This window comes from Melospiza georgiana, chromosome 2 (genome assembly GCF_028018845.1).
Source record: "Melospiza georgiana isolate bMelGeo1 chromosome 2, bMelGeo1.pri, whole genome shotgun sequence".
Lineage (NCBI taxonomy): Eukaryota > Metazoa > Chordata > Aves > Passeriformes > Passerellidae > Melospiza > Melospiza georgiana.
Window position 1 is genome coordinate 10,419,595 of NC_080431.1, and position 72,089 is coordinate 10,491,683.

The 72,089-nt window shown below is 39.5% G+C and overlaps 1 protein-coding gene across 1 annotated transcript; it reads right to left on the minus strand.

Annotated features, from left to right (window-relative positions):
- Positions 1–2,944: 2,944 nt before the first annotated feature.
- On the minus strand, positions 2,945–52,704 carry SAMSN1 (SAM domain, SH3 domain and nuclear localization signals 1). Its single transcript, XM_058018481.1, has 8 exons — positions 52,636–52,704; positions 19,857–19,928; positions 19,125–19,280; positions 17,097–17,217; positions 15,642–15,793; positions 13,359–13,565; positions 11,721–11,871; positions 2,945–3,150 (listed from the first exon to the last, which is right to left on the minus strand). The coding sequence occupies exons 1-8, from the start codon at positions 52,654–52,656 to the stop codon at positions 2,945–2,947; spliced, it is 1,086 nt and encodes a 361-aa protein (XP_057874464.1). The 5' UTR covers positions 52,657–52,704.
- Between the last annotated feature and the right edge of the window lie 19,385 nt (positions 52,705–72,089).

A 72,089-nucleotide genomic window follows, 5' to 3' on the forward strand; every position in this document is an offset into this window, starting at 1 on the left:
CAGCCCTGCACAGCCAGGAAATCCCCATGACTAAAGGCTGCAAGGGCTGCCCCTCACCAGCTTTGCCTCTGCTAGTGCTGACTGGTTTTGCATTTCTTTGCAACTGCAGGGAGCAGTTTCCAAATAAGTGACTTGCAAATGTCATAGTCCTCCTTAAATGTAGAGGCAGGTGAATAAAAATGGAAAGGGACGTGACACTCTTGAGCAAGTGACAGAGAGGAACAAAACCTCTGTTGCTTTCTTCTCTTCCCTATCTCAGGGACATTTTAAGAATTGCTTGAAAGTCACTTAGATCTCCACCAGACTTTTTCCAGGAACTCCTAGAGCAACCTTTTATTCAGATTACCCAGCACTTAAACCAATTGGAGAAATGCTTCTGCTATTCCAAACATTTTAATCCATGATCAGTGTGATTAATGAGACCACTGAGAGAGGAAAGCAAGTCGGGTCTGCTGCTTATAGAAAACACAATTTTTTTGCTTTGTGGTTCAAAATTTCCTCATTCTTTTTCTCGGAACAGTGTGAGAGAGCGGAAGTGTCTCAGTTTGAGATCTAATCTGCTCTGCCTTCTCAGGAAGCTACAAAAGTCTCAAACAAGCTTTCAGTTGGTATCTTTTTCTAAATAAGAGGCCCTTTGGACAAAGCCTTGCTGATTGGAGATCAGAGCAGTTACAACTCATGCCCTTAGTTCCCAATACTTTACCTTACACCTGTATCCCCTTGCCATCAGCCCAATAGGCAGAGTTTAATTCCTCTAAAATACAGCAGCTGTTGTGTGTTTTGCTCTGCTGAAAGCTTTGCCTGTCTCATTGCAACTGTTTAGGGAGGCCTATTTTCATTTGCAAACCTGTGCAAATTAACATTTGTCAGAGTGTTTATATCAGGGCACAGCTCTGGTCTCTGTGGCTGTCAGTTCTTGACCCAGCTAACTTAACTGCTTCTTGGCAGTCACAACCATATTTAAGCTCACCTCAACATCCTTTTATAGGTTCAGCAATTTTGCAGATGTCTTCAGAACCTGAGGACTAAGTGCAATCTGCCACAAAAGCCACAAGCTAAACCCTTCTGAGAGAAATTCAAGCTGAATTTAGTCCTTCTCTAGAATGAGGAGATGATAGAAGCCAATTCAAAGCCATTATTTCAGAAGTTAAGTCATATTAAGTAAAGTCAGTACTGCATGTCATGATGCACTACTGGCTGGAAAAGCATTAAGAAACAAATACAGCTGCTTGATACAAGCTCTCACATTCTTCATCCCACCAAGGGTTCTGCATCCCCACCACACCTGGCAGTATGGGGTTATTGCTGCTAAATTATGACATTTGTTGCTGGTATCAAAAGTAAGTTAAAACCAGAAACAAATCATAGTAGCTCTCTTTATTTAATTTTTTTGGTTTGGTTTTTTTTTTTTTTTTTTTTTCCCTAAACAATGTTTATTTACTCCAAACCTTTGAAATCTTGCTAATGCAATTTTCTAAAATGGCATTTTTATACTACAGAGCAAAGCAGCCTTGTGTGTTAGGAGTCTGACAGCAGCAGTCTTTTGAGAAGTCATGAAAAGTACAGAAAACACTTGCATTGGGGAAAAGAAAAGGAAAGGGAGAAAAAGCCTTCCATTTGTTTATAGCTTCTTCAGAAATACTCTTTTAGGGGTGGAACTTTTTGTGTTTCATCTCTTCTGAAGGTGATTTTCTTTCAAGCTGTCAGCAATATGTGGAAGCTCTTTAACATAAATGCAAAATTCCTTAAATTATGAAAATTTTGTGACTAATGATTGAGCAAAAAGTCCCCCTATTGACTTGATACACAGATTCTTATGCATGCTAAAAATGCTCAGTGGAATTACTATTTACTGTGTTAGTCCTAGAAGAGAGCAGTCTTTGAAATGTAATGACCACATTAAAAATCAAGTATTTTGAAAGGGCTTAAACACATGGTTCTGTTTATTATTGAAGGAAGTACTCTAAAAGAAGACAGGCAGTTAAAAATGTGTATTCCAGTGTGAAATATACTGGGAAAAGACAATAAAATCTCATATGAAAGACAGTCAGGTACAATAACCATGTTAGCTTCCAAGTTCTGTATACAAACACATACTCTATTAACAAACTTCACATCACACAAAAAAGGCAACACCTTCACAAAACATTATCATAAAAGCAGAGCACTGATCCCGATGGCTTTTTTGCTCTGAGTTTGAATTCTCTGTATAATGCTTGGGACAAATGAGAACAGGTGTGAAAAGAACCATAAAAAAATTGCCACTGCCATTTGGATGGCTCTGTTCTTCCACAACATAGAGACCACAGAGAACTAAATTCAGATTCACCCTGCAGTTCTCTTATGGTTCCAGGAAAAAGTACAGGAAAAATGACAGTCTACTTTAGAGCTCACTTTGGAGAAAATTTTTGTGAAACAGCTTTAATATTAGTGAGAATTGGCTTGGTACTTTTCAAAGTAGAGTGTGACTGTATCCACATTTTTATTATGATGATATATCAGTAAAAAACATTCTGTACACAAATCAGCAAAACACAGCTGAAAATAGAGACAGTGTGATGAATCCATATATTTTTAAAATAAATATGTACAATATTTACATTTTGGACAGTTCCAGAAATTAACATCTCCAGATTATGAACCACTACCTAAAAAAAATCCCTACTAATATAGAAAATGCATTTGCTGTACAAATATTTATAAATACTTTTGTATAAACTTTTCAGGGTAAAACCTGTGGATTCACTGAAAAGAAAAACATGAGAAATTCTTATCAACTAACATTTAGCTATCAAATGTCCACATATGAAACAGTTTGAGCATCATGAATCAGAAAAAAGTAGATTCTCAATGTTGAGAATATTTTGTATTCTGCTTCTGTGCCACCATACTGACAAATGTGATTGTCTTTTCTGAAAATCTGCAGAAAAGCAGCAGGACCGAATCAGTTTGACTCACTGATTGTTATTGACTGCACCATGTCACACAGGGCTTCTGGGTCTGCTTCTTCTTTACCATTATCTGAATTTTCTGATGAGATGTAACAGCCAGAATCTCTTGGACAGTCATTTAACTGTGATTTGTCAAAACTCTGGTGAGGGCTCAAGTTCTGCGTCTCCTGGCCGTCCTCACTTTTCTGCTGTTCTTCAACTAGAAAGAACAGAAAAAAGAAAGAAAAAATTGTCAATACAAGTACCTTGGGAAAGAGCTGAGATAGCAGCATGACTGATCTTGAAGAACTTTGGAAACAGAGCTGGTAACCTACACATGACTACATCAATATATTTTGTCCATCAGAAGCAGAGAGAATTAAAAGTGCGATTACACGAGTGTAACAACACCTGAGCTGACAATGGGGTTGGTCTTTTTCCTTCTGGATGTTTCTCAGAGATGAATTTTGGGGGCTTTGGCCCCATCCTTTATGCTGAGGTCCTTCTTTGGCCTGATCCTTTATCCTGAGGCTGTGCAAAGTGAAACAGTGACTGTGTGTGGTCACTGTGCGCACACCAGAGATGGAACCTTCCCCCTCCCAAGCTTGTGTATCACAGACTGGGATACTGAATTAACCACTGAGCCTTGTTTAAAACACATTTCTCTATAGATCTGTGTCTTTGGAGCGCAGCCCCACCACCTGATGTGCTCTCTGCCTCACAGAGACTGCGCTGCCCTTCAGAAGTGCTTGGCACAAAGACGTGCCAACCAGCTTTTCTAAAGCACCCAGCTTTTCAGCAGGAGTGGGTGGCTGATGGAAACTTCCACCAAGCTCAGCTTGATATCCAGAAGGTTTTTTTCCAAAACACAGAAACCTCAGAGGAAGCTAAGCTGCCTAATTTCTGCTGTATGGTTTTTGAGCGCTGTTCCAAAACTAAGTAGAAGCAAATTATCTTGCAAATAATTTGCGCTTGTTTAGCTGCCGGATGACTAATCTGTTCAAATTCAAAAATCTGGAACTCAGTGGCAGTATCAACAGACCCCTCAAGAAAAGTTCAACAAGAGAGGACATACAAGTATCTAATGACTCTTATGTGTACTGGTTTTAAATTTCCTCTTCCTCTTCTCTAGCTGTGAAGTACATGTTTACTCACAGTAAACTTCTTAAGAAAATAAGCTATAAAATATAAATCTTTCCATTTCCTACTTTTTTTCTTGTGCTGTTACCAACCACCTGTAGCTGTAGTTTTACTTCAAATTGTATTTGGCTTTCTGAACAAAGTATAGGGAAACATCTCAGAGGAAACAGATGGTTTTGCTCCAGATTTTTATCCCTTCAGAAAAATGGTACCTTTTTGCTTTTGCAAAGAAAGTTCCCTTCTTCTACTTGTTTTGTTCCTCTTTGGTTAAGCAGTCAGTTCTGGATCTTTAGTCACATTTAAACTGTCTCAATTCAAATCGAAATGGAATGGAAGTCCAAAGATATGAAGGATTTAATGCTGTGTCAAAATCTATATCTATCTATTTTAGTTTCTAGAATTTAAAAATTTTCACAAAGAGCATTCATATAGACTTTTATTTCAATTGTTGGAAATTTGGTAAAATGTGAAAGATTTTACATTTGATTTTTTAAATCTACCTTCTATTGAATAACACAGAATAAATTAGAAATAAAAGGCTGAAATTTTTCACTCCTTTACAGTGAAATGGAACAGTGGGAGAGTTTCTTTGGAGACATTTTTCATTGTGGGAGATTTCAACAAACTTCACAAAGCATTTTTATTTACTGAGAAGAATTTTGAGGTCTTGATGGAAGTGTTGTAGATTTGTTTGGCCTGATTAAATGTGCTTAATATCTTCTAACTTCCAATTGCCTAATAAATTGTAAAAATTAACTGATTTTTTTAAATAATCCAAAGTCTCAACTTAGTTATTTTTTCAATAAAGTCTGAGGGTATAGACATAACCAGATGTATTTGAAAGAAAAATAAAAAAAATTACTTTAAATATTTTCCAAGGAATAATAATGATCTCGGCTAAATTAATTGTTAATTGCACTTGCGTGCAAGAGCACGCGTTGCAGCAGATTTAATTGATATCTGTAACTGTTTGATCTCCTCACTTTACAGAACACAGTTTGTCATGTCAAATGTTATCTCTCTCTTTGCAGGGAAAATATTTGATCATGGAGGGTCCGATTGATTTCTGATTGAAGTCAGGGAGGAATCACAAAGGCGTCGCACCGGCGAAGGTATTCCCACTGCTGCTGGCAGCGATAGCACAAAATTCAGCACAAAATTCAGCACAAAATTCAGCACAAAAAGCAGCGATGCCCCAGCAAATCCTGGTCCTGAGTGTGTCCCCAGCTCCCTGCAGCCCCATCCCACCTTGGGGCGAAGGGAGCCGGGGTTTGTGCAGCACTGGGAGCCCTCCTGCCCTTGGCCTCCCCCAAATCCCCGCGGCCGCTGACGCTGCTCGCTGCCCTCTCATCTGCTGCCCTGGCAAGCACTGACCTACAAAGGGTTAATCCTGTTTACAATGCCAAGGGCAGAGAGGAGCCCCCATCCACTTTGTTTGTTCTACAGTGGGAAGAAGACCGAGTAGCCAGTGGATTAAAAGGAAAATGTGGTCTCAGTCACTGTATTAGTGCCTTGTAACTGGTTGTCTATATAATCTAAGCAGTTCCTATGTGAACAACAGATCCGAATTTTTTTATCAATGTCTCCCCAGGGAATAATGCCCAGACAAGCCTAGAACTGAGATTTCTTTTCTTTTCTTTTTTTTTTTTTTTTCATTCTGAATTTAGGTAAATAATTAGGAAAATGAGAAATCTCTGTTTAGAAGACATACATATATGTAAAACTTCTTATAAAACTAGTTGAATTTTCTTACATGAAAAACTGAAAACCAAAAATATTCAGGTGTTTGAGACAGTAAAAATGCTATATTTTCTATTTTTCATTCTAAGCAGAAAAAGTTGGAAGAACACCCCTCCCCCTCCATATTTATGAAGAAAAGACTGTAAGCAAACTTTGGTGCCTTTTTTTTCTCTTTAAAGCAGTCTTAAATATTATGCAGTAACTACTAAACCATTTGAACAGGATCCTGAGTATTATAAAAATACATATTGTGCAATTTTAGAAGTTGCTTCATGAGAAGAGCAAAGGAACTTTTACTCTTTTTCTTTTCTTTTTTTTTTTTTTTAAGCTTTTGGCTCTTCTATTCCTTTCTGTTTAAGTCCTTTCTCTAACATGTACACACTCAAGTTCTACATTAGGAGAGGTGGGTTTGCTGCTTTAATCTTTTGGACATCAGAAGAAAGCCACGCTGCACAGAAAACAGGAATTGATAAAATTAAACTGCCGTGAGATGTTGCGGAATCATCAGAAATAACTATCTTATCAACAAATGGAAGTCCTATCATTTTTCTACAGTAAAGCAGTTTCACAGAAGATAAATGGCTCTCAGTCACTGTTGTCTATGATATGGCCAGAAGAGCCCAAGATATGCATCATTTTGACACATATATTCCAGTACTCTTTTAGACAGTAGGATTATATTCAGACTTCTGAAAAAAAATGTGAGGCCTTTAGCCTTGGTGAGAGATGTGTGATGCATCCCTTATCTTCCTCACTGCTTAGACCTTTAAAATGAGTTTTTGTTATTCAATGACTTAGATGTGCACGACACGTGCAAGGATAGATTTCTTTTTTCCTTCACCAGCGCTTTTCCCCTTTCTAATGAGGTTAAAGTCCTGATTAGGGAAGCACTTTAAGCTTGGCTTTAAGGGAATTCAGCTCAAGAATGCACAGAGGTCACTCTGACTCCTGTGCAGTTATGTCAGATGAGTGGCAGGAGGCTTGGATTTTGTCTTGGACAAGAAGAAGGTTACCCAAGAGCAAACCAAACTTCATGAGTGGGCTCTCTGAGAGTTTGCCTTTGTGGGTTTTGTCAGCCGGGCTAGGAGCACTGGGCTCCTGAGTGCTTTAGGCTGAGTCACTCACCTTGCAGCGGTGCTGCACTGGGCAGCACCTTTCAGTAACTAAAGGCTTAAAATCACAGAATCACATGATGCTTGGAACAGACTTCTGGAGATCATCTGGTCCAACCCCCTGCCAAAGCAGGGTCACCTGTGCAGGTGGCACAGGAATGTGTCCAAGTGGGTTTGGAATGTCTCCAGAGAGGGAGACTGTGCCTTCTTGGGCAGCAGCTCCAGTGCTCTGCCTCCCTCAGTGTAAACTTCTTCATGTTCATGAAATGAAACTTCTTGTGTTTTAATTTATGGCCATTGCTCCTTGCCCTGTGACTGGATCCCACTGAACAAAGTCAGTTTTAGAAGATGAAGCCAGATCTCCAGTGTATGTACACAGGCCATGTATCACCTGTGCCAGTTAGACCATCTAAGTGTGAAAATGAAATGAGATCTCACAATGCATCAAACTCAGAAATGATCCTCAGAAAGGATCATCTGGGAGCAGTAAAGGGCAGTAATTCTTGGAAAAAATGCAGAGAAACCTGAAGTGGTTTATGCAGTACTTTGGGCATTCTAAAGACTAAATATTTTGTGGATATTTACAGATATGCAACCTAAAATACTGCATCCACTGAAATCCGTGGCACAGCTTTTGTGGGAGGAAAAAAAGTTATTGAACTAATGTGAGAACTTGTGGTGGAAACAGAAATGAGAAGCTTCTTTTTTTATCTAAAATCTTGAAGCAAACAAAAAAAAAAGGTGAAAAATACTAATACTCATGCAAGGATGAGCTTCCTCGGGAAATCTGGAAATATTATGTTCAGGCCAATGCCTTGCACCACAGTACAGAAGGGGAGATTGTCTATGAGCTTGACAAGGTACTGTATGATCCCATTAGTTGAAAGGCACTGCCCAGTGTAAAATGGAACTCTTGGTCCCTGATTCTCACGTAAGGGATGTGACTGAGAACTGAAAGTCGTGTCCTTATTTATCTCCCATCTTGCTGTACAAGAGCAATAAATAAAGAGTAAACCTTATTTGTTATTAGTGGAATTAAAAGCATGATCTGCACTTAAATATGAAAAGCAAGCTAAGGAAATGGATTTGGGGAGATAAGTGTAAAATATTATCCCCCAAATTGCACATATTCACCTTTTGGGGGTTTTCCATAAAATTACCTGCATGCACATATCCAATGGAGGCTCATTTTTTTTTTAGCTCAGAATAGCTTTGGACTAGTGTAACCCAGTGGATTTCAGGGATGAACTTCTTGATTTAAATAATGTATTTGAGAAGAGAATCAAGCCTATTTTGCACACACAGAAATGTGTGTCCGGGGAAGCGGTCAAGAAAAGAAGTTCCAAACTTCTTTTATTACTTTATTCATTAACCATCCAGCAACTGCTTCACTTTAAAAATAGCATCCTACAAAAGCACAGACATCCATCTCCTGTCTAGAAGCCATCTGGGAGAAGAATGGAAAGCTATTAAGAAATACTTTATGAAAAAGCCTTTTTTTTTTTTTCCTCTCACAGCCATGAATTCATGGAAACCAAGACTTTTGCCCCAAATATAAAGGTTTGACCAACTTATAGAAAATCTAAAAAAATGTCTGAGAGGGGGGGAAGGTCATGAGGAGTTTACAAATCCTTGCAATTCTAGGATAGCCTTGCTACATTAAATACTTGAAGATGATGAATTTGGGCCTGGACTCTCAGGAAGGAGAGAAAGAAGACAGTACAGTAATAGAAAAAAAAATCTGCTTTAAAAACACTTTGTGGTAGCAATTGCTAAATAAAACTTACTTTTTAAAATTCTATATACTTATACCATAAGTAAGAAAATTCTATATTCTCATACTATGCCCATAGTATAAGATGGGTAAAATTTGTTCTTTCAAATTCACTCAGGTCTAAATCAAATGTAAGTTTAAAAAAAAAGTCACTGCCAAAAATCCTGTATTTTGCATGGCTTTAAGTAGCATATAATGTGGAAACTACTGCTGCAGGTCTTTTGGTTAGAAAACTCAATAAATGTTTATTCTGCGAGATGAATTATACACAAGTATGTGTCATGAAGAAATTACTTAGTATAACATACAATTAATGTCAAGAAAAAGCCAAGGAATGACAAAGAAATTAAAAGCCTTGTAAAAACCTCTGGACATGTCACAAGATCAGATTTCACATTAAACAAATACGAAATCTTGTTTTACTGCATTTATAGGAGGGTCTAGTAAAATGAGGCTATGTTCCAGCACACTTGGTTGTTCTGAGTAATGGCAGTGTCACAAAAACTCAGAAACCCTTGTATTTCAACTCTGGGCCATACCTGCCTGTCCACCCATTAATCAAACATGGAAGCACAAATGGAATGCAGAGACAGGGAATTCTTCCAAGCTCTGTGAGGAAGATGGGCCTAGAACAGTAAATAGAGTCCATGGCCTCAGCTTATTTTTAAAAAGTGAACTTTTTACCTGGAAAGTGCTGAAATTCTATCTAGAATTCTCTTGGCCAATAAACAGATTACGTTGTAGCTGTGGGTAATTATGCAGCTCACTTCTAAGCAATGCACAAAATCAATTTTAATTAAAAAATCATTTATGCTGGAATGAGCCATGCCCATTTAGGAAAAAAAAAATATTGACCCAGGAAAGTTCAGTCCAGATGCAGAATTCACTTTCAGAGTAGCACCCAGCTCTTTCAACCCAATTTTCCAATCTGATTGACAGAAGGACAAAGAGGTCAAACGATTCGTACAACATCAGACTCATGCGGAGCTTATCCCCAAGATCATCTTGACGCCCTGTCTTTTGTTATAACAACTTAACAGATAGCTACTCTCCATTCTGGTCTTTAGTATCCTCCTTTCTGGAACAGGTATTTCAGTTCTGTCCCCACCAGTCATGTGACAAATGCTCTGATCCCTCTGAACCAGACACGGTGAGGATTCAAGAATCAAACTAGGACAGTATTTACTCGTGGCTTGCCCTAAAATATACACAAATCTTACAAAATTTAACTAGACTTAACTGAATGTTTATAGCTGGTATGACACAAAAAGATGATGTGGTTCTGGTCCCTGTGAGTATTCATAAATTATGGGAAAATTACTTGATTGAATTTGAATACTGGAAAGATTTGCTGTACCTACCTAAGCTGCATGTGAAACAAATATTCATTTAATCTCTTGAAATGAGACTACAGTGGCGTCACTGATTCTGAAGCATGGACCCCTTTATAAGATTTAATGTTATTATTCCCAGAGCTGTTACAAGAATTTGAACTATTAAACCATGCAGATAACGTCAGGGACACTGTTTTTCCTGAAGAAGTGACTAAATCCTATGCTGCCAACGTAGGAAGAACCCAGTTTGGATAATAAGGGTGAATATATTCATTTTCAGAATATGGAATGTACAAGGACCTTGTTAGGTTTGGTTCTTGCACAGGTGCATGTAGAACATTAGGGGTTAATACACATTCAGTATTGAAAGCTGCTTGCTCTGCTTTTTGTTATCCAGCCAATACAAATAGCAAACCATACTCTCACCACTACAGAGCAGTTCAGCACTTGTGTGGTCTGTTAGAAACCATTATGTTTCAATTTGGCTTTCACAACTATGCAAAACTGCAAACTTACAATCTAGCATTTTTCTTTACTATTTTTCTCGTGTTAAATGTGGAAAAACATTCTCAGTAATAGGTGCAGAAAGCACAGCAAGGCTGGTTCCCACAGAAAATACACCATACTCAGTATGTACATTTTCAGGTGCCTTCCTGGCAGATCTCTGCAGTAAAACTTGTGCAAAATATAACCCTTTTCTTTTCTGGATTCACTCTTTCAATCTTTGGTTCTACATAGACAGCCCTTCAAGAGTTCTTTTCAAACCTGTCATCTCACAGAGCTATAGACCAGAAAGAACTTCTGAACCTGGAGGGCAAAGAAAACGTTTCTAATGGCACTCCAACAAATTTGCAAGAGCCTTTCACTGGAAGCTGAATAAGAACAGGAACAACTTAATGTACAAATGGGGTCCCAAAAAAAGCCCAAACATTCAGGAAAAAAAAAATTGAAAGTTGTCTACATACTGAGGAGATAATAAGTGGATCCCTGAAAAAAATTGCTATTAAACTATCTCAGGAAGACATTGTTTATCCTTCTCTCTCTTTTTTCTGTGCTTCTCAATTGGAAGTGCACATTTGACGACATGACTGCTCATCATAGGGGGAGTATGCACAAATATTAATGAAGATGAAAACCCCTCCCTTCTCATTTGGCTGAGTATCTAATTAAGTAGATGCTTAGCTGTGGTTTCTACCAAACTGACATAAATTATTTCCAATTCAAAGTCAGACTGGAAATATCATTAAAATATCATAAAAAAGTTTTTCCTTTTCTGTATCCTAGCTTTTCCAGTCCTCACAAAAGAAACAAGTGAAGAAAACCAAATGGTGACCACATGCACATACACACTCCATATATTCAATTCTTGGAAACTCACCAGAAACAGAAGTTAGATTAATTTTGAGAGAAGAACGGAAACCAGCTATTATATATATATATATATATATATATGCGCTTGTTTGGTTGGGTTTTGTTTCGTTTTTTTTTTTTACAACACTTTCCTACCAAAAAAGCTAATTTGGATAAGGATTTAAGTGTGTGATGAAGTGAGGGAAGAAAAAATTTGTAATTATCTGCGCAATGTTTTTTAAAAAAATTAACAAAAATTCTTTACTGGAGCTGTTTGACCTAAGCTCTCTTTTGCTTAAGATACTAGTGCATCTACTCTTGATAAATCTCAAACACTTACTGTCACAGTCCTGGAGATTTTCAATTGCTGATAACAACCTTGCCCTGTCTTCTGGGTCAGAAATATTTAATTCAATAAGGTGGCTTTCATGCAGATCCTTTAAGTCCTCTAGAGTTTCATAGCCATTCAGCAGGAGGGTCGAGGCGTATTCCTACAAAAGGACACAAGCAAATCTTGTTATGGAAACAAGCACTAAGTTTAGTAGAGGAATAGGCACAATTTCACTTTTTCTCTTTGGCCAGGTTGAAATGGGCTCTGTTCTCCAGTCCAGTTGGAGAGGTGGAGGGCAAGAGGGAACAGAGGCAGAGATGCCTGGGAGCCCTCCTGGCCATGCCACCACCTGTGCCTGAGCTCCCTAGCACAGCCCAGCAGCAAGCAGGACCAGGGCAGAGCTCTGTCAGAAATTATTGAATTTGCTGAGGTTCTGGACTGTTGTGGGTCACTCCATGAGTGTCTCTCCCACACTGAGCCCAGGAGGGGCTCTGAGGTGAGGGGTGCTCTGCCTTTTCACAGGAGAACCCCTTGATCCAAGCAAGGGGAGAAGCAGAGGGAGCCCGGGGCCCTGCTGTGTCACACAAGGTCCCCCTTGAGCTGTGTGTCAAGTCAGTACAAACCTCTGTGCATGCTCCAGGGAAAGGAGTGTTTGCATCAGCAGCAAAGCAATTACCCTTATTAAAAATGTGACTTGTAAATCACGACCTCATTACACTTTGACACTCAGTCAAGATCTAGGGTTGCAGAGAGGGAGAGAGGCTCAACATGAGCCTGGTGCAAAAATACTATTGCTCCCTAAAGACCACAAGAAATGAGAAACACAAATTCTCAGTTTTGGCTCTGGAGTCAGACTGCAGCCCTGCCCCTGAAACATCCACAGCCACACATCTCCTGTATTCAAACACACAACTGCAGTCAGGTGAGCTGACAAGTCACCGGTGTCCCTCTCTGAGTGGCACAGCCACATGATGAGGTAAAATGCAGTTCTATAAGCCACTCATGATGCCTTTCTGGTCTTAAAAACTCAGAACCAGACACAGTTAAGGGATAAGGGGGTTTTACCTCAGTATTTAATAAGGATCCTTATTGGTGCACACTTCACCAGGGTGGAATGTGTCACAGCGCACCCACACCACTGATTATGTATACAATTTTTAGACCTTATAAATTAGCATATCTAACAAGGATGCCCCCGTGGATGAATGAAGTGACATTCCCCCATCTATGGAATTCCTCCCTGGATGGGCCAAATCTGGTTCACAGGATATTTTCTAGAGAGGACCTTGGTTTCCCAAGACAGTGTAGGGTTTTCTGTCCTCCCACTACCAGGTCTTTAGGATGTTTGGTCTCTGGGCATAACAAAATACTGGGACTATGCTAAATTATCAGACTTAAGGAATTACATCTATGCATGCTAAGAATACCGAGGTTACATAGAAGTTATATAAAACGTATATAAAGAAAAGGCAAAAAATCATCTTGGCATCACTCACATCAGATAAAAGACAGACACAAGGTTGCTTTGCTTTGCTGCCACCAAAGCTGCTGAAACCTGCCTTTCCCCTCCTGCCTGTAAATGACATTCAAACCTGAGCACACAGAAAGGGAACGTTTCAAACAGAGCTGGGAAATGCCTTGGCTGACCTGCAGGTGGACACATTCCAGGAGCTCTTGAAGTGTTTTAGGCTTGGTCCTTTTGCTTCCTCTGTGTGGGTTTATCCTTCTGGGTGCAGCTTCTTCCTCCAAGATAATATCCACATAAATGAACTTGAAATTTCCTACTTTGTTGTTCAGCATGCCTGTCCATATGCCCATGGGAGTTTTGCAGATGATATCTATGATGTCTCCTTTCTAGAACAATAAAAAAAGCACAACACAGCTTACACTTCTGGTTTGTTATATGTAGCTTTTCCTCTGTGGACCAAAACCAGCACTAGTCAGTGTGAAGTAACTTTGTAATTATCTAGATTTAGTGCCTTTGCTTTTATAAAATCCCAGGAAAATAATTACAGAAAGTGGAGCTAGTCCTTATCTCCAAACCTTTGAGAAGGAGAGGTGAGCACAAGCAGCCCCTCTCACTATTTCTGTGCTCCACTTGGTCCCTGAAAAGGGATAGGGTTGCATCAGCAATTAACTTTTGTCATGGGCAGTGGGCATAGTTTTGGCAAAAAGCAAGGGATGACTGTAAGGTTATTTTCAAAATATGTGCCATAGCATTTACAGAATAATCTTATTATCCAGCCTCTCAAGGATCTCCAAAAAAGATAGCTGATCTATGTGAAAGGTGGACTCCTACCCATTTTACAGGAAAAATCACTGTCTACATTTCTCAAAGACAATAAAGAACATTTAACTCCCCTAACAAATATGAGTGCTGAAAAAGGTGACAACACAGCTATTTCAAGGAGGTTTTTTGGTGAAGGTGTTCACAGCCACATTGTGGGAACCAAGGTCTCAGCTCAGGAAAACAGTCATTCTGAGTAATTCTCACAGTAAAAAGGCTCTTACAAAGTCATGCACCCTACACAATTTGCTTCCAAGGACCTCAAAAATGAGCCCTCTCTTCTTGGCATGTATCACAGAAAAATGCTGAAAGCCTTTGAAGAGTTATCCAACAAATGCCTGCTTCATTTGGGATTCTGTTACAAAGTTAGAAATCAAACTCAGTTTGTTTAGATGTGTCCCCAGCTCCAAAGTTTACATATTTTCTGGTCTGGTCAAGGAACAGCAAGTCAAGTGGTCATCCTACTTTTTGTACAAACCCAAGTACAAAACTGATTATGAGCTGGTGACCTGGTTTAGTTAGAACATGGGGCTCAGATCTGTGAGCACATTTGAAGTGGAAACTAAACAAACATTTATTTAAAGGTCTACAAGCACATGTTATTCTACAAACTCATGCAGGCTCAGGAGCTTCAGATGTGGATGCAGGTCAGAATTAGGCAGTGGCTCCAAGCCAAGCTGCAAATGCACTTTGAATTCAGATTCGGGGTACTGAAATTTTGTGTGATAAATCCAGGGGATTTCAACCCTAAGTATCAGCTTACAATTCCAAAATACACCACCCTAATTAATAAAAAAAGAAACCTATATGAGCCAGCAGATATTTGCCATTTAAATAATTAAAAAATTTAAAGTGTATTAAAAGAAATGCCCTAGATGTGGGTGGAAATGGAGGGTAAGTGCTGAAGACTGCAAGTACCAGCAGAGCAACAGCTCTCATGTAGGCCAGAGAGAAGGAGAGGGAGTCTGTGTGAGAGACAGGATTTGGCAAAATGAAGCAGCTGTGAAGAAGGAAAAAGTCTGAAGGGCTGGGGGTTTTTAAGTAATGTTCAACTGGGCCTCTGTTTGTTGCACTTCTTCTTCACTCACACAGCCACAGGTTCACAGAGACAGGTGAACCCCAGAAGGTTCACAGCTCAAATATAGGCTTAAAGAAAAGTTTAATGGAAAGGCAAACTGTTTTTATTAAAGGCAATGGGTGCCACTGAGCTTTGGATAATCCTAGTTATGTCTGGGAAAGCTTGGGGAGACAACTTTGTATCCCATGAGATTTTACTCTTTCTTACTCCAGACCCTGCATCTGTGTTGTATGCTTCCCACATACAACATCCCAATTCTCCCGTGTTGTATGTGGAAAGCAACACATATTTTACTCTGAGGAAGGCTGGGGTAGGTAGGGAGACACCATGAAGGGGTTTTTACCTGGAATCTGTGCCTTAAAAAGCCTTTAGCAGCACTTGGCTTTGCAGTCTGGTCTGAACTAAGTCCTTATAGAAGCATTGCGAAACCAGACCAGCCTTGCTTTTAGAGTGTTCCACGTGCTTGAGCAGGTAAAAATTCATTATTAGATGTATTATTTAGATGTAAAATATGGTGTCCCTGGCATTGCTAGTGGGAGAGAAGGGGTCCTGGTGGCTGTCCTACCTTGATTTTGAGCGAGTCGGTGTCGTAAGGGCTGGGTGTGAAGTCGGTGTGCACCTTGGCGCGGCCGCAGAAGGGGCCGTTGTAGGGCACCTCGTCGTCCAGGCGCAGGCTGTCCCTGTTGCTGGTGCCATCCGAGCAGCTGGTCACCCCACCTGGGAGAGAGGCAGCTTGAGACACCCCTGCACCAAACCCCCACACAGGCAGCTCTGCACAGCAGCCCAAAGGAAGGGTTCAGTACCACAGAATCAGAGACACAGCATACCCTGTGCGGGTTTGACACCTTCCAGGATAACTGCATTCAATAAAAATCATGCTACAAGAGACAGCACAAAATGGGTAGGAGATCTTTCATTAATATCTTCCCTAAAGTAATCTTTTTCTGGTGATGATACTAATAGACTACCTATTTTATTTACAGACTTTTTGAAATATTACCTCTGCAGATTAATAAAATGTACCCTAAAAGTGCAATTTAAGGAATTAATTCTGCTGAACTTCCCCTGTTTATTCTGAGAAATGAAAACAAGTACTGTAGAAGTTACTTTATTTCATTCCAGAGCTAGCTGAAACATCAAAGGAACCTGCATTGCAGAGGGAAATTTTAATCTTATCAACATTTCTGCCTGTCATTTTATCCAAGTTGAGCAATAAAATATCAGCAGAGTAATTCAAGCAAATTTGAGCAAGCTCTGCAATATCCCATCCAAATATGTTTTTAGATAAGAGCAGCAGTGTATTGGAAGTAAACTCCCATATACGATTTTCACAAATCACGTCACAGAAAATGATCATAAAAATGGTTTTGTTTGAGGTGATTGCTTAAGTGCACAGCTCCATCTCAGGGCCAGATTAACTCTAAGTGCAAATGGTCTGGACTGCAGCTCCAGGCTGCACTCAGAGCTCAGGCAGTGCCTGCAGGGTGGCACAGCAGTGTAACCAGGGATAGCTGTGACCTGCCACCCAGCAAATATCCACAGCAGGGCAACACAGAGAGAGCTGGAGGCACATTTCTCACCTGAGACTCCTCTGAACAAGGCTGCCCTGGTGGGGGAGGGTTTTCAGTGGGTTTCAGGTGGGCTGTGTCTCTCTGCATCATGTCCCAAAGTTGCCAGGTGAGACCCACATCCTCCACCATCTTGTGTGGCTGCACCCAGGGATTGAAAACCCAGCACTGAGGCAGTGATAACTCCACAAAAATGTGGAGTTATGCCCTATAATTCATGTTATTTTTTTTCTTCACTTAGTATTTACACTCTTAAAAAACACTCAGCTTATTTCTAAATAGATGTATACCTACCCTAGCCGCTACCCATTTAACCAAATTACACTTTTGTCTGCCAGAATGAAGAGCTCTCTACCATCACATTTTTGATCACCAGCTCTGATTCCACAGACATAAGCAATAACTATATTGATCCAGTGACTGAATGAGAAGTATAGGTGTCTTGTACTTACTAGATGAGCTCTGGCCACTGTTCAGACTGTAGAGACTTTCCAAAGAGTCACTGGTTTTCAGGGAGACCTTCTCAGTGTGTGCTCCACCACCAGGATCACTGTCTTCTTTTCCCTCTTCATTCTTTAACACAAAAAAATCCCATGTTAACCACAAAGAAATGTGTTTCAGAGAATTTCTTTTTTTGTTTTAAAGCATCATTAGAGATTAGCTCATCATTGCACTTTACTAAGAACTCCTTTGTGAGAGAAGACATTTTTTGAAGTTGATGCCTGGTACTACCAATGCCCAACAATCACCCCTAGTATTTTGTGATCCTGGAGAAATTCCCTCTTGTTTCTGCCCCACTCTCCCTGCTCAAAGGAAGACTGCAACAAACCATGGCAGAGCTGAAAGCTTGAAATGGATAATTTGCGGGCAGCCTGATAAGATTTTGTCTGCTTGTCTCAGAGAAGGAAATACAAAGCTCAGCTCTGAAGGCAGGTGGTGAAGAGCTGGCTGGCACAGCTGTGTTCTGCACTGAACTTGTGAGGATGGTGGTTGCTTGTGGCAGGCTGGGGACAGCTTGCACACACGTGGGGCACTGGTGTGTTCCAGCACCACACTGCCCAGCATTCACCCTGTCCTCGAAATCCAGGGCATTTCAGAATTAACAGGTACATGTTTCTCTCACAAAGTCTAATGGTGTATGAAATTGGCCCCTTGAGTTTATCCCAATAAATCACACCTCAGGAGTCACAGCCTGTTCAGAACAATAAGATCCATATTTCAGTCACAGTTAAGTTAGAGACGATGTAACTGATAAATTAAATAGGGATGATCTTTTAAAAGGAAGGATTTTTCAGTAGAATTTATCATGTTGCATGTGATACCTGATGCAACTGAAACTTCCTTCAGCACATTGTATTTGGGGAAAAATTAGTTATTCACCAGTTAGATGATGAAGCAAAAAATGACAGTGCATGTGTGAATTAGAGACCCATACAGGTACATATCAGGCAGAGCACTGAAATGAAGAACTATATTGGTTTCCAACAAGAACTGTGCTTGTTACAGCAGCCAGCAGCATAACAGATTAATCAGGAGGCTGGTATTGATTGCCATCATCTCCTGCAGGAAGGAAGATCATGCTACATGTGTGTCCAACCAGATAATCCATTGAATTTCTGTCATGGGAATTGTTGCTTTAAATGTGCAGAAAGGAAATATAAAAATATAATATAAAGATCATCGATTGCACTTTAGAAAAAAAAAAACTAAACTAATGAAATACAAATCCTTGTCTTGGTCCTCCAAAAGGCATTTAAAGTATCCTGTGAAAAATTGTTTTCTACTTGTGACATTCCTCATTGATTTTCCTTACTTACCTTATATTGACATGTGAGATAGGATGCAGACTAGATAGATTTTTTGGGGGATTGTTACGTGTGACAAGTTTTTTTTCTTATAGTTTTAAATTTTGGAACTTACTGACACAAAGTACTGAGAAAACAGGGTTTTCAGTATGTGCAAGATTATGTTTTTTATGTTTAATAAAGATAGTTCCACTAAGATTAGATAAGGTAAAAGGAGATAAGTCATATGAGCTGGAATTCTCTAGGATGCTGGCTGACCTTTACAAAGTGGACTTAAGAAATAATTCTTGTATTGGGAGATAAATTCTTTTAATGAAGCTTTTTGTACACACTGAGCATCACACTGATGATGGGGTTCAACCAATAGTCCCTTGTGTCCACATGAGAAGGGGTTTTGTGCTCATATAAATGTTCCTCAATGAAAAAGCAAAATTAAATGAAGTAAAATTCTTATGACTCTTGAGCCCTTGCTGTGTGATTTGTGTGTACACTAAAAAGCACATGAAAGAGCAGGTACATACCAAAAGCTGGCTTAGTTCAGTATGTGTTGTTACCCTGGGTTTGTGGTTTGTCACAGCTGAGGACAGTTGAAACATGAACAGAAAAAATGCACATAATATTTTTACTGCTTCACGTGTATTTCCAACAAACACAAGGCTCTTAGGCTGTATTTACCATCTCCTCAGAGAGTGCCTTGATGTATTTTTTGCCCATCTTTTTCCTCATGGTAAGTGAAATGGCTCTCATCTTCTTACTCAGGCTTCCTCCATTGCTTGCTGCTTTGATTTGTACTGCTTCCCCAATGTCACTTATAGTCTCCAGCTCAGATATCTGTTTTGAAATCAAAAAGTAAGCAATAACTCACCACAAAAATAAAACACAGCAAGCTGAAGCAGAAATTACAGGGAAATATTAAGGACACTAACACAGTTAGCATGACAATATTCAGTCATTGCCATTTTCCTTGGAAACTGTGTACCTAAACAGGTTTGCAGCACAATACTCTATGTATGAATCACAGAAAGAAAATCTATTTTTTTGTAGGTAATGTTGTTTCCCATTATTTATTGTCCCTAATATCAATAAGAATTCAGGGAATTTTTGCAGAGGTCTTAAAAACAAAAGTGAGACATCTGTGGGTTACTTGTAAAGTGCTGGTTACGTTGGGCAGGCATCAATGTGAAGCGCACTTTTTTTTTTTTTTTGTTTCTATTTTCACACCAAAGTGCCAAATTTTAGGTGTGATTCTCTTGGGTTTTTTTGTCAGGGCCTCAATCACCAAACAAATGCAGGTATACAAGTAAAGTTCTCAGCACTGCAAAATTTACACAAGAGCTTCCCAATGTTTTTTGCATAACTGTCATGGGAAAGTGAACTGCAGAAATTCAAAGTTTGGGTTCTACAGACCTCAGCTGAATCATCTGTCTTTGATATCGAGTGGTGCCTGAAACGGTCAAAGCTCCCAAAGCTGCTCGTGCGCTGCAAAAGAAGAGAAGACAAACCTTGACTCACTGCTGCTGCTTTGCTTTGTTCTCTTATTAAGACTTAAAAACTGTCAAGCCACCTGTTGGCATTAAAAATCCCTCCCATATCAGTGGGCCATGAACTGCTGCATCCAGCTAGAAACAAAATATGAGGTGGCTGTAGGGGAAAAAATAATTATGACTGTACAGGCAGACGTAGAAAAATAAGTCAGAGAAACAATACTGCTTCAAATACTAATTAAGTAATGGATATGATTATGAGTCCTTCTACATCTGTTTCACATTACTTATGTATGTAAATAACCATGCATTATTTGCAGGTAAGAAAGACTTGTTTATGAGTTTCAAAAAAAAAGTGTCATCATAAATATGATACAAGCAATAGACTTGGTTGTGGTGGTGTAAATTGCGGCAATTTATACAATGTATTTTTGCAGCTGGGAAGACAATTTATGATTCTTTACCATCAGGAATGAGCAAGGACTGCTGAGGATTATGAATACATCTTGTCCAAAATGCACACATTGAAAAGGGAGTAAGTAACAGAATTATCAGGCAAGCCTTCTACTTTTCTTATCAATTTTACAATTAGAAATTCTGATTTTTAAACATAGATGGGTACAATTTTCTGCCATGCTACAGCATTACTTGGCTTAACAAAGCTGCATCACCTGAGTTGTGCATTAGGAGTGAATGGATTGCTCTGCCTTCCTTCTAGTTTTCACTCTTTCTCCATGTGGATAAATGGCATGGAAAGGACGGAGGTGGCACAGCAGATTTTGAGGAGTGGGGTCATACAGAAATACCTGCCAGACATGCTCAGGCAGAGCTGCCTGGCACTGCACTGCCCATGGGGGCAAAATGCATAAAATTACATTGATGCCAAGCTGGGAGTCCCTTTAAGTGTGTCCCTAGAAACAGCCAAAATTTGGACATATATCCTCTCTACAGTGCCTTTAAGAGCTTGTTTTTATGTCTTCACCAATACTCACAGCTGGGTCTAGAATGGGTTGGGTTTTTTAAGTACTTCCCTCTTCCATACTAAATGAAAATCTTTAATGCAGTATGAGAGTTCTTGAGCAGGGCTCTCTATTATACATGAGGCAATATAAGCTCAGTCTATTTCTGAGTATTCAAAATCCCCTCTGGAGGAAAAAGACACTGAACAAAATAGTAAACCACAAAATAAATGCACTCTGTCTGATTTAATAAGTGATTTCAGAGTATCTGGGCTACAGCTTTTCCTGTAGTTATTAATCCTTTTGCCTTGCCCATGTGATTTCAGCCAAAGTAGTTCCTTGTTCCATTGCTTCCTTCCCCCACCCCCAGCCACATGAGTCATATTTTCATCTCCCCCAGATTTCTAAAGCACCCACTGTGCACTCTTCACCTGGCATCTCCAGCTCCCTCCTTTTGCTGTCAATACTCACAAAAGCCTTGGGAGCTCCCAGCTTTCGTATTACAGAGTTCCAATCTTCTCCACCAGGCAAGAATGGCCATGAGGCAGCCTCAGGAGCAACAGAGGTAGAACATCCTTTGGGCAACCAAAGAGGAGGAGCAAAGAACTGGTTTGGGAGCACACTTAGTGCTGGCATGGACCTGCTTCCTGAGAAGTTAAGGAGGAATCCCTCCTTGATATATTTCCCTGTTTTCCCAAACTTATTCAGTAACCAGTTCTGCCCCCTCCCCCAAAAAATGAATGTGGACAAAGCAGTGGGAGCCTGAGCAGAGTCAGTTGGAAGGGCCTACCCATATTTTGGCTCCATATTCTAAGCAGTGCAGCTTAAAAGAATAATAACATCTTTTTTCCCCCCCTGCCCTATATTTCTGGGCACATCTAACCTGAAAAATATTTCCAGCCAAAGGTTATTTGAAGAAACTGACCCAGATTTGTGAATATTTTTGGACAACTATAATGACATTTACTATTCACTGAGGAGAAAATTAAAAAAGAAAATAAAAAAATCATCTGTTATTGATTGTAAAATCTCTGTTGTCTAAACACTGGTTTGTTTTTTCTTCCATTGTGGAACTGAAAATTACTATTTGAATTGTACATTTAATTTTATCTAAAATTCCCATAAAAAGCTTTGCTATTAAGTAGATGAAGAACATCCTGTGACAAGGGGTTAGCTCAATAGTATGATATAAAAACACAGCCCTGAGGATTATGGTTCTATTAGACAGGATTAACACCTTTGACTAGCTTGTCAGCCCAGCCAAATGTGCCCTGCAGCACAGAGCAGGAGGGAGAAGGGAGCCTGGGATTCACAGCAACACTGGGAAGGGAAAGTATAAAATTGTCTCAGCAATCTCTAAACATACACTGACCTTTCTGTTGCATTCCAACACTTCAATATGTCTAGTAGGAATAAGTGTATATTAAAGTGCAGATGTGCTGGAAATAGTTTAAAGAGAACAAGAGGGAAAACATTGTTTAGTGTTGGTCTTACCTATAAACACTTGAGCACAGTTATTCTTTTTTGACCCTCGAAACAACCTTATATCCTACACGTGCAGGAGCCTGGGGCTATTGGTAGTGTACTTCAATGCTGCTTCATCCTTATTAAATATTAATAAGGGTTACAGGATGATTTCCACTGTTCTAGATAATGGTGTTGCTGCACTGGAGAGCACTGAATAGGGCTGCTTCAGCAGTTCTCTACACTAACTTTTTCCATTAAGTAATCAATAGGCACCACCTTTTAAAAATGTATCCAACCCCATTACACTGATAACAAAAAGCAGATTTAGGGGCTCCTGGCTGCAAAGGGAATGGGACTATTACTTTCAGTAGTGTCAGTCACTGCATTAGTGTCAGGGAACACCTACTTTGTGAAGATATGGACGGGCCTTATTTCCAGGTGAAGGGAAGCTTTTAAAGTAAATGCAAAGCTACTAAGAGAAAATACACTATTGACTTTTGATACCAGGATTCAGCATCCTATAAAGTTAAGTGGTTTTTCTGGCTCAATTCATGCAAGAGCTACCCAGGGATATGTTAAGCAAATATGAATTCGCTCAGTAAAATCTAATGGAGGCATGGGCAGAGGGAGAAACAACTGTGTTTTCCTGCACAAGGGCCGATCAAATAATTTCTATAAATCAACGCATTAACTTTCATCTCTTCCCGCTCGGTATTCCAAACTAACATAATAGAAAATATCAAAGACACTTTTCAGTATTTGAAAACCTTCTTCCTTCTCCTATATCATTTATTCCCTGAAATCCAGGAATTTTAAACAACCCTTTTAAAGGGATAAGTGCTATGTAATTGTTGTTTATTTTAATTTGGACAGTCTGCAGTTGATTGTCTGGCTTGACTGTAAATAGCCTATCATTTTCCCTAGAAAATAATATGGTATGGTATGCAAATAGTAGGACAACAACAGGTTCTGCAATCCATGTCTTTATGTTATGAATGATCCTTCCCTTGTAGGACATACAGGAGAACTAAGTTCTTGTCTGTGACAAACTAGTCAGAGCTTCCCTGTGTCTAAAAACAACCTTTGAGCCAAAACTGACTGCAGTTATCCTGATAAATAATCATTATGGGAGATATTCATCCCATATTTTTCTGTGGACAATTCACACTGCTCAGCAATGTGGTTGCCTGCTGTCATAAATTCTGGCCCATTATATTTTGCTTCAAGTCCTATTCAAAATATGTTTTAAATCCTGCATGTGTCAAAGGCTTTGTACTGACCCTCTCACACAAGTAAATCTCTTCAAATTCCCCCATGCATTTTAATTTTTAGCTTCCATTCATCCTTAGACTCCCCAAACCATGTAAGCTGTACAGGGGCAAACGTGGACACTGGAAGTAATAAAAAGGGAGCTCAGCATGTTGCTCAATTTCCTTGCCTGCCACAGACACTTGTCTTCTTCCCTCTTTTTTGAGAGCAGATCCAGCAGCCCTCAGGAGAACAGCCTGTTCTTGCTGCTCTGATTGATGAAGATAAGTGGAGATCAGGATTTGATTCATTTGTTCTATTCTCTGTTGGTTCTGGTCCCTTCAGAAGGAGGAGACCACTCTGAGAATGAAAGAGTTACCAAGTAGGGATGAATATTTCCACTCTGCTAGCTTATCTTCTTGCATAGATAATCAAAAGAATTGTCTCCTACTTTCCCAGATGGCAAGACAGCAATTTATAGCTTTTTGGATGTTCTGTGGGAAAAAACCCACAAACCGAACACCACCAAAAAAATCCTCACTTCTGTATAAAGAATGAGAATTTACATAAAAGATTAAGTGACTCTCCAAAGGGTAAGGGAAGCAACAGAAGAGAAAACATCATGACCTCTGTACCACAGGGAATTTTTCCTATTTACACATTAGTTACACATACAAAACTTCTGACCACTAACCAACACATTAATATAACTTTATAGCCCACATGAAACACGGCCTAAACCTTGCACTTCACCAGTCAAAAGCAATAAAAAAGATACAGCTTGTTCCTGCTAACTCAAATAGAGCAATCTACTGAAATGGCATTTTTAACTGGCTTAAAAATGACTCTATAAAAGGCTGGTTGTTATCATGGCCTGGTGTTCAGTAGCTGCATGGAGGTGGGGGAGAGAGGGGAGCAAAGTGGACCTTGAACAGAACTGCCACCACCAAGCCTCAGATCAAACACCCCAATTTTAACAGTGGAAAAGCACTGGAAAAGCAGAGCTGAATTTAAAAAATGAGTTAATCATAACTAACACTCCTCCAGGTGAACAAACTGCACTCTCCAAAGTAAACACTGAGCAGCTGTTTTATCAGTGCCTCTAAGTGGTACCAGCCTCTGTCCCTCAGCCCTGACTCCCTGCTGACACCAGGCACGGAGTTCCCAGTAACCCAGTCAGGGTCACCACTAAAAACCAGCCTCCAGTCCTTCCAGGGGCACTTTGCCCTGGGCAGGCACTGGGGCAGATGAGAGAAGGGCAGAGCTGCTATGGGATTTTTTGCAAGGTCTGTAAGTCTTCCCCTGGAAGGGGCAGCCATGTAGGACATCTGAGTAAAAGAGGCATTTTGGTCAGGCAAAAAATAAAAAGTGCTGTGTTGATTAAACATCTTTGAGAGGGACTGAATAAGGAAGCAATTTAGGAAATGCCAGTCTTAACACTCGGAAAGTTTTGTGCAAGTGAGTATTGCAAAATGTGCAAGTGGGGGAGGAACCTGACTCCACTTTCTTTAAATGCACATTGACCCTGAGTTTTGAGCACCATTGTTCCTGCAGAGCACTCTCAGTTCCCAATGAGAAAAGTCACTCCAAGTGCTCTTCTGGCAGTCTGTCCAATTCTGGGAGTGTGCACACAGGTATTTGCAATAATTATGTAATTAAGACTTTATTATTTATATGACATTTAATTAAAAGTGACTTTCAGTGGCACACAAAACCATGAAAAGAAAATGACTTTAAAAGAAGGTTAAGGATGTGTGACAAACTCAGAGGAGCTATGAAAATGACAGCTAAGGATTTGGCATCATGTGCACTTCCACCTCCCTGCTATCCTTTTTCTACCCTTCATTTACACATGGGCAGAAACACCGAGGGATGAGCCTTGAAATCCACCCTCCACAAAACCATCACTGCCGTAGAGGGGAGTACTGCCTGAGTAAAGGCTGGTTAAACACTACATAAGCATTGCAGGCTTTGATCTTTAATCCCTTAAATACCAACATCTTTTCTCTCCTGAAACTTCCTCCTCTTCAAACCCGCTGAATTCACAGACGAATTCTCACATTTTAAAACCAAATCACCTAGCAGCTTCAATTAAAGTCCTTTCCCTGCTTACTTAAACAGCATGATTTTAATAATGCTGTGTGTTATCTAGGTCCTGACCTTGCAGGGTTTTGCTGGATTTCCTGCGTGAGAGAAATTACTCACAAGCATGTTTGACTAAATAAAGACAAAAATACATTTGCCTGAAGAGGGGCTGAGAAGAATCCAGCCCCAAAGGTTCAGTTTTGCAGGGACCCCCAGGCCTGGCCAGCACACCCACAAGTGGGGAACCAGCATGCACTGCCAGAGAAGGTGGGAATGTGGCTGTTCAGTGAAAGGTGTTCCTTCAAACGACCTTCCAGATGAAAACAAGATTAAAAAAATAACCTCTAAGCCACGGTCAAGTGTGACCGTCCCAAAAGCTCGTTTGTTCTTTTTCTGAAGAGTAAGCAAACTCCAGAAAGCCCTTACACGAGTTTCACCGCCCTACTGCAGCCTTACCCTTGACAACAGGTAATGACCAACAATAAGCTAATTCTAAGGAACTTGGGGGAGGGGGCCAGAAAGAGAGTTAGTTTTTATTACTTTTAAATGAGTGTTTGATACATCATCTTGGTTCCCCTGATTAATGTTCGCAGCAAACTCAGCCATTGGAGTTGTAATGTTTCTGCAAGCTTCCCTACAGCAAAGCCCAGCCATTAATTCAGTGGCATATGTCAGCTCAGCAGAGCAAGGTCACTCTTCTCTTTCAAGGGGAACCTTTTTAGAAATAATAAAACTGACAGAAAGTTCTTTTTTGCATGCTTTATGTCACCTGAGGTTGAGTGCTGCAGTTAATATCACAGAGCTTATAAACATTCCCATCTTCAGCAGTCTCCAAACCCACCGGGCTCTTAGAACCTCAACTTTTCTTTTTTTTTGAAGTAATATAGTGACAGCTTTATGTGGGGCAGATATACAGTATGTAATCCTAAATGAGTAAAAAGTAAGTAAAAAATGAACAAATCTTTTCTTGGGCATTTTAGAGGAGAAATTTTGGAAGACACTAAGGACTGCTGATGCTGCAGGATATTAGTGCTTAGAGAAAAAGGTCTGGGATTAGGGACTTTATCTCTGTGGATGCTTGCATCTTTGGATAAAGGGAGGAAATTTTAAAAAGCACCAGTCCACCTTGTTTCCATTTCACTGCTAACTGACACTGTATAGGCATGTGATGTAAAGAGAGCCCAAACTTAATTGATCTATTATGGAATGATTTTGAATTTGTAAGTAAAGGTGTTCCAGTCATCTGCTATGATAATTAATTGCAACTGGAACTTATTTATGGAGGTACAAATATTATGGGACATGATAAACAAAATAACTAGCTGAAGAATAAGATCCAAACAATAGGCCATTTTTCCCCCTCATTATCTCCCTTCAGACATCCTGACTACACTTGATTAATGAATCCATAGTGAGATTAGCTGAAATTGCCTTAATGGAGATGCACTACAGTAGAGAAGCAAAATTCAGTGCAGTATCCATCATCAGTCACTGTGAATTTGAGTGCTTCATCAGATCTATCTGTCCATTTATTTAAATCATTTTTATATTGGAAAACAAAGCAAAAAAAGCAACAAAGAAATCAAATACTAGGTTCATTAGAGTGGCTTAACTTTTGACTCCTTTGAAGTGTAGACTAGGGTCACCATTTTTGCTTTTTCTTGTGTCCTCCCTTGTCTAATGGCTGTGTTCCAATGTCAGCTTGTAGTCATCAACAGGCCAAAGTTACCCTTACTGTCTGGTTAAAAAAGCACACTGGCACTTCATTGCAGCTTCTCAGGCTTCAAAAACTGGACATGCTCGCACAATTTATGCCTGGGAATCCTAAATTTGCTCCTGGGACTTTTGAACTTATAAGTTCAGCAAGCTTTTGGTTTTGTATGGAAGCTGAAAGAAGGTTGGCAGCTCAGGCTTTCCATATGATTCGGGAGTGTGTAAGAATCCCTCTTAGAGCACAAGTTATAATGTATTAAATTCCATTTTTCCTTTGTAGTGTAAGCTCTATAATTGTAATCCTAGGGGAAAAAAATCTAGGAATCTGAAGATATCATTCTGATTCTGTTCAGGTCACTCCAGAAAAGGAAATAATACAACCAACAGCTCACTGGAGTACCAGTAAGAGCATATGTATTCCCCTCTCTCCATTTGATTATCTCTGTGGCATAAATTGTTGTGATCATAGCTCAGTGGAAAACGACAGCTTCATTTCACAAAAAAACAAGTGTACCAGGTGTCTGAAGGGTGTTTTCATTCTGACACATGAGAAGAGTGAGACTGAGCATTTTCCCCCTCCCCTGCTCCAGCAGTTTCCACGAGAACCACACGTAGTGGAGACACCAGTAAAATGCTGCTCCTGAGGCAGCGACACCAGTGAGGGCTTTGAGGTGTTCTTTGAACCCCAGATTTAAGGACATATTCCAAATCCTACTGAAATCAGCCCTATCACTTCAAAGGGTACTCTACCAACTACATTATTTTAAATTGTCTTGATGGGGTAGGAAGATATTGCCTCTTTCCATTCCTTCAGATACTGGCTAAAATCGCAAATACAAAGACATTTTCAAATAGTTTACCACAATTACCAAGATATATTAAAAGTGCAAACTCCATTACAGAGACGGGAATAAAAATATGTAAACATGCCAGTAATCAACATCAGAAGAGCCCTGCCACGTGCTTGTGCTAGAGCTGGATGGCTGCTCTACCACCATCAGTCATTTCATGCAACCTCTCCACAGCTTCTGAGCTGCTCTAACCATCAGTGAACCACGTCCCCTTTTCAGCTTTTTGAAGTGGTTTTTGAGCATTACATCTGATCTTAAAGGAGGCAGGGAGACAGAAATGCAAGAGCAAAACAGCGCAGCTGTGGCCAGTGAAACCACTGAGGAGCAGCAGAGCTGAGCACCCCCTTTGCACAGGTGCAGGCAGCAGAGAAGCCACGTGAGCTCGCTCAGCTGGCTCGGCCACTGTTGCCCCCTCCTCACACATCTGCTTTGGGCTGTGCTGTCCCTAAGTGAAGCTGATCTCTCTGTCTCATGGCTGCGCCCTGTCAGTGACACATCTCCACCTCTGTCTCAAAGATAATGGTAGAGGGAAGACACAAAACTGCAGCATGTTTTCTGGTGGAGCAGAACTCCTCTGGTGTTTATCCTCTCCCGAAGGAAGCCATGAGGAGCACTGCAGAAAAACCTAAAGCCAAGTACTCCAGTATTCAGGGACTCATGTCCCACTTGTCCTTCAACATACCTGGAAGAACAGCACACCTACCAAAGCTACCACATCAGGTCAGCATGGACAAGTAGGGGAACTCTCACTTCTTACAGCTCTCAAGGAAGTGACCTTTCAGCACCTCATGGAAATCAAGTTCAGCAGTGTTAGCTTACATGGCTGTTCTTGGGAAGATGCTAAAAGAGATGAAGACAAAGAAGGGTAGGAAAAGGACTAAAAGAAGTCCTTTTACTCCTCCCAGAATACATAATGGTGCAAACTAGCAGGTCACTAGAGCTTGTTGCCAGAGAACACTTGTCAGCTTCAGTGCTGGGTGATAAGATAGAAAACCCTTTGCTCTTGAAGTTCAGCTTTCCAGAAAGGGGCCAGAAGATGTTATGACTGGCAACTAAGCAGCCTGAAGATTCTGTACAGGTGAAGTCATTATCCAGATTTCTGTGTATCCATGGAATAAACTAAAGAAAGTATGGAGAGGAAAAGTAGCAGAAAGGTGTATATTGTGCAAAGTCAAAGAAGTAGCTTGCCTGAAGAAATCTCCAAACTTTTCCACAGGCTGGAATTTCACTCTCAGGTTTAAGAAGAAAAAAAAATAGTAAGAACATGCTCTTGGGTGCACTTTAAGTGGAATAATTTTTTTTTTAAAACTACAAGAGTTAGAGTAAGCATTAATACAGAAGAGATTTCACTTAGAAAAAAGATAAGTGATCGTTCATCTTCCTGTGGAATAACAACAGGCATACAACACACCTCTGATTCATGAAGTTTTCCATTAGGATGGTTTCAAGGATATATGATATGCTAAATATTCTGAGCATATATAATCTGTAGCCTGGTGCCAAGCAGCAAGTGTTGAGCAAAACCACTGACACTGCCAATTTGTGGAACAGAGTATAACTGTTTCTAACAACTGGAGTAGCTCTGCTGTCTTTGTTGCAGCCTTCCAGAACAGAAAGCTGAAGGGATATTGTGATTACAGAGACCCAGAAGACTTTTTTTCCCCTTCTCAGGAGTCGGTATTCCCAGCAGGTTCTACCCATATACCAAGGGATTGATTCTCCTGGCTGAAGTGTTTGTGGCCACCCAGAAAGTGCCTTTACAGCTGCCAAGTGATGGCTTTATAGCAGCTTTTGTCTGAATTTATGCTGTGACATAGATTACTAGATGAATATGGAGGTACAGGAAACTGTAAGCCACATCCTCTGCCAGTCCTGTCCGTACATTTTTACAGCTTTTTCCCCAGCAATGACAGGTATCCTAACCAATGTTTCCTTTGGGGTATTTGGGTTTTCCTAGAAACACAGTAAGTAAGTCAACTGCTCTTAAACAACTCTTAAAGCATTAGGAGGCATCTAATGCTGATTTGTGTCACCTTGGTGGTTGTGCTATGTTATTTATCAGAGAGCACAGTTATAAATGCTGTGGCTGAGAGTCTGGTTTCTAAAAATGCCTGGATAAGGTGGTTCAGGCAGACTTTTTGAAATGTTCCTACTTGCTTAAGAAAACAAACAAAACCCTGGATTTGTTACTGTAAGCAAAATGAATATTAATGTGTAAATATTCCCTTCAGAAGGTTGCTCTCACTTGTTTTAAAATATTCTGCTCTTAAGGATTAAGCCTGGCCTGTGAAGGAAACCAAGACAGGGAAGAAAAACAAATTAAATGAGTATTGTGCGAAGTTGACAAAAATGTCAAAAGATGCTTAATCAAGGGAACACACAAAATAAATCAGTACTGGAACAGGCCACAGATATAATTTTTCCATTGTAACAAAAGCTAGCCAAGAGTTTTGAGACTATGTTTTGATCAAAATGGGGAGTCTGGTCATCCTAATCAGCCTCCTGCCAAGGGCCAGGTCAGAGATCACTGCTCTTTCCCCACAAACACTCTGGACTTTTACTTCCTGCTGAGAAAAAAAAAATCCTCTAATTTCAATACCTTTCTAGAAGAGATATGTTAACATATATGTTAAGACACAACTTTCTGAAGCTGCTCATGAAAATAAAGAATAATTAGCTGAAGACTGTGAAGCATGATGATAATATAAATAAAGAAAAAATAGCAGAAGTCAGAGAAGCAGTGAGATGATTGTAGAACCACCCACTCACACAAGGGAAATAACCCAAGGTTCACTCTAACCTTGTTCCCGTATTTTATGAAGCCTAGGGGAGACAGAAAACACCTTCTGAAGTGTCACCTGCAATCCCTCCTTTCCCCATCTCCACACACATGGTTTTTACAAGTATCATTATTTTTCTCTGAACCCGCCCCCCCTAAAGGCCCCCAGGTATTTACAGCATAAACCAGGTTCTTAAAAATACTTCCCAGATGTTGTCATCTGCTCCTGCTTATTTACCAGAGTTCAAATGGATTTTGACAAACAGTCTTTGCTCAAGAGGCAATGCACTAAAGCCCTTTAATGACAGAACTATGTGTCATCTTTGCCTATAAGCATAAATTTGCACAGCGGGCAGTGCGGTGAAAACAGCTTATCATCAACTCATCACCTCTCATCATTGTTAGAATGAAATGCAAATGGAAACCAACATCACTTCAGTCATGGTTGTGAAAATTAGCATCTGTGACATTAGCACTGGCTGTTTATTATGCACTTGAAATTTCAGGGGGAAAGAAAAGAATGTAAAACTTCATAACTCTACCAGTCTTTTACCTTTGAAATAAAATTAAAACCTTCGGCTTTCCCCACTCAAGGATAAATCCTAGTTAATATTCATTAACACTGAGCAATCTCCTCACTGCAGATCTTGTCCTACAGAAGTTCTAATTATGTCTCAAATTATTTTTGGTGTTTAGGTTTGCTGTACCTATTTTCTGTTTTCTTTTCTTTCATAAGTATTCCCCATTGGAGAGGCATGAGCCACCATCTGAGACAAAAGCAGCACCAAAAAACTTGCTTATAGCATCTGTCTGCATTACAGGCTCCAAACTCCTAGGCAAGCAATAAACTTTACTAGGATAATCCTGCTGAAATCAATGGGATCACAGCTAATTTATTCATTTAAGTCAGAATCAGGATCAGGCCTTTTGTGAAAAAAATATAAAAAGATGAAATTCTGGCCTCAAGAATACGGCAAAAATGTGCATTGATTTCAGCAGCGTCAGAGTTTCATTTTAAGCTTATAAAAAGTAAAATTACTGGTATGAAACTGTACTAGGGAACAAATCTGCATATTGAAATGTTTCCTCCCATTGGATTTGCTACTCTTTTCTCATAACCCCGAAAACAAATAATGGTTTATCACCTAAGTAAGCAAATATTGATTTAATTAGAAGATTGGACATCTTTTTTGCCTAAACGAAATGCAGAGGCATTGACCCTGAATTGTCTTACATACCAGAAGTAAGCTGAGTTCAAAGCACCAAGCGCATTTGGAAGCAGAATAAGGAAACAAAAACGTCTCAAACCTTTAGCATAAACATAGATCAGCTGTCATGTAGAATAATGACACAAGACTTTCTTCAGTCAAGCCAGAAAAAATGGCACAAAGTCGTCTTTGCTTCATGTTGAAGTGAAGCCAAGAATCATCAGGCAGTTCTCAAGTTTGCTGTGTCCAGAGGAAAGGGGAAGAGAGAGAGAGAGAAAGAAGCAGGTTCTGCCCAGCACGTTGCATGTGCTGGCAAGTGGGCAAGAAAATGCAGGGATCTTTTACAGATTATTTGCACCTGGACAAATGTGTAAAACAGTGCAAAGTGAAATGCAGAATAGCTGTGAAGTGCTTCAATGGGGTTTTATGTGCATAGTGCTGCCTGAAGGGTGTACAAAAGAGAAGACTAGAACCTGTATAATTTGTTAGAGTGGTTTTGTCTTGCCGTCATTTTAGATCTGCTTCGTTCCACTCCCCAGATTCACTGACATCTGCAACATCATAAGGCTCAGAGAGGCTGAAATCCAGGTGATTTCAGGACTCTTTCCTTCATGCTCCAAGCCAACTGCTCTCCTCCTCCCCAGCTCTCTGAGGGGTGGTGGGACAGACTGCACAGACCCAGAGCTGAAGCACATCTAGGACATGTGTCCTTTCCCTGCTCTGCCGGGCTCCAGGAATGCAGGAGCCACGGTGAGCCACTCCAGCCATCAGCGTGACCATGGACCTCAGGGCTTTGTGCAAGACCTACTTTGGCTGACCTCACCTGCCCACAGATAATTCTGCAGCTCTGAGCAGCCTCACCGTGTAAACCGAGCCCTGTCTCATCTGGCAGGAATGAAAGGAGGGCAGGCAAGGACTCCCTGAAGGGAGGGATGGGAGATGCACACGTTCTTTTCGTCTTACAAAACTTCCTAAAAGTCATTTAAGGTCCTGGATAGACAGATAGGTTACATCAGATAGGCTTGGAATAGAGAGCTTCAACCCTTCAGTTGGTTGAATTTCTTCAATATTAAGCAGGGTATTTTTAACCCTTAAGACTTTTCCTTTATAATTCAGCTTCCTGAGCTGTTATGCAAGGTATAAATGTGCACTAGTATGAACAGCTACAATGATAAACATTTGCAAAGGATCAAAATCCTTCCAGTACCTCTTTTGAATGCATTTCTGTCTCATTTCTCTCCCAGTTTTCTCTGAAATTACACCTGGTTTAGATGTCTTTTTGCCTAACAATGAATGTTTATTTATATAAATGCATTCAGTAGTTTTATGCATATCCATGAATACACAAGAGTTTCCAGACATTGAAAGAAGTTATTAGCATGGCTGCAGCACTACTGAAATCTTGCTGAATGACAAAAAAACCCTGCAAAACTATTCTTTTGTGGCATAGATTAACTTTTTCATAGTGTACACTGAGAGCATTAAAATAGATTTTTGTCTATGCAGCATCTAACACATCTGCAGAAGTCTCTTAGCACCACAATAATAAATAAGGCAACTGCATTGCACATAGTGAACAGTGAGATATTGAACCTGAATTACTCTTGCATTGGTCATTGAATTGCCCACCTCCATTAGGGGTTTTAAACAGGGACAGCAAGTTGCCTTGAGAAAGGCTTTACACTGGCCTTATGTGATATTCATTAATCTTTATTAAAAGGCATCAATTCGTGCCAGTATTCTTCACATTGGAAAGTAATAAAACCAAAAGGATTTAAAAGAAAATATTGGTGAAACACTCTAATTAACACACAAAAATTCGTACAGTTGTGATAAAGACAAGTAGTCACGATGGAAAAGATTCAATTACGTAAAAAGATCTTTTGGGTGTCCCCTTTGAGGGTCTAAGGCTGCAAAACTGATTTTCATTTAAAATGAAAACCAGGCCTTATAGCTGTCCACAGGTCTGTGTGGATGTTTTGGAGACACTGGGATGTCTCAGTGGCCTAAAGGCAAGGTGAGGTAGCCCAGGACCTGCCCAGTGGCAATGGTATCATGCCATGTGAGCATGAGGAGGGACCAAATGTGGCCAGCACAGAGCAGGGCCAGCCAGGACATGACCCACAGAGGTCACTTGTGAAATCCTGTAACTTCTCCAAGAGGTGAGGACTTGTGCCCCATCTTACCCAACTCAGCATTAAGCAACTTGAGTATTTACGTTGCTTCCCTGGGACGAGTTTTGAAACGTGCTACAAAGAAAGATTCCTGTTCTGTGCAATGTGGGGCTGTCTGCTCCCCTGCCCTGATTGTGAGCAGCACATCCAGCAAAGGCATTCCCCTTGTGGAAAGTGTACACAGTTCTGTGCAAAAGTGGGCCTTTAGAAATAAAAATCAGACTATTGTTAAGGAATGACTTATTTTGGAAGAGGAGAGTGGCCAAAACTGGGCTGGAATGGGCTTTGTTTCCCTCTCTTTAAAACTTCGAAAATTTTAAAGAGAGGGAAACAAAGCCCATTCCCAGGATCTTCTATGGTAATTTTTTGTTTAATCAATAATGTACTTAGATATTAATTATAATTCTTCCCTGCCATTAAAACAGGGTATTATGAATAAGCAGAAAAAAACGCATACCAAGACAACCAGCGCAATGCTTAAAAAAAATTAAAATGTGGGGAAAAATAATATCAAATCACTTCAAATCCATTGAAAAAGTCATTAATTCTAACTGTTAATGAGTCATGGTCTAAAATTGCAAGCACAGTCTACAAAAGCCAATGCTGTGTGAAACCACAAGACCTCCTTGCTGAAACAGTGTCTGCAGTAATCTCTTAGGACACAGAAGTCACTGAGGGAGGTCTATTCCCAAACAATGAGAAAGAGGACCAGTAAATTGGGAAACAACAGTTGAAAGCAGAGAAATACTAAAAGAGTTTTCTAATGTCTTTGGTAAATTTTCATCACTGATAAATGAGGCAGAAATGGAGGCTGAAGTACCCAGGTTGAGCAGTAGCTGCTGCACTGCAGACTTGCAGTACTCTACAATACTCTTACAATACAATGCACAGAGGTAATTTTGCACTCAATCCAGTGCAGAGACTGAAAAGAAATTTCCAGCATTGGACACATCCTTATGCATCTTGCAAAACTCTCACTTCCTTTCTTACAATTCCAGATTGTGGAAAGCGTCCAGTGTAGCACGTTGTCAGTTTGCTTAGAGTATTTATTTCAGGCTGATATTTTAATGATTCCCAGAGAAATTAAGATGACAAGCACTGACTGCCAAGTATCCTCTTCTCCTGTGGTTATGGTGATGCAAAAGCAAATTTATTAAAGTAAGGGAAAAAATTTATAGATTTTCTAATTCTTCACTGATTCTTACACTCCTTTCTGGGACATCATTGGTTTATCACAGATGAAATGGAGAGAGGGGATTTTGGTGCTCATCTGCTAAAAGACCGATGCAGAGCATAAAACTACAGAAAAGGTCCAGCACTGGAATTCCTTAGCACAGCTATAGCAGCTTCACAATGATGATTCCTTGAATTGGCTCTTTACTATTATAAAGTGAGTGTATGCAGACAGATTGCTGAGATTATAGCACTGAGGCAGTTGCAAGCACATAAGAAAATCCTGAAGTTAGGATTTAAGAGGAAACCCTCGCATTAAAAATTGTTAAGAATTCCTGTTATTATTATTAATTAATGACAAAACCATGACATTCTTACCTTTGGTTTTTGGCTTTTCTCCTTCTCAGATGCATTAGATGGTTTTCTCTTCAGCATGTTTAACTCAGTAAATCCACTGGAAGTGCAACTGCTCTGAATTTGTGACCAAAGTGAGTGCAAGGGAAGGCACTCCGGACGTGTGCATGGGTTATGCAGTTCCTTATTCTACCAGGATGTGACTTCACTGGGCTGCCTTGTGGCATGGGGCAGCAAACTGAGTCCTTCCTTTGGGGAGGGGGTGAGGAAGGAAGGGAGGAAGTGACGGGGACAAGAAAGGTGCACCAAGTACAGGAGTTGAAAATTAGGGTAGGGGTCAAAGTAGAAATGTTTTGGACAACTTCAAGAAAATAATTCTTTTTTCCTCTCTCGATTTTTCTCTCCCGAGCCCTATGGCACTAAGTGCACCTTTATTTCCACCAGAGCTGGGACTTGAGTGTGAAGAAGGTGGGCTGATATTCAGACGACCAAGAACAATAATATCAACTATTATTGATACCAGATGTGAGCTACACTGTGGGTGTAATTGGCCCCTAACTCCTCCATTCCTCTCTTGGCTCTCCAGCAATTCAATAAAAGAAATGAGATTAAAGGTTGCTGTTTGGTAGAGAAGGGAATTATCTAAAGCCATCTTTTTCTTTTGCATGGTGGAATAATTTTTTTGCCATTCATCACAGAACTGAGACACCCTGAAACAGCACTTTTCAGTCCTCCATTTTCCTTGATTCACTGAAAAAATCACTGGGAGAAAAGGCAAGTCTTACAGAAAACTTTAAACAAAGAGGCTGAGGAAAATGACAGAGATCCTCTACAACGTCTTGGAAACCAGCCCAAAAGCTAAAATAAAATGGAGCTATTAAAAGAGCTTAAATTCCTGCGTCATTTTCCTTGATTTTTTTTTATCTTAGAGAAGAAAACAAGTCTTGAGCATCCTTAGTAAAACTTATTTGTTGTGAACCATAGGCTGCCAACCTTGAAACTATTAAATGTTCCCAACATTTTGCTGAGCAATGGAGGCAAATTCTCAGTTTCAACCCCCAAATTTTCAGTTTCCTCACAGAGCTTCAATTACATCCTAATTAAATATTACTGGATATGTAAAAGAATTACCTTAGTAAGTTGCAAAAAAAAAGGTTCAGGAGTAACTGTCAAGAAAAAAAGCTTTGGTAATTTTTTTTCTAAAATTTTGTTATTTTTTCAAAATTATCTTTTTGTAAGCAGCCTTAATTCATAATTTTGGCATAAATAAAAGCTATTTTTAAACTACTCTTCTACTATATGAATATTCCAAGGAGGGATAAGATATGCTCATCAGATGAATTCCCATTTTGACTTGCTATTTGGACTTCTCTTTAAATGCTTAAAAGAAATTTTGAGGGTTTTTGGGTTCTAAAGGATGGGCAGCTGGATGGACTGAGACTGACTGATGAAGGAATAATTTTTATACACTAATGGTATTGTGAGGTTTTCCTTACCAGGTCCTCTAAGACGGGGATTGGTAAGAAGGGGAGGAGGAACTGGGGTTAAGGTACTGAAATTTTGTCAAATATAGGCCCAAAAATCTCTGGGTTAGTGGGCTGCAGTGGAGTGTTTTGAACCTCAGCCCATGAAGCTTCACTTCACATTTTAATCAGAACAATACTAATTTAAACCAAAGTTGAATATGAGGGTTTTATTATTGAAAACATACCCAATTAGAGTTCCTAATTATTGAGATTATTACTAATAAATTAATCTATAATAATGGTTCGCTCAGAGATATTTTTCCCTATATTTGAAAAGACCACCTGAAACGTCAGTTTAAGTTTCTAAGCAGAAGGAGGTTTTGCCATGGATATTTAATCAGCCTCAGTAATTCAGTAGGACCATAAGTTGCTACAAAAGCTGCATGTATGTTTAATAGTAATTAAACTTGATTATTATCTCCATAGATTTACATTGCATTACATTGGTTTTCTTTTTAATCTGATCCAAACGTGAGGATTAAATCAGACTCTGCTGATCATTAGACTGTGATTTCCTGTCTCAGGCCACTGTTAAAACCTTCATGATTAATAAAATGGGAACTCAGCTGAAGAGTAATATATGAGCTTCCTTTCTGTAGAATATTTATTGTTAAACAGGAAGAAAGAGGCTATTTCAAGAGATATAGTACCCACCCATATCTATTTCCTTTCCTCATCCACATATTAGAAAAATTATAGCAGCTTGAAGGCTGACCTGATTATGTTCTTGCCCTTGGAAGGTTGACCCACCAGTTTTAGAAAGTAACAAAGGGAAGAAAATCAAACATATATAACATTAAGTTCATTTAAATTAGTTAACCATTAGGTTTCAAAAGGAGCTCTTCTGAATTAAAAATTAATAATAAGCTTTGTGCTTATATCCTCTGTATTTGAAGCTAATTTTTCAAAGGGGAATGAGTACCTGTGTAATATTTAAAGAAAAATTCTTATATTTAGTATTCTCTTTGACATGATTGCCTGTAACTTATTTCATTTCCTTGCTGGACTTTGAATCTGATCCAAATCCCAGTGAAATCAATAGGAGTTTTTCAGGTAATTTTTATGGGGCTTGGACTGACTCCTCTATCCTGAAACAACCAGGCAATGTCACTCTTTTATCTGGAAAGTCTTACAGGCAGAAAGGCTATCCACTTAAAAATAATTAAGATGACCCCATGAGAATGATTCTCACTGTCATTATATTTATAAAAGGCAACATCCTTTACAGCTTATTATTATCATTACTCACTTTTAATGAATGGACCGTGATGAATGGTCCTGGATGTTCAAGTGCTTTATGTGCCTCCCTCCCACATGGTATCATATTCCCTCAGGGGCTCCATCCAGTTACCTTCCCTGAGAGGAGAGATCACTTCCACACTAAACTGCAAGAGTAAACTCATCCTTTCAATACTTGATTATTCTGATAAAACCAGAAAGTAGGGCGTGAAGTAGGTTGCAGGGTTTAGCACTCTGGCCCCCTGTCAAAAAGCAAATGAAATGAGACTTTCTCTGTGTTAGCAACTCGTTTTTCATTGTCCATCAGACAAAACTGGCCCAAGTTCAACTGGAGGCTCAAAGATACCTTGGGGCTCTACATTGCTTTCCCTAATAGTAAACAAGTAATAGTAAACAAGCCCAGAGTGTCTTATGCAGACAACAACTAAATAAACTATTTAGTGCAATACAACACCCTTAGTCTGTTTCTTTTAATTAAAAGAAGACATATTCTGAACAAGAAAGGAATCCTGCCTTCAGCCTGTGATTTTATGGCCGTGCATCTCCCTGTGCCATCTAAGTCGCTTAGATATTGCAGAAATCTCAGAATAGCAAGTGAAGCTGAGTGAATAATTTGCAGTGAATAATTTACTCAACAAATTTAATCTTTATTTCCTCAAGGAATGTTCGTGAGCAGAACACAATTTCCTCAAATGTATTAATTATGGGCCAGAATTTAGCTAGATACTTCCCTCTCCTGGTCTGATTTGAGCCAGCCACAGCTACAGTCACTGCTAATCCTCAGCAGAGCTCTCTCCATAAACTACCACAGCAAAGACTCTTCAGAAACTAAAAGGAAAAAGTGTGAAAAGTGAAATCAAGTCCTCTCTCCACTGATAAACCATGAAAGAAGACAGAGGTTGAGGGCTGGGCTGTAAGTATTTAAACAACATACTCACTTTAATTTTAATGCCAAAGATCGAGGCTGTGATTTTCTACTGGATTGCTGGGGAATGGAATTGGATGCCTAAAGTCCCATCTTTGAGACTCTCACATGCTCCTCATCCAGAACAGTACTGAAAGTTGGTCCCAAATATTTAGGGACTTCACACAACAAGGTGCACGATTTCCTATTGAATAGGCTCCCATGTGCTTTTCTCATCAGGAATAGAAAATGGAGAAGCTTCAGAACCTCAGAGTCTTAGAGAGACAGGACATGATTAAAGAATATTTTAAGCTTACAGTTTTGATTTGTGGCTGTGTTGACTCTATATCAAGAAGACTCCTACCCCATACAAAGTATAATACTTATGAAACCTGGCCATGCAACCAAGGGAATAACTAACACCTAAATTCAAAAACTTAATTTTTGCTTCAAAACCAAAAATTTTTGCTTCAAAAACTTATTTTTTGGTAAATCATTTACATTGCGTGGATTGTTAATGACATACATAATATGAAAAGGCATAAGACACCATGAAGAGTGGGAGTCAAAGCTTGTTTGAGCAACCACACCAGGGTGCAGAACAGCAGGAATACCCTAATCATGCCAGGTCCCAGGAAATGGGGTTTTGGCCTCCCAGACTACTGGACTTCCTTCTCTTCCTTAAAAAAAATGTTACTGTGATTCTTCCTTCTTTTATGCTAACCCTTTGCCTTTAAGGTCAATGGAGTCATGAAGAATTATGGCAGGGACAGGCTATAGAACACCACTACCAGAGTTTAAAGAGGTGTCTGGTCCAAAAGAGTGGCTGATGCTCTGTGAGTAAGAAAAAGTGTCTCATTGCCAGGCCCTCAGACTGTGCCCTTGGCATGTTCCCAACACCACCTGGCCTAAAGGGAAATTGAAGTACCAGGAACTATTCTGAAGCTTTGATCCCAACACATTCCCTTGCATTAGCAGTAGATGAACAGATCAGTCATACCTACACTATGTCAGGTTAGCCCTAACACTAATAAAAATCTATACTGCTGTGACATAAGGATTCTCAAGGAGATTGGCTTTCACCTATTGAACAAATCCCTTTCTTATTAGCTTGAAGAGCAAGAGTCAAAGCTGTGTCTATTCCTTCTAGGTGTTCACATTGAGAAAACAGAAGTCAGCAAGGTTGATGTGTGGTAAAGCAGAAGCCACAGATTTATCAAACATCTGTGTAAAGTCTGCTGCAGCAATGTGCGTCACTGGTGGTTTTCCTGTACAGTTCCTGGGCTCTGCAAGCAGAGAGCACTTTCCAGTTTGTGATGAACAGCAGAAAGCAACGGGCAGGATGCTGCTGCTGCGAGTTCAGACGTGCAGGGGAGCAGTCACACTGCTTCAGAGAGAATGTTGAAATCAATGCTAAAATACACTGCAGTGCTCATACCTAGAACATCTCAGTGGATTCTGTTGGTGAATGCTGTGATTACTAATCAGCTACAAGGGCATTTTATCCCATGGAATTTGCAGGTTTGGATGACTTGCTTTATAGTCATCCAGCTGAAGCTCAGCCTCCCAGAAATGCATTTACACATAAATAGTGATGGTTGTACATCTGCTTAAAAAGCTCAGATATGAGATTTTCAATAAAAGAAACTGATATAAAAATAAATTTAGGCTCTCTGTTTTAATCTCATACACAAAACATGACATGCTTCATTTGGTATTTAGAAGACCAGCTTAACACAGGAGCCCTGACAGTGCAGCAGGGGATTTTTTCAAGGTATGTACATGACGTCTGCCAGCCTATCTCTGATTAGAATCAAGATCAACAGAAGTAAATTCTGATTAACTCTAATGCCAGCCTGCTGTCAGAACACTCTGCAGTTGAAACCATCTTTTCCCAGTAAACATCTCCTGCTGAATTTCTTCACTGGTGTCAGAGTGTCACAGTGCTGTGCCATCACAGTGTAAGGACTGCTGTGCAAAGGCTAGCAGGAAAAGGAATAACACAGCACCACTGCACATCCATTCACTTACAGGGCTTGGATTTCATACTGATTTTAGTGGAAAATGTTGTTCTCCCTTTCTCCTTTAACATGGTTTAAAGTGAGTGAAAATCCTAATTTGGAAGTGACAGAGAGTGACAAGAGGATTTTATTTGTAATTAGTTTTAAAAATCTATTTCTACCTATTTAAATGATATGATACCTGACTGATAGCCAGCAGAGACACAAAGAGTCTTCATCGTTGAGAAAAGAAGATCATCTGCAACCTTCACCATCCTTTCCCTCCTCTCCTCCCCACACTCTCTACCAGAGCTGTGGGCTTCTATAGCAAAACTTAATCCAGGTGCTAACATTAATGGCAAGACCTTCAAAATCCAGCAGGATGTGGGTCAGAATAGCTCCATCAGCAGACGTGCCAAATCACACACACTGGGAATGAGACTTGAGAGCTGATTTTCTCTTCCTTCCAGGTGTGAACCTCAGTGTAGGGCAGCCTGGCTCATGCTCTGTGCTGGTCTGGCAGGTGTAGGAGGTTACCTGGATCCCTCAGCTGCTTGCTCCAGGGCAGCAGTGAGGGAAAGTGAGAAAGCTACAGCCATGCTGGGCTCCCTGACAAAGGAGAGGAGATGCTTTTCCTGCTGGATTTTGGCACTGGGGACTGGCAAGGTGATTGCTGCACCCTGTGCTGGTCATGGCCAGTGCTCCTCTTGCCCCACTCAGGATTTCATGGGATGCTTCAGGCTGTGGCTGCGTGGTCACAACTCTCTAAGCTGCCCCAGGTCAGCTGAGCCTCTCTAGCAGGGTGGGGGCTTGCCCTTAGCCCATCAACCAGATGAAGTGAAGCACAGTCACATAAATTTATTTCATTAAGGGTTTTAGATAACATGCTTTATCTCGGGCTGTAGGCTAAAGGCACTCACAGGGACAGTCACAGTGCTCAGTATGTTTAAGGTAATTACTTATGTGTCAGTAACTTGTCTTTGGGGAGACAAGGGAATGGAAAGGGAAAGCTGCCTCCAAAGCTGTGCTTTGTACAAAGTAATGCTTTGCCTCTTCACAAACTTCTCCTTTTTCTTCCAAATTCCTTCCATCAGTCTTTACCTTTTTCCATTATCCAACTCCTTCCCCTCTCACTTCCCACAGCTTTTGTCTCACTTTGCATACCTCTTCTCTAGAGAACCTTCTTCTACCATCTATTCTCATTTATGTACTACTTTTTTCTTCTATTACAGGTATTATTTTGTATGGTTTCTGTCTCCTTTGCCTTAATGCTGCCATAGAAAGCAGAAGCTGATGAAAAGACAGAAAAACTTTTCCTGCAAACAGCTCCATAATCTGCTAAATGTTCTACTGAGCTACAGACAGCCAACTGGAGGGGATCCTCACTCCAGGAGGAAACTCTGAAAGCTGGATTTAGGCCTTCTAGTTTAGAAGTTTTTTGGGGCTTTTTTACTATAAACTGGTAGAGAGAAACATTGATATTATGCCTCCTCTGGTTTGCGAGGAGAAAGTTCACAAAAACCTTTGAAATATCATTGGGTTCAAACACCCCTAGAAGTAGAAAGAATAAGACCTAAACCCCTAAAAATCAGCACCTTTATGTAAAATACACACCCAACCCCATTAGAGGAAGAAAACAAACTTTTGAAGCCAAGGAAGGGCAGAATCATTGCTGTCTGTGATACCTGATTCTCACCCCTACACGTGTGTGTTTCATGGTGCAGTTTTAATAAGACAGCTTTAACATTTACCATATTTTCTCTACTGAATGTCTGTCTAATTTAGTGCAAACGATGAATCTGAATGACAGTGCCAGGCCCTGCAAATAAAGTGTTTGAACTGCTGCCCTTCTGGGGCACAGGCTGGAATATGTATCCTTGCTCATGCAAAACCAATTGATGTGCACAGGAACACACCATCCCCATTTTGCAAATGAAGCCTGAGGCAGACAAGTGAAGAGATTTGTCTAATTTCACACAAGAGGTCTGTAGCAGTGCAGGGAGCTGAATCTGCATTATCTACAGCCTTAATCACTGGATCATGAATCATTAGTTTAAATAACCTATGCTGCTATAAGGAAGTGGAGTAAGAATTTATTTTGGCCTTCTAGTTCAGAAGAGCACTAAGAAATTGTGTTAAAAGTTATTTACTTTGCAATTGATCATTGACTGCATGTAATTCTCAGGGTGTGACCCTGGGGTTAGGTGTGCAGAAAATTTGAGCAAATAGACGCAAGCAAAGTTTGGGGAGTTTGATTTCAGTCTTTCACGCTGGAAAATATGAACACTATCCTGCCATAATTCTTAGGGGAATTATGTTGAAGCATAAATGTGAAGCAGGAAATCTAGGTATTAAAACACTTACACAATCTAGAGCTAAATATAGAATCCCTCAAGATAGCTGCAAAAGTTTCTGTCTCATGATCTTAAACTATCTGAACTCCTGATTTTCCTACTTCCCACACACTGTTTGTCATCATTTCTTGTGCTATGCTATCAAAGGTAAGTTGTAAGTAGATGTGAACAAGAAGTTTCACGTCATTTAACCTAATTAATTTGGTTCTTCTGCAAAAATTATTCAGCCAGATTTTTTCAAATGAATTGGAGTGTAAGCACTTCCAGCAAGAATTATGTTATGCTTAAGTTTCCAATTTGCTTTCCTTATGTATTAGGGAAGGTGAACTTCTGCAATCAATTAAATGTCTGCAGAAAAACGGTCCAGAAATTTCATTACCAGAGGTGAATTCCTTTCAAAATAAAAGTGAACACTCAGATACAAATCACTGTCCATTTTTTTCTGAAAAGCCCTGATCTTTGTCTTCCAATGATCTATCCATATATCTGAGAGTATTTAAATAGCAGAATTACAGGTGTGTCCACTCTGTGTTCATTTTTTCATTTCCAGTCTTATTTTTCAGGTCCTATTCTTGTTCATTTCACCCACAAGTATTTTTTCCAAGCTGGATGAACACACAGTTTTCACATTAAAATTTCAGTTTCTAAAAACAAGTTAGGAATTATGCAAGACATGCCCTGCTTTTGGAGAATGTCACAACAGAAGGGCTTCTTTTAAAGGGCTTTGAAACACATTCATTATAATAATGCTGCAGCCCTGGAAAACCGAATTTCTGGCAGTGAAAATCCTCACTCTTCCATTTGTGCCATTGCTGAGCACTGATATCATGTGGCTTTCCCTTCACTTCTGTGTGAGGGAGATGTAAACACAACTAATTTCTTCTGATTTGTGAAAGTCTTATAATTAAATTATTTTAGATTATACAAAAGTGACTTACCAAAGAGAATAACAAGCTAAATCTTAACTCACAAAAGAAGCAAGAAAACACAACCAGCTTCTGAGCCATCTCAGAGCTTCCAGAAAATTGATGTCCCCAAAAGAAGAGCCATTTGAGTCAGCTAGAGAAGACAAGGAGTATCAGGCACTGTGGGTGCACTGCCAGCCACCACTTAGCTATTCCTGTAACTTAAGGTTAGTGAGGATCCTTGAGTCATCTTCATGGCTTCCTTACCAAAGCCTCAAAATCCTTACCTAATTAGCACTTTCATTTCAGTTTCATCAGGGATTCTGAGGAAATCTGAAGCTAACTTTGCTCCTTCTCCTGCATAAAGATGAGCACACTGAGCTACTGCAAGCACAATGAAGATTAAACATTTTGGCTACAAATGGGAAGTTTGTCACCAACTCAACAAACATGAGATCTGGAAAATATTTATGTTTCAAAAGTGAATCTACACGGAAGTAAAACTGCATTACTTTGTGTGAGGAGATAAACTGCACTGTAAAAACTGTAAAAGTTGCCTGATGGTTTCATTGGTCAAGGTATCCCTGCCAGCATCAGGAGCTCATACATTAGCACAACACAGCATGAAAACACAGCCTGGAGTAGCTGGTTCATTCTGCAGGAGACCTGACCAAGTGAAGTAATTTGTATTTTTCTTTTTTTTTCTTTTTCTTTTTTTGCTTTGTATGTTGTATGGGAAGAAAGTATAGCCTTAAAAACATCTTTTTTAAAAATAAGAAACAACAAGAAGAATGTCCTTTATACTGGACTGATAGCAGATCCTAATAAGGATGATACTGTCACAGACTAGGTAAATAAAGCAGCAGACAAGCAATGCAATCTATTTCCTTCAGCATGCAAAAGTGCATCATTTTGGCAATTCTAAAGTAGGCTAGCAGGAAGTCATCCTTTTACTAGACAGCTTGTTACCAACAACTTCACTTAGCTTAATTATATTTTGACTCTTAATCATGTTTCATGAAGCAGGGGTAGCACTCTTTCTATTGAGAAGTCATATGCCATTTACAAAGAATAAGTCTGGGAAATGCACAGTTTTCCCTGCAATTTCAATGATCACATTGCCTTTCATACTACATTCATGACAGTAATCCAAAATATTTCATTTCTCTCTCTAGCTGCAGCTCTGCAGGACCTAGCAGCTATGTCAGAAGCAAACCTGTGAAATCTGCTGAGGTGAATAATAATACTCTTCTGCAGTTATCTGCAACAATATTAAAAATGTTGTGGTACTCTAAACTATCTTTTAGTGCAAATAAATCCACTTCATTATCATTCAGCCTCATATTTACTAGCAAGCCAACTTCAAAAACAGCCCAGAAGTTTGTGGCAGAAAAAGTTTGGGAAGCTTTTTGGTAGAGTTAGGTATACATGCCTTTAAGATTAATAGAAAGTATGATATCATTCCCTATATAGCTATGAAAATTCTAGTCAGGTATTAAAAATAAAAATAGGGCAAGGATTACCAGTGAAGAATAACAGCATCAGATTTTTCACATTTTTTAAAACCTGCTTGAAGACTGCATGGTCAAGACATACAGATGAGGACACCAAAATTTTCACATTCCTATGCAAGAAATAGCAAAAATCACTGTAGGAAGTGGAATGGTGCTGACAGATATTTGCTATCAGCACAGTGAATGGTGCATCTTTAGAGATGCTGGAACACCCTCCCAGTTTGCTGTCTTCCCAGAACAAAGCTTGTGAGAAACCTTGCACTTTAAGAGGTGATTTTCTCTCACTTTTTGTATTTAACCGAAGCAGGCCCTGTAATGTTCACCAACTTGTTGCTGTAACTGTTTCTTGAATAAAGTTCTTGTGAAAGTAGAAAAAGTAAAATTCTATAGATTCTAAAGCATTAAGAAAATAAGTGCTCCTAATTTCACTAGTATTTATGTAGTTTTTTTTCTGAATCCATATTTTTCTTCACATTTCCAGGAAAATAACCACTGAAACTTTAGTTGTGACTCTTGTCTTTTCATTAGTTTAAAAAACAAAGCCATTCAAATGTCACCAGCACTTTACTACAATAGATTTGAATAAATCACAATCCCTACCTGCTCACAAATCTTAAAATTCAAAGTAAGTTTTCACAAAGTTCTGGAACTGGGGAGAAGATGAGTTCCTTTGTAGCACTGCTCCTTTTTGCCTATCAGTTCCTGTATATCTCATGTCTGCAACCTGGGGAGCATGGGGGTGTTTCTAGGTGTCTCTTTACCTTGCAAGAGAGGTGCTGAACGCAGAGGGAGAAGGGCTGAGCTGGTGGAACAGTGGGGAGAGCACTGAAATTAGCCAGAATGTTATAAAAAGCAACAGGAAACCTCTTGAGGACCTTGTAAATGAAGATATGACAAGATGAAAGAGAAGCAGCTGGGGACAGTTTCATATCTTAGAAAACAAATCCTGTTTTCATGTCTTAGCCACAGCTTGTCACCTGAACACGCATATCATGGTCTTGATTGGTTTTGTTTACTGCCTCTTTCCAGCTGTCCTTTATCTCTTCTCTGGGCAAAGACTTTGGGCCTCAGCTTGGCTACAGCTGAGCAGGACACTCTAACACCCATAGAAAATAGATTTATACTTGCATCTGGCTTCCTACCTTGTCACTGAAATAGGAACAAGAGCCACAGCTTTTAAAAGGACCACTTATTACTGACAGTAAAGCAGCCAGAGTGACCAGAGCAGCTGAAAATTGGTGTCTCAGAAAAGCAATTTGGGGATTTCCAGGCATTCTTTTTAGTGCTATATTTGTGCCAAATGAGGATTCAAAATGCAATTGAGAAAGCTCTTCTAAGGCATGTTCAGGTGTCTCGCAACAGAAAGACATTAGCTGAAGAAAGGAAAAACTACAGAAAACAGCCAAATTGTTTAAGAAAATTGAGCAGTCAGAAAGTCCATTAAAGCTTACAGCATTCTGGTGTGCAGCAGAAACTGCTGGCTGAAATGGAGCAGAAATCTTCCCACAGCAATTCTCTGGGCAGTGCAAATACAACTTTCAGCTTTGGAGCACATTTTGCTGGAGAAGAGCACTCTGTCCTCTTTGTTCATTACCAGCTGTCTGTACCCTTCCTCCCCACTCCACCAGTCCAGGGAGCAGAGATCACTCCCTGGAATCACAGTACCCCACACCTGCATAAACCTCCGGGCAATATGCAGCACGTTTTTGAGAGCCAAAATGATCAGAGGAGGTGCAGAGGGCAGGGTAAGAGCAACCAAAGCAAGGAAGCAAGGCTGTGATGGGGCAACCAGCAGCCAGAACCTATGCACAATGTCTCAGGAAAAGTTGGAGTAAGGAAATGTACAAAACCAGGGTTGACAATTGGAGTGTTTCTTCATCAAAAAAAAAAAAATGAGTGTCAAAGTAGCCATGTCTCCTAGGGGTGAAAGGGAGATGCTGGGAAATGGCTTGTCTGACTAGGAAGCAGCCAGACCAGGAGAAAAGTGACAGTGACAATGTCACTGAAATGGCAGAGAACCATGGCCAGTAACAGCAGGGCAAACATTATCCCGATAACATAAAACACTTTCCTGAGAGGAACATGGAGAGAATGAACACAGAAATTGGCATAAAGTCTTTTGCAGTTTCCCCAAACTTATTGTTCATTCCACCACAATGCAATACATTCATATCGGATAGAAGCCAATCGTTCAAAGATTTCTAATCTGCTCTTAACCTGAAAATGAGAGAGAAAATTTATCTTCCTCTGCAATACCTTTAGATTTTTTTTCTGTCTCCTCATCAAAATGCCAGGTCTTTTTAGTCTTGGGGAATGTCCCTCATACTTCATTCTCACTGAATGTCAAACACAGGTTGCACCAAAAAAATATTCTTAGGGTATCAATGACTAAATCCTTCTTCTGTAAAACTTAACCATGCTGCTGAGAGGTGTGAAGAAGAGAAACCCACTTCCAGTAACTCTCTGCTGATTTGGCTCCAACAGAGGATGTTGTCTCCTCTCCTTTTCCTGTAAAGGAGGCCTGTGTGATTCTACAAATGCATCTTCAATGTTTCACAGATATTGGGAAAGTGGATGGGTCAGCCAGTGATGGAGAAAAGGACTTATCTGCTTTTCTTCTCTTTGTCCCAGACTGTCCAGGATAGTCTGGGAACCCTTTTGCGAAGAGGACCTCACTGTGCCTTTCAGGTCCATTCAAGCCCAGCAAGCTCCTGCAGTTTACAGCCTTCTGACTGTGGATTTTTCCTGCCTCGTGAGGTTGAAAAAGTCTTATGCAATTGCACAGATTGAGAAAAAGCAACAGAAGGCTGAAAGAGCTTCTATAAAAGTCATATGGACACGGCACTTCTAAGTATACTACTTTGTTGGGGTACTGAGTATCTTAGCATACAAATGGCAGAAGGACAGCTTTTAGTAAACACAAAAAAAAAAAGAGAAAAAAATAGTCTGAGACAGACAGCTTAACTGTTTTCTGCAGGGCTAAGCCTGAGGAATAAAAAGAAGTATAAAAATCCAATAACCTTTCCCATTAGGGTCAAGTGGTTGTTAAAGTGGTGTCTGGACAATCTTTTATTCCATCCTCTGCCTCTCCGCCTGCTTTTAAGCTGATTCGTAACATCACAAACATCAGCCCAGATAGCCCCAATATTCTTTGTGATAATAGAAAAATATGCAGCATAGTAGTTACTTTATCCAAGTATGCAAGAACATTTTTCTTTTTTTTCTCCCTCAAGTATACTCTATTTCTTAAAATACACTCTTCCACTTTCTAAGGAAGAAGTATTTATAAACTACATGTCCTCTGGAAAGAATAACAGTAAAAATAATTTCACATGACAAGCTTGACACACCAAAAAATGCAATGCTTTATGTTGCCCCTAGCAAAATTTTGGCCAACCACTAATTATATTTTAAGAAGCTGAATGATAAAATATATATATATAAGACCTGTGGTTAAGTTAACTCTGCACAAAGAATCTAATGGGTGCATCATGGCAGGATGGGTGAAATGTGGGTGGTCAGCAATATCCCTGTGCCAGAGGCTGTCCAGCTAATGCAGGAGGTTACTGAGGGATTAAATGGGGGAGGCTGGAGAAGAGTGGCTGGAGGAGCCTGATGGAGCTGAAGATGGATATGGTTTTTGGAGTCTGTTCTCACAGTCCTTGTCTAGATGACCTCTGTCAGCATTTTTACTGGTTTAGGTGATAAAAACTGGCAATATGAGGCATCATAAGGGAAGCTGTGAAAAATGCTGGGGCAGAAGAAAGGAAGGAGTCAAGGGACGAAAGGTGTCAAGGGAAGAAATTGGAGGAAGGGAATTAGGATTATTCATATTTTGTCTCTCTAAACAACAATCTTTCATGGAGAGATCCATGTCTTTCCTTGTGATTACAGGAGAGCACTGCTTAATTCCCTGTCTTCCATTCAAGCTTTAATAAAGGCCAGGCCTGACCAGCTTTGTGTGCATTGCTCTGTCTGGATAATATTTGTCTGATCTAGATATTTGTCTGTCCCTCAAGCCAGATCAGCAGCAGTTTGCTGATGGAATAGCAGAGTCTTGGACCTTTGTCTTGCATCTACCACTTTAGTCTCAGAAGCATTTTGATAGTTCATATCTAGCTAATTCCTCCACAACTTGCTGCAGCAGACACAACAGAGGAGTTACCAAGTCAAGAAAATGAAACCATACCTTCCTTCTCACAGAATAAGGAGGAGTATTATGGAATATATTGCTTTTCCTCTAATAAGTAAATCAACATCAGAAAGAACATCTGCACCATCCCCTCTGTCTGATCCTCTCATAGCAAAACCACCAGTGTCCGCTTTTTGATCCTTAAACAGCAAAACTGAAAATCCAGCCCTTGTAATCTTCAACTGAGCCAGTTGGTAAAATGCAGATGCAAAGAATGAGAGTCTTGCCATTGGCTGTAACCTAAATCTAAAGGCACTAAGCCCACAGAGATACATTAAAGTCAGAGAGCCCGTCAGGAAGGCAGATGGCAAAATAAACAATTCAGGAAAAAAAAGCACTAAACCCCTTGCTGGCACTTAATAGTAACATGGGTAGGACAAATCTCACCAGGGTAGGGAACATTAACAGCCTATTTGTGACAAAATGAAATAAAATTATTTGAATTGACACTTTTGTTCTCATAAATCTGACCAACACCTCTATTACTGTTTTTACCTGGGACTTCAGTCTTCCCTGGGGATGCTGACAGCTGCTTGCATAAATGAGCCAGGCCGACGATGGAGGCCAGCATCCCTGACACAATTCACTCTCTGCAGAGACTCCTGTTTCCTGGCATGCAGGGGGACTCCTCTCACAGATCACAGCCTTTGTTCACAGCTCCCAGCCCATTTCAGCCAACTCTCTGTCCTGTAGGTGCTCTCCCTGGGACTGTGCAGGGCTGAGGCTGTCCAGGGTTCCTCTGATGCATCTCCCTCAGCTTTTTTTAGGGTAGTTTCCTTCCTTTCTTTTTCTAATTATCCACCATTCAAAGTTTCAGACTCTGTTTTCTACATCAAATCCCAGGAAAATCTACAGCTAGATAAATCCCACATTTCAGGTCCTGCCTGGTATGTCAGCTACTGTGTCATTGGAAAGGAGCTGAATTACCTCCTCCATGAATTCAGAAATATGGCTGCTGTTCAGACCCCCATCTATTACCTCTCTAATGCTGTATGGGCACTCTGAGATCATGCTGCTCTCAGCAGGACACTCTCTGATCTCAGGCTGTGGTTGCTCAGCCCTACATTTGAACACTCAGCTGGCTCAGGTTTCTGCAGGTGCCTCACCTCCTGTGGCTTGGCTGAACTTTCCTGGGAGATGGTCTTATTCCACAGTGAGAGACAGCTCTGTCCCTGGAGCACTGTAGAGGGAACAGGCAGAAAGGGAAAAGTGGCTGCTTTTTACTGCTTCCCTGATGTATTTCACTGTACCAGTCACCCTCCATGTGCTCACCACTCTGTGGAGTGCCAGAAGACCTGCTGTGCCCAGTGAGGAGAGGGAGAAAATCCTTGTTGTAATGCCTGTATTTTGTATATCTCACCAAAAAGAGTTTCTCTTGGTTTTGCTCTTCTAGTTTTGAATATTCCTTTTTTAAAAAGCCTGCAATTAAACCACAAAAACCTCCTCAAGAGATCTGTCCAGGAAGATAATTTCAGAACAAGGTTAAACTCTGCTTCTTTGTTTCTGTCTCTAGAATCTTCTTGCTGCCACACAGGTAATTGCAAAAATAGGCTCCACCAGCTAAGCTGACCAAGATGATGGAAACACAGATACCTCTGCAACCTCTGACATCTGCCTAAATAACTCTAGTGTCCTTTACTAGCACTGCAGTGACCTCTAGGAACCTGCTCCAAGTCCATTGACTCCATTCTCTCTTACTGACTTAGCCCAGACTTCCAGAAAGTTTTCTAAGCCTGGAAAGATGAGTATAGTACTCATGAAAAAACAGATGAAAAAACCCAAAAAACATGAGTGTGCTGATGAGAAACAGAATAGCCTGTAGCCTCCCATTTCTAAGCTGCTGATGTCTGCATGGTTAAAAATGAATTACCCAGGGCTATAGGAAGCCCTGGTGTTAGTCTGAACAATGCATTCACATCCATTTACCTGAAATCTAAATTTGGTTTATAGCATTTCACAACCACATGGAAGATGACAGTATCTCTTTAATGCTGAATCAGAGCAAAAAGTTTCCAATTTTTATGCATATCAGCACAAAAGAAACCACTTCTACTCACCCAGGAGTACTGTAGATCCATATCTGTTAGGGAATATGTAAGATGTGGCTGATGAGAAGAGCAAGTACAGTTTTCCCATTCCTCTATTTTTGAAATTAAAAAGTCACAAGGACAGAGCTGGTTGTCAGGAAACGGCTTCCAGTCACTCCACAAGTGAAATTCTGTTTCAGAATGAATTGAAATAGTTCCTAAGTTATTAAGTCTGGAAGTGTATGAGCGGCCCAGAGATGCAGAAATAAAATCTGTCCTGGTCTCAGGCTCTTCTTTTCTTCTTGTGTTATCTTTCCATGTCTTCTTTTCCTGAGGCTTTGTCAGCTTCATGCAAGAAGTTAATGCTTCTTCATCCTCTTCAGAGAGATAAGCACCTTCTAAGGTATCTTTAAAAATGCAAATACTTGTTATAGTATGTTGCAATTCATAGAGAAAGTAGGACAATTTTATCTTTTAACCTAATAGCTGTCTTTCACTCTATATAATGAAGAAGTCAAGGACAAAAAAACCCCAAACAAAACAAACAAACAAAAAAACCCAAAACCCACACATGCACACAAAAAAACCTCCCACAAACAAACAAAGCCCTAACAAAACCAAAACCAAATAATTATGATAATTAGGGAGATGGAAAGGATTTTTTACTAGGTCAGGCATCAGAGCCAAAAGTGAGATTTATTCTCCATTTGCTATATTCATTTGTTCCCTCAAAGGTGTGGAAAATTTTATTAGTTCTGCCCATGAAAATTTGCTAACTGAATGTCATGTTGCTGATAGTTTCAGACAGCATGAGTTGAGCTGGAAAAGTTCAGGAAGCTTTCTGGACGATTGCCCTCCCACCCCTTGTATGTATGTTATGTTACAAAAATCCCTATTTCCTCATGTGTTTCAGCCCAGGCAGTGATTTGGCAGGAGCAGTAGTTTAAACTCATTTTGCTAATACTGAATTATAAATAATCATATAAACAAGTGCATTGTATAACCAATGTGTGCGTTGTTAAAATAATGTTGGCAAAACAAGTTCAGAGGAAGAACTGTTGCACAGTCAGACCAGAGATCCATAGGAGACTCCAGAAAATCAGCTGAGGCCAGAATTAATTCAGAATTTCTGTGTATTATAGCCCTGGGCATTCAGGTATGATGAGAGACTGACTTCCTTATCATACCTCAGACCTTCCTGCACTCGCAGATGCTGCTGACCCATGGATTAGCACTGGAAATTATCTTCCCACTTGTGAATTTTGCCTTTCTGACCCAAAATGTGATACAAAACTAGAAAACCCAAAGTGTCCCCAGCATGGAGACCTGCTGTTATACAATTCTATTTACCTAAAATCCCCACTTGCGAGATCTACTGTTACAAAACTCCAGCTAGAGTGACAGGAAACAGGTTTTCACACTCTGGGGAAGTCAGAGCTGGAGTGGTATCACAGTAACATCTCACTTGGGGGTTGAATATTGTGGGTGGTGAATGACAGACCAGGACAGGGTTGTTTACAGTTATGTTCAATCCAGTGTCATTTGCCAAATGTTGGGAAGAATGCTGATGTGATGCTGTACTTACTGAGGGGAACCAGAACGTGCTTGACATCCTCCAAGCTCTGTGTGCTTGTTTTCTTTGTCCGGACCAATTTCTGCAATCTTTTTAATGTTCCCCTGGACTCAGCTTTATTGTCTGGTTCTGTACCCTGCCAAAAAAGGAAAAAAAAAAAATCCAAAACAAAACAAGAAAGTCATTAAAATCATTCAAACTGTAAAAATAAAAACTAAGGGTAACATGATGTTTATCTTGAGAATGACCAAGTGTTGGATTCAAAGAACTGATCATTGACACAATGCTTTGAAAGCCAGGCTTTTCCTTGCTTCAGACTAAGAGGTAAAAAAAGAGTGAAAGGCAACTAAGAAACATCAAGCTTAGACCACTGTTCATATTGCTGTTTGCATATTACATTTCTTGAATACCTGAGCATTACTGAATACAAGCAGGACCAAGTGAAATAAACATATATTTTGTTTATTTCACTTGGTCCTGCTTGTATTCAATACAGGACCAAGTGAAATAATGTACACAGCCCAAAAAATCTGAAACTGCTTTGTTCTTTCAGACACTGTTATGATAAAATAATCTTAGTTATGTAAATTATTATTATCATTATTATTACTATTACTATTATTATTTGCAATATTATTACTATTATTGTTGTTGCTGTTTTTATTAGGTGTCTAGATACACCTTTCAGGGCTGCCTTCATGGGTGATATTAATCTCACTGATGCTGATGGAGCCTATGTTGACTTCTTTCCTTGAAGATAGGACCCTAGGAGTCCTCCTTCTTTAATCACAATAATGCAAATGTTCCCAGAGTGGATAGCACTTGGCTTTAGACTCCCTCCTTCTCAGCAGCAAGCTGTATTTCATGAGATCTGCAGTGTTCTAGAAACTGGGAATCCACCTCAGGAGCAGAGCAGGAAGCCAGAGAGTTGACACCATTTCATGTCTCCAGTGTCCCCTCTAAGTCATGGCTTCATTAGTGCCTTAGCTTTGCAGTGAATTTCACAGCTATCCTTGAAAGCTGCACTTTGGTCTCAAAGTGCCACAACCTGAACTCATTACAGATAAAATTACAACAAAAGACACTTTCCAGAAGTTCAGCTGATGACCTCCAGCTTCTGGTTGGTGTCCAACAGAGGATGTGAGCACAGCGTGGACATCAGCTCATCAGCACCAACCGTTCTCCTGTGCTTTTTCTGTCCTTCACCTGTTTGTAGATTTCTTTCCTCTCCCAAATTCAAGATAGCAGGAATGCATTTTTACCTCAGCTAACGAGAGAAACTGAGGTGCAATTTTTCAGTCTCTCACTGTGAGATGTCTTTGCAAAATAAATCACAGGGGTTTAAAATGCTAATATTGCTCTCATATTAGATCTCTTGTAGCAATAATAATTTGTTCACTTGTAAGAAACGACACAAAAGCAACATGATGACTTTGATTTATGCTCTGGGATTTCCATCATGGAGACATCAAGATAAATGGAAGATAATCTATTCAGATAATTTCATTAATGGCAAACTCTAATCCTTTTTTCCTTAAAAGCACTCATTTCATAGAGTCCATTGTTAGGGAAAAGTCGTAAGTGCTTAAATAATAAATGCAGTAACTCTCTTTCATGGAGAAAAAAGCTCATGCAGTTTCAGCTGGTGGTGAGACAGCCTTTAAATTTACAGTATTTTATTTTGGCTTACCTAAGCATTAAAACATGGATTTTTATCTGCCTATCCAAACATTCTTTGGTGTAGAAACCAGAGAATCAGGTGAACTGTGCTTTGCCCCAATCTATAAGCAAAGCTATCTATAAGGAAAGAATTCCCGCATGAACAAGAACCAAGAATATTATTGATTTCCCTACTTAATGGGCTTTAGTGATGAAAAAATCATGCCACCTCACAAATCAAAATGAATTGTATAAAAAATAAATCACAGGCTGCCCTTCAGTTGCAAATAATTTGCATGAAGTGTGCAGAAATACTTAAGCACAAAAAATATACATTTTAAAAATGCATTCTAAAATGCATTACAGAAGACAGACCTAAATTGTGTCTGATAAACTGTTTCCAGTTTCTACAAAGGTATTTTAAATACCTTAGAAATCTTTGCCCAGTGAGATGTTATGAGGATTAACCTGGTGACAGCAATACAGCAATTTGGAAGCTAAGTGTGAAACACTGCTGGTCAGATTCCTGCAATCTCAGCCCTGTTGAGCACTCTCTTTCCTGGGTGTAACTGCATTAATTTCAATAAAACTACTTGCACAGCATGTCACTTCTCAGTAGAAAGAATTTAGTCATGGCACAGTCTAATCTCTGTGATTTTTCTGCAACCGCTTTGCCTTTGCCAAAGAAGTGCAATGATTTAATCATGCCTACCAATGCACTTAAATTCAGAGTACAGAGTAATAGTGAGAAGATAAATATTGGTGTGTGTTTACTTTGTCCACAGTGCTAATTGTTATGGTACCTTAATGTTTGGGAAGCTTCAGTAATAACATGGCTGCACATAATTAATGTTAAAATAGTGTGTGATGATAGACAACTTCTTGCTCTGTTTAAAAGAGTTCTGTAAGACACACCAAATTTGGATAAATTTTCTGTTAAAAAATGTTGATAAAGCCATGGTCAGCCAGTGTATAGAGAAGCACTGTGCAGACTTTCCTGTGCTCCTGTCCATATATATCTGACCTTGAAACATTCCCATGATGTTGGTCTGGTACTCCAACTAGCTTAGAATGAGTGCAAGGCAAACTAGGCAACCTAAGATAACAGGCAGATTCTGTCTTGGGGATCACAGCAATAATACAATATTCTCTCAATGGTAAAGAAATATAATGAATAATAGCAGAGCAATAATAAGGTATTCTACAGAACACAAAGAGATATCACAATTAATAACATGGATATGGATAAAGATCTTTCAGCTTTTGGAAAAAGAACATATAGCACAGGAAAAAACAGCCTGTTCTTCCCAGCTGCTGATGAAAGAAATTCACAATTTTCATGGCCACTCACCATTTCACTGCTACCAGGCACACCTGGACTGTGAATTTGTGGTGGGATCCATTGCTCATAGTTTATCACCTAGATAGTAAGAAAAGTAATATATATTAAAAAAAAAATACAGCTTACATAAGATGAATAAGCATAATTAGCATCATGTAATTAAATATAGACAAGAGCTCAGCAGTTTTTCAGGCCGGTACTGTGTGGATATGAAAGCAAAAGACTGACATACAGCAGCTGCCACCCACTGAAATTGTTTTGGAATTGAGCTATCTTGATTTCCTCAGTTATCTGGGATTCAGTAACATCTTGGAGACATCACAGTGAAAGGAGCACCATGGCAGAGGTGTGCATTATAGTGTGGGATCCTTGGATCTCATCCTAGATATCTTGGCTTTCCTTGCTCAATGAATAAGAAAGGCAGGCAAGCAGCAGCTCCCCAGCTGAGGAGCATCACTGATGCAGTTTTAAAAAGGGTCTTGCTTAGTTCACCTCATTGTTCACCTGATTTTTCCTGGGGTGTTGAGCACCAAGGGTGTGAGTTTGAACTGGATTAACAATGTGGAGAAAAATGGGACAATCCTCAGAACTAAGACAAGACTATTTACACTTGGATCATCTGCCCATAAGCCATTTGTTGGTCACAGTGTCCTCAGGAGAGGAACTCCAGGGGAATCCACCTTCCTTGGGGCACTGCTGCAGCCCCTAGGGGGCAAGCCTGGCAGTGCCTGCAGCTCAGCAGGAAAGTGATGAACACTGGCCTTTTCCCTTCATGAATATGAATGACACGTTGAAGGCTGAATGCAACCTATGAATTTACGTGAGAAATGAGGCATGAAACATTTTTGAAAATGTATTAGCCCAAAGACTGCGTTACTTGGTATTTTATGACCTTCCCAATATGCTACAGAGGCTTCCAGCCATCAAGGGAGCCCTGCTAGAAACGAGTAAATAAGAACAAAGGTGCAGAAAATAAAGGCACTTTTTATGGAAAGGTACAATTATTGCAGCGGTGCTCATGCTATATCCCTCAACCTGTACTTCTGTTTTAAGCCCCATTTTCCAGCACTTACAGAATGAATGGAATGAATGAATGTCAATTTAGGAAATGGAGAAGGATTAAAGCTTTTTGTGAAGCACTCAGGGAAACTTATTTGCTTTCTCTTTTTTTATTTTTTTTTCCTTCAACGAGAGGAAAAAGAAATCTAAGGTGTTAATCTGTGCTATTTACTCCTGCTTGTAAATTTGCCTCTTCCATGGCCCACAGAATCACAAACTCCCTCTGACCAGCTGAGGTAGGAATGCTCTTTTGGGGATTGTCTAGTTTAGCTCCCTGCTCAGAACTGGTCACCAGAGCAAGCTGGAGACAGGAATGTCTCCAAAGATGAACTTCTCATATCCTCTCTAGGAAGCTTCATCAGTGTCTGACCACTCTTATACTAGAAGAGTGCTTTCTTTATGTTCAGTGAAATTTCCTGTATCTCAGTTTGTGCCCATTGCTCCATCACATTCCTGGGAGTAGCAGCCTGTAATTCCCTGGACTTTTTGGGACAGCTGAGTTGTGTGAGCTATCCCAGCCCAGTTTTGTGATCCTGAGGCTGCAGTTGAGCAATTGCATGCAGATTTCTAATTCCTCATGTCTGTTCCCCATGCTGTGTGCATCAGCAGACAGGCACTTCATGAGGGCACTCATTTGTGCTGATTTTGCAGAAAAAGAGCTTCCCCCATAATGCTGTTCTTTCAGCATTTCCTTGTTTGTGTGCATAACGTAGTGCGGAAAATGAAAACAGATATAATCAGATTATTTTGGAAGCTTAAAAGAGAATTGTATCAATGATGATATATAATAATTATATCAATGATGATATATTATAATAATTATATATATGATGATATAATGAAGACATGAGGTAACAATCACTAAAATTCAAAATAATTCCATTAAACTTGAATTTTCTATAAAACAAGTGCAATAGGTCTTAAACTGATACCAAAGTTTGGAGGAACTAAAGTCCCTACAGTTCATTATTCATGCACCTGAAAAAAAAATCCTCTAATGCTTTGAGAAGTCAAAAAAAGGACTTTGCTTCTAAAATGGAACAAATAATTCATGGGGAAAAGTTTTAAGGGATTTTATGGGAGTTTATACTTAAAGCAAACATAGGCCTTATTCCCTTTTCCCCTCCATAGTCTGTCATGTCTGAGGAATGATCTCCTGGACCTTCACAGGAGCCAGTCCCAAAGTTGTCATGGCAGGATAGGGACAGAGCCAGAGATCCCTCACACTAAGGGAAGAGCTACTGTAGGAAATCAAAGAATAATCTTTCTCCACAATACCTAGAGAATGAGAGAAAGAAATCAAAGACAATGAGAGATGCAAAAGAACAAAGTTATTTTCTCCTTTCCTTCCTCCTCAGATACTCTTTTGTCAGCTGGGAGAGGAGATAATCATGAGAACAAACTAACAGTGCAGAGACAGATAAAGCCCTGAGGGAAAGCAGGAGGTACCTGGGACACAGTGACTTTCCTTGGTTTCCAATATGGAAATTTTCTGCCCCCCAACATGCAGATCATTTGACTCTTTTTTTTAACCCACATCTCGACTTTGACCTACACTGGAGCTGAGCACTGCCTAAACATTGGGTCTTCACTGTTCCCTGTCTTGTCTCAGATGCCTTGAGGGTGAGGAATGTATGGGCTTTTTCTTGGTTTTAACCTAAACATCTAAAAGGACTCCTGACATTGTATAGAAACAAGAGAGGAAGCTCAGCTCGGACCTTTTTCTAAAGTTTATTGCTCACCTTGAATTTAAAACTTTTCTGCAAAGGAAAACGTAATAGATTTTCAGCTTCTAAATAATTTTATTGTATTCGTTCCTCATTTAGAACACACACATATATACAGGTGTGTTACACATTTTTAGTCCCAAACTGTGTAAAATTTTAGGTCCTGTGAAATCAGCAGAGCTAAGCTGGTTTGCCACAGATAGGAACTGAAGTAAAACATTATCAGAGCAAACATTGGACTGGAAGTGAAACAAAACCCAAACACCACTCATTCCAATTCCAGAGCTACAAATCTTTCTCCTCACCTCTGCTGCTCACCAGCTGATGGGCTGTTCCCTAATTTTATGTTGTTGCCATGATTATGCAAACCCAGTGATCAGAATTTGCTCATTCCTCATGCCAGGGGGATGACCAGTACAGATGTAGGAAGAAGAAATATGGTATATGTTGATAGAAATTCAGAGAGCATTAGGATACATGTGCCAGTATGGATCATGCAAGACAGATCTAACCACTCAGGATAGATCTTGCCAGACACAGTTCTAGCACATCAATTTAGCAGAAATGTATTCACTCAGGGAAGGAAGAGGTTTTCTAGGCAATGAAATCCATATGGCCTGCAAAAGAAAAATCACGAACAACTTTGGAAGTCACCAGAGTCTTCTTTTAAAATCAGCTTCTAAAATACAGAGGCATGCTGAGTATGAAGTTTAGGCTAGGCAAATGCTGAATGGAAACAAGAAATGAAATTCTATTTGAATGAAAATTTAGATTCTGAAAAAAAAAGAGTAGTTGTTTCACCTGACATGTTGTTTCTTCTATCTTCTTTCCTTGGAGCAAATGTATTCCATCAGCAATAATATTATCTTCTGTGAATTATGACCAAAAAAGAGAAAACATGCTTTAAAATGTCCTGCTTTATGTTTTAATGAGGAGTATCATTCGAATTGCACTTGATGTTTTGAGCTGACATTTTGACTCTCTGAAGTTAATCTTATATCATTTAAGCATACATTTTATCTTACACTGCTTTGAAGTGAGGCTGCAGAACAAATTGGCAAACTGACAGAAAGAAAACTCATTCGTGCTTATTTCTCCTGAACTCAGTCCTCAGTTTACTAACCCAGAACCCCACTGTGACTTTCCTCTTGCCCTGCTCATTTACAACAGCAAAGTCTAGAATATTCATACAAAAAATGATGGGCAAAAATGATCTTTTCAACTGAAATCTTTTTAACTTAGATTAGATTAGAAATTGCTTTCAAAGGATGAACATCCTTCCATCTCTTGCAATAAATGGATGTTTGGATGGGAGGAGTATTAACCTTCACTACAACAATATGAAAGAACAGGTCAAACAAGTCTGGAAAAAATATTTTAAGTAAGCTTAATTTGAAAGATCTACTTTTACTCCCAGTCTTAAGGCAAAGCACCCACCACTGTGCAACTGTAGGACAGCCTTAGTGAATAGATTCCATCAGAACAGATATCAGGGTCAGTCAGACATTGCAGAGAGAAAAAAAAACATGAAGAAAAATATCTGCTAATCACACTACCTTTTCTACCTGTTTTCACTAGAAAACAGCAAGAATCTTTTGGGTATTTTTTCCTCATGAATCCTAATTTGGCATTTTTATTGCTTCTGTGCAATACCTTACAGCATCAGTAGTTCTCCTGTTTGCAAAAGGACAGCTTACTTAACATCTAGATCCACAAAAACTAACTGTATGCAGGCAAAAGTGATTGCATTCCCTACTGTTAACAGGAAAAGAAAGAGTAATTCAAGGAACAATTCTGTGACTTAGATTCTTTAGCTATCACATGGAAAAAAATCTGAATGTGATTATTAAAATTTATATTCAAAGAGGCACTTAAGATCCTGATCCAGATTTTGTCTTAAGCACCTACAAATCTCCCTTAAGTCACAGAGGGCCTGGCATCTGACAATCTGGTTGTTTATTTCATTATATAGCTAACTGGACTTCCAGGAGCACCATAACTCATTTTAAGCAGTGCTCATGCAATACCAGATTAACATTCTTTCTGGTCCTCAGGAACTTGTTTCCATCTCCTGCAGGCATCTCTGCACATCACATCCCTACACTCTGTCAGCTTACTCTGGAAATTCAATCCTGCAGTGTTCAGCTCTTTGCCCAAAGTCCTGCTATAGTCTAATCCAAAATACCATTGCTGAGTAGCTGTTTGCAGCTGAATCACAATTGTGGGGCAATATAGAAAGCCCCTGACAACCTATATACAGTGACACTGCTTTTGGCATAATATTGTTCCAACCCAAATTAAAACAGCAATTTATTAAAGCAAACCTCAGTGGTCCCCCCAAACCACAATGCCTTTTTTTAGCCACAGTATGCCTGCAGCCACAGTGCTCTCACATGTTGCTTAGATCAGCTCTGCAGCCCACTGAATTATGGAATAAGATGTTTGTTGTAAAAAACAACTAACCAGAAACAACAGCAAAACAAAAAAACCACCAAGCACACAAAAAACCCCATGCAAAATATATAAACGAACTTCAGATGGAGCTGCAGTGTTCTTGCCTTCCTAGTCTGCCAACAGATACCAGTCACCCTCCTGTGGAATGAATTAGGAGCAGTGAAGAATGACATCCACTGGCTCTGAGAGGTGTTGGTTCTTCCCTGTTTGTTTCCATAATCTTTCATGGAAACCCAATGACTGTGACTTCCACAGTCAACTTTTCAGCAATGATGCTTTTAGGCTGGCAGATCTTGTGCTGATTATTTGAGTTTGGCCTGGAGAGCAAAGGCAGATGTTTTCCACTATTGTGTCTGTGGGATATGTAGGTGCTCACTGCATTTTCATCCTGGAAAACTTGGGTTTGTAGATATAATAATACATTTGATGTAATCAAGGGCTTCATCTAAAGGCTATCAGGCTCAGACCCTACAATTATTTTAGTGAGATTTGAGACAAGTTTGTGGATACAGCTCAGAAGAAAGCAGAGAAGTCTGTGGTGACCACCACACACAGCTATTAAAATCTAACAGAAATTAATTTTATGCAATAGATGTGCAGACCTTGTAGGATTATCTCTGCTAAGAGAAAAGTTTGATCAATAGTGAAGAATTATCTTGATCAATAGCGATACACTGTAAATCTCCTTGCAAAGGTTTTCACCACTGTGTGAAGGGGACTTCCCTTGAAATAATTTTACTGCAGTAGGGGAAAGGGAGATTTTTATTTAGCTGCCAGCTTTGCTTCCTGTTCCCTCTGGGCCCCTGCCCTTCAATTACAACACTTGTCAGCTTTTAAAATGTGCACTGCTTCTTTTGCATGCTTTGGATATTTAAAAGGGTAAAAAATGCCTGGAGTAGAAAAGACTTTGGAGGAAGGTCAAAAAGTTCTACTTTCTTATTCAGCCTCTCCCCACTTCCAATCCAGCAACCTCTGGAGTATCATTGGAAGAATCATTCCAAAATGGTTTTGGTTAAATGTAAGACTTGTCAGGAGGGAAACACCCAATATTTCTTTCACCTATCATTAGAACCTGTTCCTTGCAAGACAATGACATTTACTGAAGGTCCCTTTCCCCCTCACTAGCTCAGTACAATAATTCCTCTCAATCTTCCTGTCATCTCTTATTTCTGGTTCTGGTTCAAGAAACCAAATTTGCCCATAGATGGGCAAATGCAATACCTATTGCAATTTCAGATCAATTTCCAAACATTTAAGAGTTTAACTTGAAGTGGTGAGCTGAACTAAATTCAGAAGGAAAGCTGCCACCCTGTCCATTGCTTTCTTTGACATATCCAGGTAATAGTGGAATCTCCTATCAGTGGATGATCTCTAGACCATTTGTGCAGGAGAAATTCCCACTTTTTCAGTTAAAATTGAGAACAAGACATACATTCACTTTAATCTCACATATCTTGGCTCCTGCTTCTGCTGAGCCTTGTCTGGTTTGGTCTGATTAAACAACAGTAAGAGTTCTACCTTAACTTTGAAAAGCACAAATATAAATGCCATTCCTGGAAGCAACATCAAGCAGATTATATGTTGATTTTTAAAGACCAGTTTGTGTTTAAATAGGTGAGGTGACTGTTCACTTGTTAATACTCAATGTTATTTTAATGAATTTATATTGGTACACTCTTCAGCAGTGTCATTAGCAACTTCCTAACATTAGCTGTAAGGTTGTTTTAATAAAGTTAGTCAGAACAGGTTTAAAAAGAGAAACAGACAAAGTACTTGCATCTAAAATTTGGCCAACTCTCTTTTGCGCCTGCCACAAAAAGTTTCCTCTGACAAAAGTTGCACCCTTTTCCTGTTGGATATCTTGAGCTGTGCAAAATATTCAGGAAACAGAGATTACTAAGATGGCAAGCCCTACACAACACAACTATGGCAATTTACTGCAGGGAAAGTCTCTTTTGGCCCATGGACTACAGAGTGAACTGGTCATAGAGTGTGTTCTTATCTTCCCAGTTTTAAGATAAGCTTTATTCTAACAACTTTTACCCCTCTTGAGGACAAAATAAACCTCTAAAAGACCTGACAATTTTTTTAGCTGGATTATTGGTGAAAAATGAGAAATTTTTCAAGGTGCCCTTTTAAATACTTTGTTGAAAATGCAAAATCAGCTGAAATATGTTTAGCAATTACCTTCAAGCTGGCAGTGCCTTCTGATGTAGGAATCATTCTCTGGCTTCCTGGAACCCTGCCAAAGTGTGCCATTCACATTTTTCCTGTCTAAAGTAAAAGCACAGAGAGCAGTCACCTGAATTCATAGCAAACCTGCAAAATAACAGGAAATTCTATAAAAATAGCATCAGCATGCAAATCAAACAAGCTTGCAGAACCCTGGAGCATCTGCTCAGACATGGAAATGAACTGATGATTTTGCAGTATAGGAGGATGGATGAATGGATGGATGGATGATATTTATTTCAAGTTTTATCATCTTTTGCTGTGGTCCAATATATCATTTAACACTTAACACATGATTAGAATGATTGTTATCTTAACCCTGGATCTAAGACCTAGGATTCCATAGAATATCTGTGCCTTTGTTTTGCTTCCAGGAATTGTATAATTATTGTATTATATATTGTACATTGTATTGATTGTAGTAATATTATTATTATTATTATTATTATTATTACTATTATTATTATTTAAGTCTACCATATCCGAGCTAGAGTGATTGCAAGGAATAGCATCCAGGATGCCCACAGGGATGCCCTGTGGACTCCAAGGCTTGGGTCTGGGAAGGAGATGGCCATTCTCCTGCTCCTTCAGTGAACTTCAGAGTGGCTGTGTTTCACAACATGCAGACAGCTATTTGGGGTCTGTGCTTTCAGGGTTTGTTTGGCTTTGTTTTGTTGAGTTTTGTTTAATGCTGGGTTTCACTCAATAAATTTTCTTTGTGAAAGCTCTTGTTGATCCTGTCAGGTGCAGGGAATTCATTACAGCCTGTTTGCTGTCCTGCATGAAAGTGTTCCCTGTGCAGGGCTGCAGAGTGAATCCTTATCACAGGGGAGCTTTCATCTCTCTGAGACATGTTGTGGAAAAGAGCCACATCATTACAGCCACATACAATAGCCTTTGTGCTCAGCAAGGACTAGATACAACAACTGAACCAAAACTCCAAAGAATAAATGAAAGCATGAGAACAGGAAGCTCTCACTGAAAAAAAAAAAAATCCAGGAAATTTTACATTTAAGAAGCTGATGGTTATTTCCTATAGAGTATTTACACGATAGAACCCATTTAAACCCAAGCGTAGATAACAATACACAGCGTCAGGATGGGTTTAACAAAACCCCTGAATTCCCTTCTGGGTGATCTTGTTTGTGAAAATTCTCACAAAGTAGTTTAAAATGGGAAAGGGCAGGGACCTGAATTTTCTTAGATCAGAGACATTTCAGGGTTTTATTGAAATTATTAAAAGAAACATGGGACATGCTGAGTATTTCTAATGTTGTCCCATAACAGGTTCTTCATCTCAATGTGGCTTCTACATTTAACTAGTTTGTTTTCAATATCTACCTACAGATGTGTGTGTGGAAAGCAGGGAAGAGGGGAGAATATATTGATAGCTTAATTCTATTTTTTCCTTTCTTTTGCATTTGCTCCAACAGCTGTAAAACAAACCAGACCCTTAATTAAAGTTGGCTCTCTGAGATTAGCAAGTAAACAGTAGATGATTTAAGCAGCTACTAACCAAATGCTTCATTTTCAGACATGGACTTCTGGATGGATCTAAAAGAATTAAAAGAATTTACCATTAGCTGAAAGTCAGAATGGAAAAATTAAAGCTTGTTTAATCAAATATGGGTATTTTCAAACTAATTCTTCAAAGCAGGGCACAGGGATTTAGCTGTATTATTCCCAGTGGCTTTAATTTTAGTTACTTGTCTCATTCACCCAGTCATCTACTCCCACATGCCACACAAAGCTCTGAAAGCATCTGAGGCTCCATTCTGCAAGAATATGTGACTCAAGTTTCCTTTTGAAGTGAAAAATTCATGCTGGAATCTGGGGAACCCATCAGGAAGAAAAGAAGAGATACTTTCCTTTAGACATGATCTGAAATGTCCTACAACTTTCAGAATTATTGCTTTAGGTTTGGTGACATGATAAGGGATTGAACCAAAGAGCTACATAGGAACATACCATCCCCAGGACCTTGAATGTGCATAAAGCCCCAGTAAACCTTGAGCTTTTTGCACATTTACATCAAGAATCAGTCCTAATTCATGGTACCATCAGTGGTCAGTAGTTCATAGAGGACAACTTGAAGAATAGATTGGAAAAAGGAAAAAAACGTTGAATAAAGGTTAATTTGTTTCATTTTATCCATTAAAAACCCAGTGGAGAGTATTTTATGAGCAGTGGTTGGAATAGGTGACAGCAGGGACTGTCTAATCTGTGAGAATGATCAGCAGAAGGGAAAGAGCACAAAATCTGGGTCCCCATCCTCAGTTATGCAGGTGCTGAAGGGTTTCCTGAGGAAGAGGGTGCAGCTAAATGTTGGGGGATTTTTAAGGAATGGTCTCTATCCACTACTTCCTTCTAAATTTATTGGATTTTGTGATTTCAGAATTCCACTGTTTAATTCTTGTTGTCTAAACAAGGAATACTTATGCTATTTCTGCTACTCCATATAGTGTGGTGCTTCCTTGTTGCCCCATTGTGAGGAACACAGAATGATTAATTCCTCATCCACTTCCCTCATATCTACATGAAAGATCAATGGGGAAATTTCTGCATTATCACTGGGAGTGCCATGCCAGGACAGTGATGGCTGGACACAATGAAATAATTTTCATTACAAAATATTTTCATGTTGATTTGAACTATTTTCTTCCAACTCACTTTTTTTTTTTAATTACTAGTCAAATTATCTCAACAATGCTTCTAAATTCTGATAATTTTTTACAATAGGATTAGATTCCAAAAAGAATAGTTTTATTTGCATTGTAAAATTTGACATTTTTAGCTATAGACTATTTTTTTTTTCATGAGGCAGACCTAGTTCTGATCTAAGCAGGACACTTTTACACATCCAGGTGATTTCATCATATCTGGTAGAGCTTGATAAGGCCTACATAATAGTTTGACTCTAAAGTGTAAGAGAATTATGAGAAATCCATGAGTACTAATGTTATGGACATATTTTAATTAATGAAATTTTGGGAGGAGTTTGAGTCCTGACTGGTGACATAGAGTTGAGATCTCACAGATGAGTGCACATGTCTCTGTGTTTGAAGCTGATAAGTTATCAGTGTTTTTATCAGATGACAAGAAATAGATTATTTAAGAAAAAAGAGCTCTTAATTTTCTTAGAAATCTTTACCCATTTTGAGATTTTTCAGCAACAGACACAGATAACATTGATGTTCTGAATCTACTGGGGCCCCACCTACACAAGAAAAAAACAAAGACCAACAAAAACTCCAGGGATTTTCATGTCTGTCACAGCAGACAGATAAGATTTGTCTGTATCATTCCATTAGGAAGGATTTCAGATTTCATTTGAAGGGGTCCACTTCAGTAATGCAATAGATTTCAACATGAAGCACAAAAAAGAATTTTCAAAATAAATTCCTCTCCCTGCTAATAAATATTGATCATTAGCTCAAACCACAGCATTGTATCCATGAATGGATTCAAAACATGCTGCTATCACAAAAATGATTCATAAAATTATGTCTGACCTGCTTTATCCGAACCATTTTGCAAACAAATATTTTGCTTGGATTAAAAACACAAACAAAGAAACAAAAAAAACCTCTTCAGGAGATTATCAGGTCAATGGTGCAAGCATGCTATAAAATAGGTTACCACTTCAATCTCTGAAAAGCAGACATATGGTTAAACTAAGCTCAGATTAACTGCATTTGATTTTAGCTGTCCTGGTTCTGATATTTTGGAAGAAAGCTGTGCGGATATGAAAAAGTCATGGCAAAAGAATCTTAGTAAAGAATTACAATGTTCTCTTCAGCTGCAACATTAATACATGTACTCTATGAGAAGGAAAGCAACATTGGCAAACCTTAATAAAACAACAAGGATGAAAGGTACAGACAAAGAGAGTTACACTGTATAGACCATGAACTGGTCTCAACTTACTTTCTTTTTTTGGTCAGTGTGTTCTCAAAGTCAGGAAACTCCTTTTAAAAAGATAGAGAAAAAAGGTCTATGAAAATCCAAAATGTTTAATCCAAATCCATTATTTTTGTCACTGAAAAGACAATGAATTATACACTTTTGATGTGTGCTTTTTAATAGCCACTAACATTTCCAGTCTTTCTTTTTCCAACAGCTGGAGCTGTGGAGGACACAGTGCAGCAGACAATATATGTAATTATGTAGCCTAATTTCAGGAGGCTTCAGTTATCCATAGCTCCCAGGATGCTGACAACCATAATACCCCTGAAAAACCAGAGAACCATGCTCATACCTCAGGAATGAATTTCATATTTCTTCTGTAGTCTGACTCTTTGGAACTTTATGAGGATTAAAATACCCACAGGTTGCAATGGGATGTGGTTTCCCGATGGACACAGGCTCTGTAAACCCAAACTTAGAAGGGAATGTGCAAGAGGGCAGGAAACCTCAAATAAAATGGAAAACTCTAAAGAGAATCAAATCAGAATCAAACACTGGCCTGGAAGCAAGATCACACAGGCCCCAGAGCCCAGACAATAAATATTTATACCCTGACAAGTGTGGGAAGGAGGAGAAGTGATGTAGCTGCTGAAAGAGAGAACAAAAAGGTGCCTTGCTGGGCAAATGATGCCAAAACATCTCAATGCATGTTTTTCTGTGCAGTTAACCATGGACTTGAGGTTAATTTTAATTGTAGGAAAACCTAAGGATGTCAGGCTAGGACAGAAGAGATCTCTGTCCCTATATTATTGTGATATCTCCTGAGACAGGTTATCAAAGCACTGTATCGCTTTCTTCTTATTTATTTCTTCCAGCCTGAAAAAGCAGAAACTGGGTTAAAAATGTCCATGATGATACCACTTCAATCTGTTGTGCAACAAGAAGCTTTAAAAAAAATGATATAACCATTCATTATTTTATAAATCTGTAAATTTAGTCTAACTGGACCTATTTCTCATGATATTGAGTTTAATTTATTTCCTTCTTGTAGCACTAACTACATCTGCATGGCTCTGACCACAGTAATTTAAAAATGCCATCCAGGTGACATGATAAAAAACCAAAACCTGTACTACATAAAACCATTCAAGTTTAAATTGAGCATTTTATACTTCTCCCCCTCCTCTCTTCCCAATAAAACTCAAAGATTTTTTAAAGCTTTTTCACAAAGTGAAAATAAGAAAAGGCTGTTTTCCTGTGCTAAGTTATTTTAACTGAGTGTAAGAGGCCCTTTTAGCATGGATATTTGTTAATAACTGTACGCAGTTTCAACATCATTTTTTTGCCTGTGTCAATTTGCTCACAGATGCTGTATGTAGATCAAAAGAGTATACAAAATTTCTCACTCATTTTGAAATAATGTAGGCTATGTAAGACAAATTTCTTGCTGAAAAAAGTGTAAGCATTTTAGTCTTGGGAAAAATATTTTCAATAACTCAAGAGAAATTACTACAGAGAAGTAAAAAAAATTAAAAAGTGATTTTAAGGCTTTTTTTAAAGGGTAGTGTCAAATTTCATTGAAAAAGATTAAATATTTCAAACAGGTTTGTTAAAGGAAGCATTATCCATGGAGGTCAGAGACCGAAGGGTATTCTAACTTAAAATCTGTATAGGATCCAGGGAAAAAATTTGAGACAGGCCCCATTGTGGCAATATACATAGATTTGATTCACATCTTCACACACCAAACAGCTGGTGTAGATCATGAAACAGGGTTTAAGCTTTTGCTCCACAACTTGAAACCAATTCCTAAAGTCCTGCAAATTTGCACTGATGACAGTGCATCATATATTGAGGTGATGAGTAATGTGGGTTCACAGGATGTCATGGGATGCAGTGCCAAAATGAAGTAGGTAGTGGACTAAAATTACCATTTAAAAATGGCACCTTTCATTCAACATGTGCTTCCTGCTCTTTCTGAATCAGGTGGCTAAATTGGGGTACAAGAATAAATTACTCTGGTTTGTACTTTTTCAAAGTATCTTTTCAGTATTCACAAAATTTAAAATCATGTGTAACTATAAAATTTCTAAAAACAAATTTTATCATCTTAGAATGTAAATAAAGGTTCACCTTGACTTTACTCTCCACATTCTCTAAAAAGCATAACTATCTTGTTTATGGGAACAATTCTTCCCTTCCTTATCCCAAATGTTTCCTAGGAAAAAACTGCATATGGAGAAACCCTGCATGATGAAATTACTGATAAAGTCCTTTTCTTCCTGATTTTATCATAAAGCTCTGAATTAAGGAAATGAATTAAACCCTCTGGGGTTCCAGGCTGGCTGAGAAAAGCTAGAGCTCCTGTGTGTGTTACAATTTGCAATCAGGGAAATGACCATTCCAGATAAGCAGCCCTCTTCTTGCCCTCCCTGGGATCAAAGGCCAATTATAACACTGCAGATTAAGGCAGGTATCATAACTGAGTTTGATATTCCTGTCAACAGCTTAGAATGACTGAATTTTTGGCACTCTTCTGATAGATAGGGTAGTCAATGGTCAACAAGTTAAAAATATGTGGATCTTTTGACATTTGCTGATTTCAGCCTGACAGGACATACATGAAAATGGTTTTAATACTGAAGGCTCTTTCCCTGAGAAGCTGGAGACAGCTCATGATGTAGAAGACTGTGACACCAGGTGACAAGAGGTAGAAATTCAGTTTCCCACTTAATAAAATTGTTACAGGCAAAGAGTACCCATGTGATTCATTATGTGCTCATGGCTACCAGCAGTTTTTGAGGAATGTCCAATTTAGATTTCCTATGCGTGAACTACTAAAACAACTCCATAAATCCAATGTTTTCTTTCTTTCTGAGAATATCACTAAAGCTGAGCAACAGGCAAAGTAATCACAAAGTTAACAGGCCAATTCTCCAGGAGGATTAAAATCAAAAGACAATCGTGAATAACAGGCTCATGATAGTACCACAGGAACCCAGAGTGGGAACATCCCTGGCAAATAATTCTGGATACTAAACAGGTCTCTGCAGTCATGTGAAGCACAAGAACAGTGTACATGAAAGACACCTTTTTCTTCAACAGGATGTGTCATTTGGGCAGAAGATTGGCCAGAGCCGTGGTTCAAAAAGAAATGCCCAAAGACTGTGTTCAGTGAATGATGTCCTGAACAGCTTCAGTGACCACACTATCCTGTATTTCCCGCATATCCAGAACTTCACAGCCCAGCTATGATTAGGGCAAATCACAACAGATGAGTTCACTGCAAGAAAATCACTACCTTGTTGCATTACAAGGAAGAATTTTCCCTAGCCCTGATCACCCTTTTTAAATGTGAGGAGATCTGATCCTGCATGCCTGCCCTGCTGATTTTGAAGTTTTACAGGAAAAAGGAAGGGTCAAAGCCTCCTGAGGAGGAAGTGTGCCCTGCCAGGCAGCTCCACCCTTTGGAGATTTAGCAGCTCCATGGAACCTGCCGTGCTTCAGCCAACCATTCAAAGATTCACTCCAG

What these genes read in the sequence shown, in the direction of transcription:
- SAMSN1 (XM_058018481.1), bottom strand. Translation starts at nt 52,656, where the DNA reads ATGGATCTACAGTACTCCTGG. An exon ending in TGGATCTACAGTACTCCTGG is followed by an intron (nt 19,929 to 52,635) that starts GTGAGTAGAAGT and finishes CTTCTTTTGCAG; the next exon opens with CGCACGAGCAGCTTTGGGAG. An exon ending in CCGACTCGCTCAAAATCAAG is followed by an intron (nt 13,566 to 15,641) that starts GTAGGACAGCCA and finishes TTATTGTTCTAG; the next exon opens with AAAGGAGACATCATAGATAT.